Below are 72,089 nucleotides of genomic sequence, written 5' to 3' on the forward strand. Positions count from 1 at the left end.
CAAAATCATTTTCCGGAAAAATCATTTCGATTAAAACAAACTTAAGTGTTTTGAAATCTAAATGAGAATAATTTGTTGAAAGGGGGAGTTTTGATTGTTTATGCCGAGAGAATTGAGATTTGATGCGATTCGATATCAGTTGTCAAAATTTTTGTACAGTTTGATTTACTTTCTAGTTTTCAAGTGGGTCAAGAGTCTAGTTATTTTCAAATTTTCCTTTGAAATGTGTTTGCAATTTAGGGGGGGTAGGGAAATTTCTAAAAATCCAAAAACATTAGAAAATTTGAAAAAGCCAAAAACATGATAAAATTCAAAAATGAGTTTTATTGTGAAAAGAGGAAATGATAGTACATCAGTAGGCTGTCACAACATGCTAAAGAAATGTAAAGATAAAATGTGATAAACAGTCTCACTGCGGATATGTCAGTAGGTTTTTACACATTTAGTAAATTGTGACGAGATATAAACTAAATTTCAAACTTGCTTGTTCTGTGGGTTAACGCAAACTTGGATATATAGGTAACCCCTGAAATCTTGTTTGAAAGGTCCCTTATTCTGAGATACTAGGTCTTTATGCTCAGTGATATCTGGGGTATTATCCCGGGACTTCTGTTGTATGGAAGTACTGACCTAGTCCCCGGATAATGCTTTTCGCAAAAGCTTGAAACACAGCTTCGCCCTCAGCATGCTGATGAAACAATAAAATTGATAGTCGCTGCTGTTGAAATTAAAAGATCCTCTAAAGGGGACACACCGAAAAGTCGAAGCCGTCATCTCTCTGCGTATACGGAAGTATCGACCTGAGCTCTCACGGCCCTCGCATCTAACCCTTATACAGATATCAGCTGTGGTATACTCACCTGTAAGACTGAATATTGGGATCTGGATACGGGAGTATATTCAAGTAGTGAGACACACGAATAAGTTAGTATCTAAGACATTAATATCGTATCTCAGATCAATTGAACTTTGTGTGAAAATTTCAGTGGACATATATACTGACAATCTAGGTGAATTGTTTAGAACTGAAAATGAAATCAAGCTTAACGGTGTTAGTGACATGTCTTAAAACTGATATGATCTTCTTACACGAACCCATAAAAATATGTTTGTAAATATTTCATTTCTACATTCTCGTATTTTTTTTAAATGATGTCAGTTACTTTCTTTTAGAAAAATCCAAAAAGATTTGTGTGTGTTTTAGCATAGAGTTTCAGAAAATTCAAAAAGATTTTCTACAACTGATGTTGGAAAGCTGATTTTCAAAGTTCCATGTGCTAAACATGATGACATTGTTGTGAGGGGGAGAGTGTCTAATTGTCAAAATATATTTTTCAAATTATCAAGTGGTTCATCATAAGTGAATGATCTGAGAGAGAGTGATTGTTGTTGCATATGAGATGGAGTTAGTGTTGGTGCACTCAAGTTGTTAAATTTCAAAATCTTATTGCTGGGTTAAGAATGTGCAGGTATAGTCAGGTTTTTGATCTTGGATCTAAAGATAGAGTGTCAGGTTTCGATTCCTGAAGACATCTGTTTGAGCCAGGCTGATTAATCCTGAGAACCTGTGAAGGCCAGACAACGATCCTGAAGATGTTGCTGAAGAACAAACGAATGCCAGCAAATCGAGAAGGGGAGTCTGAAGATTTTCAAGCAGATATACTGAAAGAAGAGTTTGTTGGTGAAGAGAGAAAAGTCCAGAGACTGATCAAGACTGAAGATATGAGGTCACAGCATATTGATGAACGACTCCATCAACATCTGAGGGGGAGTCTGTTGGTGCACTACATCTGTTGATTTCGTCTTGGATCAAGTCAAACATTGCATTGTATAGATTAGGGCTCAATATACGAGTAAATAGATGAGTGTATGTGTGTTAGGAAGAGGTTTCGCTTATAGGGTCATTAGAGATAGGTTTCACTTGGTTGAACATGAGGTTCCGCTTATGTGTTCACATGAGGTTTCGCTTATGTGAACATGTCACTTGAAGTGAAACCTGAACACTATATAAACCCCTGAAGCGAAATCATTTTTAACTTTGACGAATTCCATACCGAGGTGCTGCCGGTGTGAAGATTGAGCTGTAAACGTTGATAAATCAATACAAACAATAGATTAAGTGAAGAACAAGCTATTTCTATCTCTGTTTCTTGTTATTCCGCACCTGAAACCGAGAAGAACGCCTCTGAACGACTAAATTCGGGTCAGAACACGATCCTACACCACTTATAACCACTCAAACAACTGCTATCATAACCCCTGCTCAAAAGCAGAAGACATCTGTTGATACATCAGTAGTTGTAATGACAACAGCAGTTGAAGCACCAGTTGTTTCAACAGCTGTTAGTCAACCATCCACCACTGCTCTCACCTTTCCTACATCACAACCAAAGCTCTTCAGTAGAAAAAGAAAGCCAATCTCTGCCAATGAGGGTATACACGATCCTAATGCTGCACAATATCCACTGGAACTTGAAGCTATCAAAAATGAGATGAGGCAATTCTATACAGAAGAAGATCCTTCAAAAAGAAGATTCTCCTCACTCATAGGCTACATGGCACCAGAAGATATGGATGATTACCTCAAGATCAAGGCAAGGCAAGCTAAAGTAAAAGCTAAGGTTGATAGTGAAAGTGAAGGTCTAAGTGAGAAGGCATTGCTAAAAGACTGGAGTTCTACTTAACAAAAGTAAAGCAGATAGAAGAATTTGCACAAGAGCTAAACAAAGAAAAGGCTGATCAAAAGAAAAGGTTAAGAAAACAATATCTAGCCTACATCATGAAAGAGAAATTCTATCCTGCTGAAGAACAACAGTTCAAAGAATGGCCATTAGTTGCTCTAAAGCATGAGGCAGAAAGGATTGAGAAAATCAAGAATGGTCCTACAAAGAAGAAGAATGCTCCGAACTGGAGTAAATACAAAAAGCTCATTGCTGACCTAACTGCAGAGTATAAAGGAAAGAAAAAGGAGCTGGTGGATGCAAAAATGGATACTGCTGAAGCCATATCAAAATGGTCCAGGCAACAGACTGATGAAGCCTATGAAAGGCTAAAGAAAAGAAAGATAACTGTTTCAAGTGCTTCAAAGAAACATGAATAAATGATGAAGCTTGAACAGCAGATTGAAAACCTCAGAACATTGTTCAAATCAGCAGACAAACCTATTTTTGTGTCAAACCAAGAAGAAGGTAAACAGCTGACTGAAGAAGAGGTCAAAGAAAAGGAAGCAGAGTACTTCAAGGACACCATCATGAAAATGGGTCTAAAAGAAGACAGCTCAACAAAGCTTCAAAACCTTGTTAAGAAGGTATTAAACAAACCTGCATCACCAAACACTGCAACAGACATGTCAGAAATTGAAAGGCAAGAGCAAATTGAGAAAGAAACTGCAGAAGACATAGTTGCAGCAAACAAAGTCATTGAAGAAGCCTTCAAAAGAATGTCTGCAAGTCTGCAGGTGTTCACAAGGCCATTATCGCCTAACTCATCAAAGAATAAATCTCTCCCAAGAAACCCATTTGGTTTAAAAATACTAAAGTGGATATCTGATCAAAAGACCCACGTATTGACTCTGGTCAGAACCAATGGTGAAGTGAAGTACATATCAAGGAAAGAAGCACTAGGCCTTAGTGTTGAAGATTTGCAGGATCTCCTTGAACTTACACTGTGTAGGGATGAAGATGATCTAAGTTCCAAAGAATTTGAAGCTGAATTTAAAAGACAAGCTAAGGAACTTTTGGTGAGAAATAAAGGTCCTGAATAATGAAGGGTTTTGGCATTATCTGTTCCAGGGGGAGATTGTTGGGATTGAACCCTACCAGAGGAACAGATAATGTAAAGCCAAAACCAGATCACATCAGTGGACTAACAATAAGCAGCAGCCTACACTTTGCTTTCCCTTTGACAGTGGTATTCTAACAGCTGATGGATCTTAAGTACTGCTCACTACAACAACTGATGAACCAAACACTGATGAAACTCTAAAGAACTGCTGAAGACAAACACTGTTGCTCTATCTACTGCTGTTTCCTAAGTACTGCTGAAAGACACAAGCACTGCCCACTCAAAGACTGATCACCTTTGAAGAAAGCACTGAAGTTCAACATCAGTGCTCAGGCTACAACAGTGGAACGTGAAGCAGTTGTTATCTCTTGGTTTGTATTGTACTAATAATCAGATGTTGCATATCAGTAGTTTGTTTAGAACAGTGTATATAGGTTGTTTGTTTGTTAGATGTCACTATCATGGTGACGTCAGCTGAGATGCTTCAATGGTTTGGTTTACCTATAAATGGAGCAGTACCCTGTACTGTTACATTTGATTGACTGAGTAGATTCTTCTTCTTCAGTCCAATCCTTTCATCTTGTGCAACCAACCTTGAGGTATCAGGCTGAGGGGGAGCTTAGTTCTGTAAACATGATGTGATCATTTGCTTTGTATTTCAATCATTCAACTTAATGAAAAGCATTTGTTTATCAAACTATTTTCCTCTTTGATTGTGTTTACAAAGTTTGTATCCATTTCCGCTGCACTTTATATCATTTCATATATTCTAACTGTTCAATTTACACAAACAAACACAATCATGAGAGCCTCCGATCCTAACAGAACTCTACCTCCCGTTCTGGCGGTATTCCCGGTAAATCTTCCGGAAATACATCGGCATATTCGCGTACCACCGGTATGTCTTCAATCTTCAGCGATCCCTTGTCTAGTTCGTTTGCGTGTATCTTGAACGCTCTACATCCATGCCTCATGAGTTTGTGAGCTTTTAGCATCGAGAACATAACGGGATTACCCCCTTTTTCGCCATAAATGGTAACAGATTTTCCACTTGGAGATGTTAATTTTATCTCCTTGCGGAAACACACGACCTTTGCGTGATGTTGGGATAACCAATCCATCCCGACCACTACTTGGAATTCTCCCATCGACATTGGAATCAAATCTATTGAATATTCTTCACCGTCGATACTCATCTTACAATCTTGACATACATCACATACAATGAAACTTTTGTTGTCACCTATTTCTACTTCTAATGGCATAGGTAATTTTGTCAGTACGAAGGAAGGATGTCGAATAAATCCATGTGAAATGAAGGATTTATTCGCACCCGTATCAAATAACACATGCGCGGGAATTGAATTTATAGTAAATATACCTGAAACCACGTCGGGTTCCTTTTTCTCCTCAGCTGCTGTTAACTGGAAGGATCTGGCTTTTGCTTTTGGAGTCTCAGTATGTGTATCCTTGCCATCCTTCTTTCCGATTAACTCCGGGCACTCAGACTTTTTATGACCCGGCTGATAACATTTGTAGCACACCGACACTTTCCCCGGGCACAACGCAGCCGTGTGCCCTGTCTTCCCACATATAGGACACGACTTGTCCTTAAACCGGCACTCACCCTTATTCCATTTCCCGCATACTTTACAACTTGGCGAACTACTTTTTCCTTCTTGCTTCTTCGACGACTCAGTCATACGTGCCTTTTTGTAGGGCTTGGATTAACCACTTGCGCCCTTCTTTCACCCCTTTCAATCTGTTTCTTTAGCTCTATCTCCTTTTCTCGAGCAGTGTTAATGATTTCGGTGAGGGTCTCGTATTTTGAGGGAGTCATGAACTCCCGATACTCTGCGCTTAGCATATTATAATAATAATACACCTTCTGTTCTTCAGATGTCACCAACTCATCACAAAACCTTAGTTTGTCAAGAAAGATCCACGTGCTCTTATCAATAGATTCGCCTTTCTGCCTAAGCTGAATGAATTCTTCTTTGATTTGATTGATAACCGCTTTGGGACTGTGATATTTAAGGAATGGCCCCTTAAACTCGTCCCATGTCATTGCCTTCGCCGCTTCACTTCCAATCTCCTTTTTCTTATTATCCCACCAGTCTTTTGCTTGACCTCTCAGCTGACCCGTGCCATAAGCTACGAAGTCATTCGTGTCATAGTGGGTTCTCTCGAACACCCCTTTAATATCACTTAACCATCTTTGGCACACTATCTGATCCACCTCTCCGTTGTAGAGAGGCGGTTTACATGCCATAAATTCTTTGTACGAGCAGCCCTTGCGCTCTCCAGATTTCTCCTTAGCTATGTTGGCACCATCTTCCAATTTCTTGATTATCTCATCAACAACCGATAGTACCGTATTTTGGATCTTATCAATAAAACCGGATAAGCTATTTTCGATTGCCTTTCCTACTTCCTCGGCAATCACCTCTCTCATTTGCTCGGTGACTCTCGGCACCGCATCATCATTACCGTTATCTGTCATCTTTAAAACTGAAATGTTTACATCATGCGTTAAACATTTCATCTATAGCATATGGTTTATTTACTTCGGTTTAGTCAAGTTCATAACTTGTTTTAACCATTCTTACTTAATGCACTTTCCGAGTTTGAGTGTGTTAACACACTCTTCCCGTGCATATCAATTCATATTTCTTTTACATTAATGAACCTACTAAAATGATTAACTCTTACCGGATGTTGATCAAGCTTGAACCGAACACACCTTGTTAATAACCTTGAGCTCTAATTACCAACATGTAACACTCATCTTAAATCTCTATTATTTTAATCTTAAAATACGGGCCTTTTTTAAAACAAAATGCATACTTAGCAAAACTTAGTTAATAAGTTGAGATAAACATTGTTTAAACAGGTTAACATAACCAACCATCTAGTTTAAAACATTCACAACTAATAAAGTTTGCAAAACAACATAGTCTAGCTAGATTAGATTAGTGCGGAAGCCTTCAAAACATGTGTTCGGTTCTTGAATTCCCTTGCTTGATCGACATCCATAACAAACGAGCAATACCTATGGTCAAAACCACAACGAATATTAGTTTTGACGTTATAATATAGGATAAATACGAGCATATTATAATAATAATACACCTTCTGTTCTTTGGATGTCACCAACTCATCACAAAACCTTAGTTTGTCGAGAAAGATCCCCGTGATCTTATCAATAGATTCGCCTTTCTGCCTAAGCTGAATGAATTCTTCTTTGATTCGATTGATAACCGCTTTGGGACTGTGACGTTTAAGGAATGGTACCTTAAACTCGTCCCATGTCATTGCCTTCACTGCTTCACTTCCAATCTCCTTTTTCTTATTATCCCACCAGTCTTTTGCTTGACCTCTCAGCGGACCCGTGCCAAAAGCTACGAAGTCATTCGTGTCATAGTGGGTTCTCTCGAACACCCCTTTAATATCACTCAACCATCTTTGGCACACTATCGGATCCACCTCTCCGTGGTAGAGAGGCGGTTTACAGACCATAAATTCTTTGTACGAGCAGCCCTTGCGCTCTCCAGATTTCTCCTTAGCTATGTTGGCACCATCTTCCAATTTCTTGATTATCTCATCAACAACCGATAGTACCGTATTTTGTATCTTATCAATAAAACCGGATAAGCTATTTTCGATTGCCTTTCCTACTTCCTCAGCAATCACCTCTCTCATTTGCTCGGTGACTCTCAGCACCGCATCATCATTACCGTTATCTGTCATCTTTAAAACTGAAATGTTTACATCATGCGTTAAACATTTCATCTATAGCATATGGTTTATTTACTTCGGTTTAGTCAAGTTCATAACTTGTTTTAACCGTTCGTACTTAATGCACTTTCCAGGTTTGAGTGTGTTAACACACTCTTCCCATGCATATCAATTCATATTTCTTTTACATTAATGAACCTACTTAAATGATTAACTCTTACCGGATGTTGATCAAGCTTGAACCGAACACACCTTGTTAATAACCTGATTACCAACATGTAACACTCATCTTAAATCTCTATTCTTTTAATCTTAAAATACGGGCCTTTTTAAAACAAAATGCATACTTAGCAAAACTTAGTTAATAAGTTAAGATAAACATTGTTTAAGCGGGTTAACATAACCAACCATCTAGTTTAAAACATTCACAACTAATAAAGTTTGCAAAACAACATAGTCTAGCTAGATTAGATTAGTGCGGAAGCCTTCAAAACATGTGTTCGGTTCTTGAATTCCCTTGCTTGATCGACATCCATAACAAACGAGCAATACCTATGGTCAAAACCAAAACGAATATTAGTTTTGACGTTATAATATAGGAAAAGTACGAGTTCTATGGCCTAAATAATGAAAATCAACAAAAATCTGCGTTTAAGAGGCTGTCGCGCCCCGCGACGTATTACAAGCAAGCCTTCGCGGCCCGCGACGGCGGTCGCGTCACGCGACCGTTTGACTGGTTTGCCGTCGCATAGCGCGACGGCGTTATTTTGGCAGAAGGTTCGTTGCTGGTGCTGCAGAATTGCCCAGCTCTCAAAATTCTCATTATCAACTTCAAACCTTCATAACTTACAATCTATACGTCCGCTTTAGCCGATTCTTTTTCCTATATATCCGTATTAAAATTACGAATCTAACCATGTGAATTTTACTTAATGGAAAACAGTTTACGAACAAAAGATTTACAGATTTTATAATACGATTATTCGACCTGTTAACTACGTGCATATTGTACAATTTTACACTTCTTGAGCATTCTAGTTTCGTTCACCCATATCCCGGGCTGGTAACTTTTGAAGTATTCGAACCGTTTCACGGCTTTATGCTCGTAATCTACTTTCATGCTTATTTTCTATAATTACAAGCATACCATTTTATGCGAGTCTACATTTAATTCATACCAATTGACCCGATATCACGGATTCATACTTGGCTTAATGTACCCATCCATCGCTAATTTGCTACCTAGCATTAGCACAATATGATATTCTAAATTTACTATGCACAAGATCATCTTATGAACATGGTTTTGACACGTTTGGTTAACAAGTGAAATCCTCACCTTAATGTTGAACCAAACTATTTGTGACTAATATTTTGACCCGTTTGACTGTCGAGTGAACTACGCCACTTCATTGACACGTCAAACGCACATTCTACCTTTCGACACTATTTACACACTAAAATTTAATCGCATATTCATATTATGACGGAACCAAAGTCACGTACCTTTAGAGCACACCCTTCAACCGCGTATCCCCTCCGGCTTGTCTGCGTTTTCATAATTCTCTACAATAATCAAATCTGCGTTTTCATCCGATTTTTAACATTTTAATCTCTACTTAGGCATTTTAACAAACGCCTAGCGGGTCAGATTTTTATATAAACAAAACCAAGTTCATGACTTGTAATTATCATCTAAATCAACTTCAGTTAGGCACATTTATACATGTTTTAACTTCCATATTTTAGAATTTATCTCATAAAACTCAGATTATTCCAGAACAAGAATCATAATCTTAGTGTTTATTAAGTTTCTACAACTTATTAATCACCTACAATGGTGATTATAAACCCTACAAGCATCATGCAAGATTTTTAACAAGAAATCATCTAGGGTTTATCCCTAGACATCAAATCACATCTAATTTCATCTCTACTACACATAATCAAGCTAAATTTCGATTTTCACAATTAACCTAAAACTTAAGATGAATCAAAAGATCAAGATTTTGCATACCTTATGATCCCTTCAACTAGGTGATCACTAATTTGTGCTTGAAAATCGATTTGGACTTGATTAAGACCTTCAATTGATCAATTTTGTGAAAGCTAGGGTTTGGTGAGAAGCTTCTGTCGCCCCCCTGCGTTTTTTTTTTTTTTTTTGATCGACCAGACACACCTCTTGTGTGTGTTTGGTGTGTTTTAATTTGTTTTTATTAAATTAAATTTCGAATTTAACGCTTTTAGTCCCTTAGCTATTGTTTAGTTCACACTTTAGGGGATTTAACCCCTTTTACTTATTTCTACAAGGCTCATGACTAACCGGGTTATTTATTCCTAGTTAGTTTATTCCCGTTTATTTTATACTTTATAATTTTAATATAAAGTTTTATATTTTCGGGACGTTACATTTGAGCATAAAGTATGTGTGATTGCGTGTTTGATAGCATGAAAAGTATTGCCCCCAAAAGTGTAAAAAAGTAAAACGGGTGGAGTATACTCACGGTTTTGAAAAGCTTTCCTCTTTAAAATCCGCGAGTTGATGAAGGCGAGAGTTGGAACACCAAGGTTACCTTACATTGGGGTAAACGAAAGTGTGTGAGTTATTTGGATTTTGGACGAAGGATTCGGATTGGATTTAAAGTACAAAAGTATATGCATATATAAACACGGAAGTATATCTCGTCTAAGCACTTGTTGTGACACTAAGTTTTCATGGGTCCTGATTTGCCAATTAGAATCAACAGACAAGGAACTCAGAACTGAGATAGAAAGGTAATCGAAGCTCGCAACACTGCTCGCAACAGGTTTCTGTTAGTGCGAACATGTGGCAGTTCGTTCGAATGGTGCTAGTTCGTGCGAAAGGGCCTGTTCGTGCGAACGGGGCCTGTTCGAGACACTTAACCATAAACCGGTTAACATTCTGATTTCGATTAGGATTTATATATTATATCATATCATGTCATGTCATGTCATGTCATGTCATGTCATGTCATGTCATGTCATGTCATGTCATACCATACCATACCATACCATACCATACCATACCATACCATACCATACCATACCATACCATACCATACCATACCATATTATCAGTCCAGTATAGTCACAGAGTTCATGAATGTCCAGTAGAACACCTCGTTGTATGTTTCACCAAAGCTCAAAGTTTATCAACATAGTCAATAAACCCTGTTGGTCATGGATAATAAGTACAACAGAAATAAATAAATAAAATTATCCAAGCAGTCAAGTATGAACAACCCGGGCGTGTCATTCCCAACATGGCAAGTGTTGGAGGCGAGGCGGGGTTAACGTACTTTGATTCTAGGAAACTGCTTGGGTGTTCGATTACAAGGTAGAAGTGAGGTAGTGGAACTAGGTTGGAAAGACAAGGCTCCCACGGTTCACACTTCTACCAAAACATAGGTTCGTCCATATTGAAAATGGCGAATCCCGGATGGTTTCAACACTTGAAATTATGTAAGAATGAAAGGAAAATAACAGCTTGTCAATTCGTACGAGTGAACTCAGTCGCACGAATGAAGTCAATCCGCGCGAAGGGACTGCTTCATGCTACAGGGCCTGGTTCCTTACGAAAATCTCTGTTTCTAGCTCGTTTCATGGTTAATATCAACCTCAACACAAACCCACAACTATAGACTTAGGTGTGAGCTTGGTGGGTTCCAGATTTCACCAAGTTTCAAAGTCAGAATGTATTGTACAAGGATTTTATATAAAAACAGAACTTAACATCTTTGTTTGGGCTTTAAAGTGGTGAGATTTCACCTTAGACTGCCAAGACAAGTCTGTGAAAACCATCCTAGAGGTTTTCCAAACATGAAGATTTAAAGAAGTGTAGAATAAGTAGAAGAAAGAACGAAGAAAATGACTAAGAAGTGAGCTAGAACTCACTTGGAAGTTGCTGATATAGTTTGTCCGAAGTGTGTGCGCTGAGAGAGTTTGAAAGAGTTTAGAGTGGCTAGAAAGTGTCAAGTGAGGAAGTGGTCACATATTTATAGATGCGGACCAGATTTGGTGCGGATGGGGTTGGTGCGACTGAGGTCAGTTCGCAAAAGTGGGGCGGTCTCTTCGCAAAAGGGGACTTACTTCGCACGAAGAGGAGTTCGGTCGTATGAGAGGGTTAAGTTTGGCTGGTTTCGCGTATTTTAGCTGGTTTTAGGTGTTTCAAGTGTACAAGTGTAAAGTATAAATTTAATGCATGTATAAATGATGTTGCAAGTATTCAAAGTATGAGTTTCGCGTATGAGCATGTATTTCAAATTTGCACGTATAACACAAGTATGTATAAGGTAATGTACAAAATAATCGAGTTTTATTATGAACAAAGTCTCGGATTACAATGCTTGGAAAATGAATACAATTACAAGTTTCCATAAATATAAATACGGTTACACTTTTCTAAATAAGAAAAATACAGAAATGCGAAGCGTTACAATAAATAATTTGCATGAATATTTAAATTATATATGTGTTCATTTTTTTGTTTAATTAAATTAATTAAAAATTCATGTTTATAGTTGTTTATTTATTAAATGAACGAAGATAAACGGAGTTTTGTCAAACACTTAACAGATGGTTTCTAGAGCATTCGATTCGTATTTATACTAGTTTATTTATTTTTAAAGTGGATCTAAGACTTTTTTTTGGATAAGTTATTAACTTATTTTTAGGTTAAAATAAATAAAAAATAATATATAATTCTTACAATATTTACGGGGCAGTCCTACAGCCAAGGTTGGGGGGCAGTCTTCCCTCGTAGAAAAATTATTTAAGTAAAAATATCGATCTCTCTCCTTAAAAGTATGGTTAGGCCTTTTGATTGGTCTCAGATTTCGCTAGTGTTTGTTCGTATTTATCCTTACTGGCCCTTAAAATATGCAAAAAGATATGACCTCTTTGAGTATTTTATCATGCATTTATGTGTGTATAACATTTTAATATCTTAAATAAGTATAATTATAGAAAGTAAATTAACTATCACTTCATGTAAACATAAAATTATTTTTCGCTCTCGAAGGAAGAAGAAATACAAAACTATATTCACAATAAGAAGCATGAAACATGTATACATTACTATGCGTTTCGAAACGTGAAAAATATTGATTTAATTACTTTTAAATGCAAATAAATATAAAATTAGTCCCCACTCTAAATCATAAAGATATATAAATTTTGGAAGGTGAAGAAGGAAATTATTACCAAACCTAACGGTATTAATGTATTATTTAGGTGGAGTATTTTTACAGATATAAACTAATTCGTCCCATAGGGTGAACTAAAACAAAATTATTAACTTTATTCAGTAATTCTGATTAAAAAAAATTAATTTATTGTATAGAAACATGTCGTCGCCAAAGGGTAAAGCAACACGGCATCACCCTTTCCAATTATTATTTAGAGTAAAAGAAAAGGAAAAACGAATTAGTTTGTTCTATGATGACGACATGTCGTCACCACAGGGTTTCTTCCCTGAAGAGACGTTTTTCACCATTAACATCCTATTCAAGCGTGTTATGTTGTCACCACATGTCACAAAAACCCTAAAAGCTTTGAAAGCTTATAGCGATGACTTGTCGTCGCCACAGGTAGACCAGTGTCAACGACTTGTGTCATCGCTATAGACCTCGTTGCTATAAGTCTTATCTCTTGTAGTGACGCTACTAAATACTCTAGTTTTGAATGTTACCTAAAACTTGTCTTTTTTTTATAAAAGTGCTTATCTCAAAACATTAGGCTCCATGGTATGGGATGGCACCCCCTCCCGTTTCCATGATGCTATTAGGGAGCGTTATTGATCCTTCGTGAGCACAATAACGAGCAGGAACGAGGTAGATTGGTGGGGCCATGTAGAATATGACCATTTTCAACGGTCATATTTAAAAAGAAAAATTAAAATTCTTTTTATTTTTCGTATATATATATATATATAACACACTTATTTTTTTAACCCCATATAACTCTCAATTCTTTACTCTCTCAAAATCTTCTCTATTGAATTTTAGAATGGTACGACGTTGGACCGAGCAAGAGGATATCGCTTTGGCCACGATTTGGGTAGATGCCCTCAAACTAGGAATGCCTTTAGATTTGCGACAGTTTTGGAACACGGTTATATGTCTACAGTCCATCAACATGTGGGTGAAAACCATCGTAATATTAATGCAAATGTTAGGAAGTTTTTGCTTCTAACAAAGTGTACAAGATTTGAGATGTGCTTTATCAATGCGTTGAACCGTAAGGAGGGTTTACTTGAGGATGAAGCAATTGTCGCGGCTTACACAAAAACCAATGAAAAGTTTTAGGTTCTAAGATTAGTAGATATAATTTTTGGTCGTATGAATATAAAATCAAATACGTTAGGCCTTACAAATCCGTGAGGCAACGGCTACGGACAAAATACTAGTTACACTTTAAAATGATACTAGGTTATAACCTCGTGTATTACAGGGGTCGAATAAATGAATTTTATATACCAAATAATAAAACAATATATCTTTAAAAACCTCCTTTATTGCACGGGTGGAATAAATATAATTTTACATATTAAATAATAAAAGTTATATATATAAGAACCATATTGTACAGGTTGAATAAATATAATTTTATATACCAAATAAAAAAGTTATATCTTTAAAACCACGTGTATTACACGGATTGAATAAATGTAATAATGTTTAACAAATAACAAAATAATACATCTTTAAAAACCTCAATTATTACACGGGTTGAATAAATGTAATTTTATATACCAAATAATAAAAATGTTACATCTTTAAAAATATGTGTATTACCGGGTTGAATAAATGTATTTTTCTATACTAAATAATAAAAAATTACATCTTTAAAAATATGTGTATTACACAGGTTGAATAAATGTAATTTTCTATACTAAATAATAAAAAATATATATCCTTAAAAAACCCCGTGTATTGTACGAATTGAATAAATCTAATTTTATATATCAAATAATAAAAAGTTATATCTTAAAAAACCTTATGTATACACGGGTCGAATAAATGTAATTATGTAGAGTAAATAATAAAAAAATTAGTTAATTTTTTTTAAAGTTTCATAAATCTATTTTATACCAAACTAAACAAAACGTTCAAATATATAGTTAATATCAAGAGTAAATCACGATTTTGCCTCCTGTGGTTATATCACTTTTACCCTTTTGGCCAAAAACTGAATCTTTTAACATTTGAGCCCCAACGTCTTTTTTTTCTAACCCTTTTGGCCCCTAACACTAACCCCATCTTTTGGGGGCCAAAAGGATTATATAAACAAAACGTTCAAATATATAGTTAATATCAAGAGTAAATTACGATTTTGGCCCCTGTAGTTGTATCACTTTTACCCTTTTGGCCAAAAAATGAATATTTTAACATTTGAGCCTCCAACGTCTTTTTTTTCTAACTCTTTTGGCCCCTTAACACTAACCCCATCAATTTACTTTTGGGGGCCAAAAGGGTTAGATAAAAAGACTTTGGGGTCCAAAAGGGTTTAAAAAAGACGTTGAGAGCTCAGATACTAAAAAAAATAGGCTAAAAGGGTAAAAGTGATATAACCACATGGGCCAAAGTCGTAATTTACTCTAATATCAAATTAGATAACTAAGTTTGAATTTGAAGTAAATAGATAAATATAAAAGTAGTAATTAAACTAAATAATATTTAGTAAGAGAATTATCTATAATTAATTAGAAAAAATTAAATTAAAATAATAATTATTCATAAGACATGGTCTAATATGAATATATGATGACAAGTGTACTCAAAATGATAGATAAATAAATATCATATGCATAGAAATAAGTGTTTTGTATTTGTTATAAACCAGACATTTAGGCCCAACCCGTTACTTATGGGCTTTAGGGTTTATAGCTATGTTCATCTATATATTGTAATGTTAAATAATGAGAATTTAGTTTATCTATTTTCTCTTTGGTTTTTATCACATTAACAGCACGAAGATTCTCCACTGGGATTAACCGGCAATCCGAATCAACATCGTTCTTGGATTCGAACATCTTCGATTCTCATAACCCGGGTACACATCCATTCTCAACAATATGATATATAAATTTCCCGATCTACTAGATAATATCTATATACCTGTATTTCAAAAGTAAGATGCACAATTTTAGATTTCACAAAGTAATAACTGAAAAGGGTATATTTTGTATGCTTCTAGTGATATTTCTTTCACATACAGAAAAGGATGCAAACAATTTTGTTTCCTCTATTTTTTTTAATCGAATTACTTTGTAGATATCACTCTTTGGATCAATAGAAATAGGATTTTTTTATGTGAACTTTATAACTCTCCGGCGACTGTCCTCAATCGCCAATCAGCACAACGGCGGTCACTGCCGCCGAATACATGTACTTCCCGTACAACAAACCGAAAAATAAACAACGAAAAAAAAAACTGACCTGAAAACTTTTCTTCGGCGCCGGTTAACGGCGGTTTCTACCGGATTATTTGTCGGAATCTTAAACTTTGAAGTTCTCTTTTTTTTCGTACAATTTCTGTAGTAGCGGTCACTACCGTCACACACAAACAACTAAAAAGAACATATTAACAGCCCACAATACATAGTATTCTGACCCGAAAACTTCTCTGGCGACTGTACTCAACCGCAATCCGGCGTAGAGACGCTTCTATATCACCGACGTATGTAGATACCGCTTCCTTTGCGAGATCTGATGACAGAAACTGGATTTATTACAGGATTAACCAACCATCCCAAAATATTTGGTCTAAAAGATCAGTGTTTCGCAAATAAAAAAAATAAAATAAAATAAATCCTATCTGTTTATCGAAGATTCAAATGCATAAATCAAATCGTTTTAAAAAGTGTTTCCCTTGTTCATCCTTTGCTTGTGCTATGATTTGCGGCAGATTCACAAAATGGGGTTGGTTGTTTAATGAATAAAACAAGAACTGGTACAAAAAAGTTGTATCCCATTCCCATCGAAAGAAAAAAAGAAAAAAACATGGATTTAAGATAAAATGCTAAGATTCACAAATGGTTTTAAAAATATGTGATTTTATTCTTTAATAATAAACTATTTACAATAAATGCACCTGCTAACAATTGTATCCCATCATTCAAAGTTTCATATATTTTATAATATTTTAATATTTACTTAAATTATCAAAAAAAAATTATATTTACAATACGAAATCATACAAGAGTTTCTAAATTCCTACTCTATTATTAAAAAGACGTAAAGTATAGAACCTGCAGTTCTACCTATAGAGAACCTGAAGTTCTCCTATAATATATATTTTATATTACGGCTCAATTTTAAATCCATGATTCTTTCATTTATAGATAAAATGTCGAATTTATCAAAGCTTGAATTCATTGCACTTGAAATCTCGGGCAACAACTACCCCTCGTGGGATTTTGATGCTAAAACCCATCTGGAAGCAATGAATCTGGGGGAGACAATCATTGATGGGAATAAAACGTCCCTTCAAGAAAAAAACTAAAGCTATGGCATTCCTTCGCCTTCATCTTCTTGAAGAACTAAAGAGGGAAAACCATACTGTCGATGACCCTCTTGAGTTATGGAAAAACATTCAAGAAAGATTTGACCACCTGAAGTTGGTCTTACTCTCTAAAACTCGCTACAGGTGGGTTCATTTAAGGCTACGAGATCATAAGACTATTAGTGAGTACAATTCTGCCTTTCTTCGCATCACCTCTGAGCTTAAATTATGTGGTGAACAAATCACCGACAAAGACATGATTGAGCAAACTATCTCAACGTTCCATTTATCCAACATGCTCCTGGCGTAGCAGTACAGGGAACCTAATTTTACAAAATATTCTGAGCTAATATCATGTTTGTTGGTCGCGGAACAAAACAACAAGCTCATACTACAAAATCATTAAATGTGTGTTATGTGATGATTTTTTTAGACTATATTTTATTTCAACTCTAGTGGTATTTTATGTTTTGAACTATTATTATGGTTTCATTTAAAACCTAGTGATGTTTGATTTATAGTTGCATGATGTTTTTATGATACTCAAACATGCAATTTCTTATACTTAACGTGTTTTATTATTTCCAGAAGAAATATGTATACTAGCTCCAGTAGAGCTATTATTGGTGATGAATGTCTGGTAGATAGCGGTAGTACTAACACTATTCTCAAAGATATGAAATTTTTCTTTGAGTTGTCTCTGGAAGAGACACCGATTAGTACTATATCTGGTGTCAGTAACCTTATCGAAGGCTCTGGCAGAGCACACATAACATTATCTTCGGGTACCAAATTAACTATTGATAATACATTATATTCTAGTAAATCCAGAAGAAATTTACTTAGTTTTAAAGATATTCGAAAAAATGGTTACCACCTAAAAACAATATCTGAAAATAATATTGAATATCTTCAAATTACTTCAAACAAAAATGGCCATGAAATAATAGTTGAACAATTAGAAGCCTTATCATCTGGATTATATTGTACTAATATCAATCCTATCGAATCATACATGGTGAGTAACCAAAAGCTGTTAAATAAAGACACATTCAATGTATGGCATGACCGTCTAGGTCACCCTGGTAGCATAATGATGAGATGAATAATCAAAAGTGCAATCGGGCACCCTCTCAAAAACTTAAAAGTTTTGCTACCACAAGACTTATCATGTGCAGCATGCTCTCTGGGCAAACTTATAACTCGGCCCTCACAAACTAAATTGGTACATAAAACCCCATCATTTTTAGAAAGAATCCAAGGGGATATTTGTAGGCTTATTCATCCTCCATGTGGACCGTTCCGCTATTTCTTGATCTTAATAGACGCATCCGCAAGGTGGTCACATGTGAGCCTTTTAGCTACTCGAAATGTAGCATTTGCCCGACTTTTAGCTCAAATCATACAATTGAGAGCAAATTTCCCCGATAATCAAATTAAAAATATCCGGATGGATAATGCGGGAGAGTTCACATCTCAAGCTTTTAGTGACTATTGTATGTCAATTGGGATCAATGTTGAACATTCAGTACCTCATGTTCACACATAAAATGGTTTAGCTAAATCTCTGATTAAACGATTACAAATAATCGCTAGACCACTCTTAATGAGATGTAAATTACCATCTTCTGCATGGGGTCATGCTATTTTGCATGCCGCTGCACTGATTAGATTGAGACCAACTGCTGATCACGAATACTCCCCATTGCAACTGGTCTCTGGACGAGAACCAAGTTTGTCCCACCTTAGAATTTTTGGTTGTGCGGTATACGTACTAATATCGCCACCACAACGTACTACAATGTGACCCCAAAGAAGACTGGGTATCTATATTGGTTTTAACTCCCCGTCCATTATTAGATACTTAAAACCAAAGACAGGAGACATGTTTACAGCACGGTATGCTGACTGTCATTTTAATGAAACGATGTTCCCAGTCTTAGGGGGAGATAAGGACAAAGAAAGACTGGTAACACAAGAAATAACATGGAATGCATCATCGCTATCAAATCTCGACCCCCGAAGTGGTCAATGTGAATATGAAGTCCAAAAGATTATACATTTGCAAAGAATAGCGAAAGAATTACCAGATGCATTCACAGACACGATTAGAGTGACAAAGTCACATGTACCAGCATCAAATACACCTGCTCGAATTGAAGTAATCCTAGAAGCGATTACTATACAACGAAAGCGTGGGAGACCAATCGGTTCCAAAGACAAAAACCCACGGAAACGAAAAGAACAAAGTAACGCAGTTGGTGAAAACTCACAAAAGAATATAAGTGAAACCCTGGTAGAGGTAAATGTCCCAGAAGAGACAACTATGAATCCAGAGGAAAATGAAGTTTCAGAAGAAACACCGGTACCGAACGAAAATGAGATCTCTATTAATTATGTACAAGATAGTACAATGTGGAACTGGAATAAAACACGTGTTGATGATATATTCGCATATGCTATAGCAACGGATGTAATCAATGAAAATGATTACGTACCTAAAAATTTAGAAGAGTGCATGCACAGAAATGATTGGCCAAGATGGCAAGAAGCCATAAATGCCGAATTAAATTCGCTCGAAAAGCGACATGTTTTCGGACCTGTAGTCCGAACGCCCATAGACATCAAACCAGTAGGTTATAAATGGGTGTTTGCAATAAAGAGAAATGAAAAGAATGAGATTGTATGATATAAGGCTCGACTTGTAGCACAAGGGTTTTCCCAAATCCCAGGAGTTGATTATGAGGAAATGTATTCCCCTGTAGTGGATGCGATAACCCTTAGGTTTCTAATCGGCCTCACAATCTCTGAAGGACTTCATATGAGACTAATGGATGTCGACACCGCATACTTATACGGGACACTTGAAAATGACATCTACATGAAAATCCCTGAAGGATTAAAATTGCATGAAGCATTAAATTCAACACCTCGAGATATGTGTTCTATAAAGCTCCAGAGATCTTTATATGGTCTCAAACAATCTGGTCGTATGTGGTACAATCGACTTAGTGAATATCTCGAAAAAGAAGGATACAAGTCTGATGTAATTAGTCCATGTGTCTTTATAAAAAGATCACTCTCAAATTTCACTATAATAGCAGTTTATGTTGATGATATCAACATCATCGGATCTCCTAAAGAGATAGAGAAAGCTGCTCAGTTGTTAAAGAAGGAATTTGAAATGAAAGATCTTGGTATGACAAAGTCATGCAACGGACTACAATTTGAGTATCTGTGCAATGGCACATTTGTCCATCAATCAAACTACATCCAGAAGATGTTAGTACGTTTCAATATGGATAAAGCACATCCGTTTAGCGTACCTATGGTTATCTGACCGCTAGATCCATACAAGGATCCTTATCGCCCTCAAGAAGAAGGCGAAGAAGTACTTGGTCCAGAAGTACCGTACTTAAGCGCGATCGGTGCCCTTATGTATCTCGCAAATAACACAAGACCTGACATTGCATTTACAGTACATGTGCTAGTGAGATACACTTCGAATCCAACACGTAGACACTGGAATGGAGTAAAACATATATCCCGGTATATTTGCGGGACACAAGACTTAGGTCTTTTCAATCAGAGAGATCAAAAGTCCCAGCTTGTTGGGTATGCTGATGCCGGATATCTATCCAATCCTCACAAAGCAAAATCTCAGACATGTTACGTATTCATATATGGTGGTACATCAATTTCTTGGAAGTCAACTAAGCAAACACTTACAGCAACATCATCAAACCATGCCGAATTGATAACACTATATGATGCTGGCCGAGAATGCGTGTGGTTGAGATCAATGATTAATCACATACAAGAAGCATGCGGATTAGAACAGATCAAGAAGGAGCCGACAATTATTTATGAAGACAATGATGCTTGCATAGCTCAGATCAGAGAAGGTTATATCAAGGGTGATCGAACAAAGCACATCTCACCAAAATTTTTGTCAACATGTGACTTGCAAAAAGAAGGGGAAATTGATGTTCGCCAGATTAAGTCAAGTGAAAATCTAGCTGACCTGTTCACGAAATCTTTACCTAGAAGCAGTTTCGAGCAGCTATCACACAAGATCGGTCTTCGTAGATTGAAAGATGTTTGTTGAATTCAGAGGGAGAATTATACACACTGTACTCTTTTTCCCTTAACTAAGTTTTGTCCCACTGGGTTTTCTTAGTAAGGTTTTTAATGAGGCAGCATAGCTGATCCAGTAGTATCAGTTTATTTGTTCAGGTCCTGAAGTACCTATTTAACATCATCCTGAAGTACGTTGTTAAACTGTGTATAATTCTAAATGTCTGGGGGAGGGTGTTATAAACCAGACATTTAGGACCGACCTATTACTTATAGGCTTTAGGGTTTATATCTATGTTCATCTATATATTGTAATGTTAAATAATAAAAATTTAGTTTATCTATTTTCTCTTTGGTTTCTTATCAATATTATGATTTTTCCACATTATCAAATCTTAAAGAAATATAAAAAAACATCCCGCGTTTGAATGAAGATTGGCTTTATTCATTGAACCTAAAGTACGTGTGAAACCATCCCTGCTCGAAGAACCTTCATGGAATATGCAAATATGCCGCTGTCATTTTCAATCCCACGACAATAATCCGGCGCAAATATGCCGCTGTCATTTTCAATCCCACGACAATAATCCGGCGCAAATTGTTTCTTTCATTTTTAAATTTCATTTTCACAAAAGTTTACTTGGAATCAACAAACATATTTATTCATATATATTCATATATACTTGGGGGGGTATCATTTGTTCATCAATCTTTAAAACAACGCGTTTAAATTTAACATTCCTTGACGGTGTGCGATCGTTCCGGTAATACGCTCCTTCTTCTGTTAATTTTCTGTTTCATATTTCATTTGTTATTTATGTTTTGCCAGATTGAATGAAATCCTAGCTATATATTGATGATGAATAAGTTGTTAATATTGAAATATCCATAACTTGCAATTATGATTTATGAAATGTTGCTATAGGTAAAGGAATTTTGCTTGAGAAAATTAAATTAAATATATATAGGTTAGAAACCAAAGTATTACATGAATTGAATAATGAAAATATATTTATCTATCAGTCATCCTTTTATTAAGGCTGATTCTAAACACACCCTCCCCCCCCCCCTCCTGATTATACCCCCCTTGTGAGAGGAAAACTGTCAGTCCCACGCGGGCCCCACCTGTAAGTATGTGAGAGGAGGGGTGTAAAAAGTAATTAGGGGAGTGTAGAAAGTAGCACCCTTTATTAAACTTATGAATTTACATCGAGATAGTTGGTAAACGGGCAATAAGCTGCGCCGCTACCCCTTTTTGAATAGCAAAACTAAGTCTTTTAAAAACTACATCCATCGATCTCGGGGTCATAACATTACTATGCATGACCCTTTGAACTCGACTGAGTAGGTCCACGGCCTTTGGCACCAGAAAACCAATAGTACTAAATATGAAGAGGTGAAATAAGAGAAGGGGTAGAAAAAACCTTGGGTTCATAGAACTGTGACACATAGCGCAGAAAGTTCCTAATAAATATTTCATATAAATTATATATATAAAAAGTATTGTTCATCTATATAGCTTTTCAGTTCTTTTGAGTTATTTTAATTGAAATATCCATAAATTGTAATGTAACTGAATCCCATTTGAGAAAACTGAAGTGTGGTTGTTAACATGATTTTTGCAGAAACTAGAGAACTGAGGGATTGTTACAAGGTTTAAAGATTTCTAGATTTATCAAAACTGTAATAAGATGGCGAAAGATAGAGAAGCCATCGTTGACATCGAGAGCAACCAAAGCGAATGCCAAGAGGACCTGGGAAACGAGCAGGTGACAGATGACAAAAGTGTCAAGAACATGCTTAGATCACTAGGTTTAACCTTGAGTTTCAACGGGTTGGATGATGCTGAAAACAGCAGCGACATAGAATCGTTAGTTAACAATAAACTCGAAGGCGAAAAGAGGGAAAATATGCCACTTATAGGGAAGACACACTCAAAAGAAAAACAAAAGGTTAAAAACTCAAAAAGGGCTTCTAAACCGCCCCGGCCCCGTAAAGGTCCATCTTTGAGTACAAGCGATTTGCGATTGGTTAAAGAGATTTCCGAGATGGTTATGAAGAAACGTGCAAGGATTGAACGGCTAAAATCTTTGAAGAAAGCGAGATCAGCTCGACTACAAACAGCACCTCCACCGTCATCATCAGCATCATCATACATGAGTATTTTTGCTATGATGATCACTGTTCTCTTTCTCATTGTGATAATCCTCCAAGGTAAAATCAAAGAGTTGCTACTTCATACGCATATATAATATCGTTCATGTGACCATGGTTAACGATTGTGACAACGGTTGCAGGTTTTGGTTTTGGTTCGGGTACAAGAACTGGTCTAGGCTCAGGCCAGTTTGACTCCAAGATCCCCAAGTAGAACAAATATTTGGCTATGAGCCTAGGAACATTGTTTTATTTTATTTATTTTTTTGAACGGTTAACACACATTCTTTAATCATACTCCTAAATGTACACAGTTGTCCATCATGGGACTAGATCCCTCAACCTCACAGGCAGGGACACCTTCCAACACCTTGATACCGTTAGGCTACAAGCCCTTTGGTACCATGGTTAATGACCCGTCAAACATCTGACTCGACAGAAGATAGTCTTTATTTGCTATCTGTTAGTAGGATTAGTGTTGGAGGAATTGAGCTTTGTACTTTGTAGGATTATATTCATTGTTCACTAATCGAGACAGTTATGATATCATTTTTATTAAATTTCCATTCATATATACATATATATTGTACCTTTGTTTATACCGATGTATAGTTGGTTCGTTTTTCAGCTACTCAAATGATCATGATATATTCAGCCAGTGAGTTATAAACAGTAAATAGACTGTGCGCGTGTGATCATGAAGTAAAAACCTTTATCTCTTTCAAAGATGTCGTCGAACGCTAGCTTTGAGTCTCTAAGTAGGCAGAAAAAAAGAAGTATTTGTTATCTGTCAGACAACCATGTAACCATCTCAGGACTTATGAATACAGAGCCATGGTCAAGACTATGAGCTCTGAATATAGAGGTACGAGCCTATATAACAGATCCTGTTCAAGTAAGGTAGTGCACGTTTCTCTCTCTATCGAGGTTATAAACTGGTTTCCATTTGCATGGCTAGACAATCGGACAAAACCGTTTGTAGACTTGCTTAACAACAAAAACGACAAGTAAACACATTATATTGAGGTCTTCTCTTGCCTCATGAATCTGTCTTGAACCCACATATTTGTAGGCTCCAAAAGAAAATCTTGCTCAAATCATTAGAACTAGTTGTATACCCGTCCGGTGGATGGGTTTTTTAGTGCCATAAGCATTTGACACGCTTTCATTGTCAGCAATAATGTGAATTTATGATACAACACGGGCCAATCTAACATAAAACTTTTAGGTTTGGGTTTCGTCTAATTGGGTTAGGTTGAAACGCCAACACGTTTACCTATATGGGTCATGTTTTCGTGGTTTTAATCGTTCAGCACATTTATATTTAAAAAATGTGTTCCATCTCACACCTTATTATTGGTGTTTTAAACTAAATATAGGTATAGGGGTCGTTCTGTAATTAGTAGATAGTTAGTTTATGTCATAATTAGATTAGTTAGTAAGTGCGAGGACCGGATGCGACAAAGTGAAAGATTAAAACCTACATATTGGATGGAACGACATCTCCTGGGGACACACCCCTTCAGATCGGCGCCAACAAAACAGGAAGCAACAGACACGACGTTTCAAGCAAGAGGCACATCGATTCAAGAGGAGACGCAACTGTTCAATCGCACCTATTCGTATAGTATATATAGGGTTCATGTATGTCAATTGTAATCATCACTTTTCATTCAATACAAGCAAGTTTATTATTCTCGATTCTCAATTCTTTATATTAAAACCTGTGATTCACATGTTCGATTACCAACAGTGGTATCAGAGCCAGGTTAATCGATCCAGGTAGCAAGAAAGTAAAATCTCAGTGCAAGATTACGAGCAAGAAACGATAATCGGGGTTGCCGTTTGAATCAGAGAACCGTGTTTCGATTTCGTAAGTACGGTTTTTTCTTTTTTTTTTCTCGATTTAGTTGATCCACAAGAAAAGAATGTGTTTTAGTTTTGCCTTGGGAAGAGTAAAGAACATGGTATAATGAAACAATACTGCGTGTTTGAAATCAATTAAAAAAAAAGGCATGCACATGTTTTCTTAAAGAAAATTATAAGGCAAAATAATTGTGGGTGAAACTAGTGTTCAAAAAAAAAAGGAAATCAAGTTTTTTGTATGTTGAAAAAGGGGATCATTAGCATGTTTTTAAAGTAAGCAAGTCAATTTTTGAATCATAAACGATACGTATAGCAAGAAATCGAACCCGTAGCGGTTCTAGCAAGTCAAACCGATTCTTGGTTCAAATAGCAAGTTCCGGATCGTTTGGTTCAAAATAGCAAGTTAGCAAGAATCTGATCAGCAAGTCGGTCAGAACCTGATTAGCAAGTGGGTCAGGGTACAAAATCTGATTAGCAAGTCGGTCAGAAACGCAAGAACCTGGTTAGCAAGTTGGCCAGACGCAAGTACTAAGTAAGAAATTTGATCTACACGGTCAAGAAAAGGATCATCCGATCACAAGCAAGATAGGCAAGAAAAGCAAGGGGAGAAAGAAAGGAGGCATGACAGAAAAAGAAGGAAGTGCGTCAACGTCACTCCACGAGCAAGGGAATGTATCTCTTCAATGCCCAAAATTGAAAGAGGCAAATTACACCCAATGGGCAGTTATGACGGAAACAATCTTGAAGGCATATAGTCTTTGGGAAACAGTTTTTTCAACGGAAGGGATAAACGAAAAAAAGGCGCACACAACGAAAGCACTTATCTTCCAAACGTTACCAGAAGATGTTTTGATGCAAGTTGCGCAATACGAAAAAGCAAAGGAAGTATGGGATGCAATCAAAGTTCGTTATCTCGGAGCAGATATGGTTCAGAAAGCACGTCTACAAACTTTGAGGAGCGAACTAGAAGTCTTAAAGATGGATGAGAACGAAACAGTAAGTAGTTTCGCAAGCAAGTTGAGTGGTATAAAAGCCAAATTTAAAACTCTCGGTACCACTATCAAAGACAAGAAACTAGTAAGGAAATTACTCATTTCCGTTCCAAAGAAGTTCCTACCCATCGTGGCAAATATCGAACAATATTCGGAAATAGACAAAATGCCATTTGAAGAAGCAGTGAGAAGAATAATAGCTTTTGAAGAACGTCTCAAAAGTCAAGACAAGCAAGAAGATAATAATCAAGGAGGACTCATGATGGCACGTGCAGATAACCAATTTGAAAGTTTGCATCATGGAAAAGGTCGTGGTGTTCAAAATTATGGCAAAAGTAAAGGACAAGGATCTTTCAAATGAGGAAGAGAACAAGGAAAAGATATGGGTCCAAGAAACCAAGACAAGAGCAAGTTCATATGTTATGATTGTGGAGAACTTGGTCATTTTGCAAGAGATTGCACCAAGTGGAAAGAAAAGGAGAAAGACACGCAACAAGAAGCCAATCTCGCATTGGAAGAGGAACCAATGCTACTGCAAGTCGAGCAAGTTCAAGACCTATGTTAAACTATATTTAGTTTACAGGGGAGTATTGGTGTTTTAAACTAAATATAGGTATAGGGGTCGTTCTGTAATTAGTAGATAGTTAGTTTATGTCATAATTAGATTAGTTAGTAAGTGCGAGGACCGGATGCGACAAAGTGAAAGATTAAAACCTACATATTGGATGGAACGACATCTCCTGGGGACACACCCCTTCAGATCGGCGCCAACAAAACAGGAAGCAACAGACACGACGTTTCAAGCAAGAGGCACATCGATTCAAGAGGAGACGCAACTGTTCAATCGCACCTATTCGTATAGTATATATAGGGTTCATGTATATCAATTGTAATCATCACTTTTCATTCAATACAAGCAAGTTTATTATTCTCGATTCTCAATTCTTTATATTAAAACCTGTGATTCGCATGTTCGATTACCAACACTTATTTTATAATTTATAACTTAAACTGACTGATATTTCTTTTGTCAAAGCTTAAAACCTAACTATTTATAAAGTATTATATTTATGTAAAAAAAATTGGAACTTAAGGTGAAACGGATAGGGGTTTTTGTGTCTAATAGATTTTTGAGTTGTGTTGAATTGAATTTTCATTTTCGCGTTTGGCAAAACTCGAAGACATGATGGATTTAGCAGGTGGCATCATTTCAGTTTCAATGGGGACTTTAGACAAGGTTAAATGATTATGTAGTTCTTGATATTTATTTACTAAATTGGTGAATAGAAGCTAGCCAGACTACATGCGCAAAGAATACAAAAAGATCTGGTTCAGGCATAACGTCAAATGACCATCTCGTCTCGTTACACAATAAAAAAAAGAAATTGTTGTCTGTCAGACAACCATGTAACCATATCAGAACTCATGATATGAGCTGACAACGATCCTTGTAACACCCTGCTCTTTTGTACTTTCCATTCATAGAAAGTCTTGTTCGTATTTCTATTTTTGGAAACTTTGTGTTCTTGTAATCGTTCCTTTCCTTGTAATCATTGTCAAACCGAGACTTGGATCATTAATGAAGCTTATATTTTGTTACATCTATGTTATACGCATTCTATGTATGCTCGTATGTTCGATTTGGTGAATCAATCTATGTTTAATCGTGATTCTTGGAAACTATGTGCGAAACTTGTAATTAATCTAAACTTATGCATGGATCGTGTTTTGAACGAGAACGACACTTGAATTAATACTTATACGCTTGATTATACTTGGTTTATACTCCTCATACTTAATCGTATCTTAAACTATGCCTTTATGGCAAATATGGCCCTTAAATACCTTAAAAATATCAATTACACAACTATAGGGGCTAAATTGTAATAAATGAAACTTTAACCCGGAACCACAAAGGGCTCGCGGCCCGCGTTAACTTGCCTGGATATCCCAGGCGGGCCGCGTGGACCCCCAGGTCTGCAGAAAGGTGGACAGTCGCGACCAGCTTCGTGTTTGAGCGGGATTTCCTTGTTTAAACCGAGTTTTGGCTCTTGTTAACCCCTCTAATCAACCCTAATCACTCTTCTATAAGTACCCAAGGTCCTCCAAGCATTTGGACACTTTCATCACACTCAAATCTCTCAAAAACACTCTCAAGTTCCAGCAAGAATCTGCATTTTCGGACAGATTCACACTCTTGCACTAAACTTGGTATAACTTGCTCATTTCTTAACGAATTACTTGATTCTTCTTCCTACTTGCTTGGTTAATCATGGAGTTTGATTCCTTGACTTCTCCTTGGAGAAATCAGACCTGGAATTGCTCTGAAATTGACCAAAAACTTTCTGTTTTGTTACATACTTGTTTAAACTTCATCTAACTTGTGTCTAACACATCTCACACCAATGTCCTAATGCTTACAACCCCTCTTATGGTTGGTTAAGCTTAAAAACATGGCTGAGACACTTAAATCAGAGGATTAAACCTCATAAACTTTCTGTTTTGTTAGGGTATTTAACCCACAAGTCATGTCAAGCTTAGACTTTGATGAATGAGTGATTGTGGAACAACTTGGGTTGTTCCAACATAAAATCCTCACATGATTTGATGATTTCTTTTAGCTTAGATTATTTACATACTTGTATTAACCCTAGTTCGTGACCCTCCTTGGTTGTCTTTACATCAAGAGAAGTGGTGAACATTCAAGGGGTCCCTAAATGGAAGCATGTTCTTCCTACCCCATACATGACATTCATGAATGACTCGAGGTGCCTAAACGAAGATCTTAATCTTCTACCTCCTACTTGAAATATTGAACTTAATAATATGTAATACTTAAATATATATATACACACATTCGAACCTTTAATATTAAACTTGTGTTTATATGTTAAAGTAGTAGAATGACATCTAAGACTTAACACTCCAAATATGATTCTAATGGGCTTACTACCCATGAAATAAATATAACCCTAGTGGTTATGTAGTGTCATATAAGAGTATAAGTTAAAGATGATTATTTTGATATCATACTTTATGTTATGTTAAACTCCAAATTTATAATCTTCCGTTATACGCCAAACTCACACACCTACGTTTCCTTGTGTAGAAGGACTAGGTGCTCCAACTTAATCCATCCACCAAACTCGCTCGCGGGATTTCAAGTGGGAAAGCTTGCAACCACCGTGAGTATACTCGAACCCATTTTTACTTTTAAACACTTTGGGTGCAACATGTATTCTATATTAAATGCACGTGACACTTGAAACTTATTTGAAACATGCTCTATCCATTTAAACATGAAACATGAAAATTGTGATACTTGAGACTATTTTGTGCTATGTGAACGTTTAATCCCTGTGTGTAGTTCCGCCTTAACAATAGTAGCGCTATAGGGGTAATGCACCTCCCCCATTTGTAGTCGAGGGGTATTGTTAGGATGAGACATGTTAACCTCCCGTGAAACTTTGGGTTAGGTACTTTAACGCATTGGAAACTTGGGCTATCACTTGGACTGCGTAAACTAGCATGGCTGAAACTATTTTATTACGTTCATGTTGGATATGAGTTTTTATTCTATTATGCTATGTAAATAAACTTGTATACTCGCTCTTTGCCTTTGCATTGAAACTCTATTTTAATACATGTTGCAGGTTGATTATTGAAGTATGGATGATTGATGAAACAAGTTTAGGGTGGACTAGATACACACCTAAATTTATCTATCTTTTGTTGTTATGTCATTCGTTGAAACCATGTTGTTATTTCCTTTTGAATTTGTATGAGATTTAGTTTTGAAATGAAATTTGAATTTAATTAAATATTGTCACATAGTGTTATGACGTCTCTAGCAATCTTTACACACTTCGTCTCATCCCGATGTTTCCGCCATCGGTTGGGGTGTGACAGATTGGTATCAGAGCCATAACTATAGGGAATTAGGAAAAATTGCCATGCTTTTGCCCTAATCTATAGTTCTAGGAATTTTTCCTCTTATTTGTTGTTTAAAACTTTTGTACTCTACCATGCATGCTTCCTAGCTATACTTCTTGTTGATTAAATTTATGTGCCTTTCCTAAGGCTAACACAAATACACTTATGCTATTTTTATGCTCTTGTAACACCAACGAGAAGAATTTACCAAAATAGGCGTGAAACCCGCAACTTGGTAAACGACTCTCATTCTACCTTTAATCTATTTTGCACGAAATTCCACCATTAAGCTAGGAGTGACATCCACAACTTAATGGTACTTTCCATTTCAAATCTAGTGGACCCTCGTCAAAGTGTCAAAATTTTATTTTGATCGACGAGTACCAACCACATTTAGGGTACGAAATCGTCAAGTTAGGGGTGAAACCCGCATCTCGTCAATTAAGTCCCATTCCTCGATTTTTATTCTCGCCAAAGTCCCGAATGTTTCAATCATTTAGAGATGTGTAGTAACCGGAAGGGTAAGATACCGTTAATCGCTTCTCGACGAGAGTATCTTACTTATAGGCCAAAGCACAATATCTCTAATTCGAAAGAACTTTCGACCCACTTTGAAATAGTCGACGTTTCTCTACCCGAAACAATCCAATGTTTTATTGAGCCTCTCTTTTATGTATCTCAATTTATATGTGATTTCATACTTGAACGTTCATTCATTTCCAAATGTCGTTTTAATCATTTCGCACGTTATCGCAATCACAAACAATAATAATCCCTCGTGAACAAACTAAATTTACAATGCCTTCGTTTATTCATGATATGCTATGTGGAATTCATGACTATGCTATATGAAACGTTTAAACTTTTATGCTATGTAAATCAAATTGAACCTTTTATGCTATTTGAATCAAATTGAACCTTTTATGCTATGTAAATCAAGTTGAACCTTTATGCTATGTGATCAATTTCGTTTCCTTAAACAAACATTATGACCAAGTCTCACCTATTCGTTCTTTTGAATCTTAGATGTCTTCTCGTCACTCCAACGCGTCTAAGAAGTCAAAGTATCCTCATCTTTTCCCTACATCTTCCTAAATTTCGGGACGAAATTTCCTAAAGGAGGGGAGACTGTAATGCCCTGCTCTTTTGTACTTTCCATTCATAGAAAGTCTTGTTCGTATTTCTATTTTTGGAAACTTTGTGTTCTTGTAATCGTTCCTTTCCTTGTAATCATTGTCAAACCGAGACTTGGATCATTAATGAAGCTTATATTTTGTTACATCTATGTTATACGCATTCTATGTATGCTCATATGTTCGATTTGGTGAATCAATCTATGTTTAATCGTGATTCTTGGAAACTATGTGCGAAACTTGTAATTAATCTAAACTTATGCATGGATCGTGTTTTAAACGAGAACGACACTTGAATTGATACTTATACGCTTGATTATACTTGGTTTATACTCCTCATACTTAATCATATCTTAAACTATGCCTTTATGGCAAATATGGCCCTTAAATACCTTAAAAATATCAATTACACAACTATAGGGGCTAAATTGTAATAAATGAAACTTTAACCCGGAACCAAAAAGGGCTCGCGGCCCGCGTTAACTTGCCTGGATATCCCAGGCGGGCCGCGTGGACCCCCAGGTCTGCAGAAAGGTGGACAGTCGCGACCAGCTTCGTGTTTGAGCGGGATTTCCTTGTTTAAACCGAGTTTTGGCTCTTGTTAACCCCTCTAATCAACCCTAATCACTCTTATATAAGTACCCAAGGTCCTCCAAGCACTTGGACACTTTCATCACACTCAAATCTCTCAAAAACACTCTCAAGTTCCAGCAAGAATCTGCATTTTCGGACAAATTCACACTCTTGCACTAAACTTGGTATAACTTGCTCATTTCTTAACGAAATTACTTGATTCTTCTTCCTACTTGCTTGGTTAATCATGGAGTTTGATTCCTTGACTTCTCCTTGGAGAAATCAGACCTGGAATTGCTCTGAAATTGACCAAAAACTTTCTGTTTTGTTACATACTTGTTTAAACTTCATCTAACTTGTGTCTAGCACATCTCACACCAATGTCCTAATGCTTACAACCCCTCTTATGGTTGGTTAAGCTTAAAAACATGGTTGAGACACTTAAATCAGAGGATTAAACCTCATAAACTTTCTGTTTTGTTAGGGTATTTAACCCACAAGTCATGTCAAGCTTAGACTTTGATGAATGAGTGATTGTGGAACAACTTGGGTTGTTCCAACATAAAATCCTCACATGATTTGATGATTTCTTTTAGCTTAGATTATTTACATACTTGTATTAACCCTAGTTCGTGACCCTCCTTGGTTGTCTTTACATCAAGAGAAGTGGTGAACATTCAAGGGGTCCCTAAATAGAAGCATGTTCTTCCTACCCCATACATGACATTCATGAATGACTCGAGGTGCCTAAACGAAGATCTTAATCTTCTACCTCCTACTTGAAATATTGAACTTAATAATATGTAATACTTAAATATATATATACACACATTCGAACCTTTAATATTAAACTTGTGTTTATATGTTAAAGTAGTAGAATGACATCTAAGACTTAACACTCCAAATATGATTCTAATGGGCTTACTACCCATGAAATACAATATAACCCTAGTGGTTACGTAGTGTCATATAAGAGTATAAGTTAAAGATGATTATTTTGATATCATACTTTATGTTATGTTAAACTCCAAATTTATAATCTTCCGTTATACGCCAAACTCACACACCTACGTTTCCTTGTGTAGAAGGACTAGGTGCTCCAACTTAATCCATCCACCAAACTCGCTCGCGGGATTTCAAGTGGGAAAACTTGCAACCACTGTGAGTATACTCGAACCCATTTTTACTTTTAAACACTTTGGGTGCAACATGTATTCTATATTAAACGCACGTGACACTTGAAACTTATTTAAAACATGCTCTATCCATTTAAACGTGAAACATGAAACTTGTGATACTTGAGACTATTTTGTGCTATGTGAACGTTTAATCCCTGTGTGTGGTTCCGCCTTAACAATAGTAGCGCTATAGGGGTAATGCACCTCCCCCCCCCCCCCCATTTGTAGTCGAGGGGTATTGTTAGGAGGAGACATGTTAACCTCCCGTGAAACTTTGGGTTAGGTACTTTAACGCATTGAAAACTTGGGCTATCACTTGGACTGCGTAAACTAGCATGGCTGAAACTATTTTTATTATGTTCATGTTGGATATGAGTTTTTATTCTATTATGCTATGTAAACAAACTTGTATACTCGCTCTTTGCCTTTGCATTGAAACTTTATTTTAATCTATTTTATTATGTTCATGTTGGATATGAGTTTTTATTCTATTATGCTATGTAAACAAACTTGTATACTCGCTCTTTGCCTTTGCATTGAAACTCTATTTTAATACATGTTGTAGGTTGATTATTGAAGTATGGATGATTGATGAAACAAGTTTAGGGTGGACTAGATACACACCTAAATTTATCTATCTTTTGTTGTTATGTCATTCATTGAAACCATGTTGTTATTTCCTTTTGAATTTGTGTTGAAACCATGTTGTTATTTCCTTTTGAATTTGTATAAAAAATAGTTTTGAAATGAAATTTGAATTTAATTAAATATTGTCACATAGTGTTATGACGTCTCTAGCAATCTTTACACACTTCGTCTCATCCCGATGTTTCCGCCATCGGTTGGGGTGTGACAATCCTCTACCGAACCATGGTCAAGACCATGAGCTCTGTTAATCACGCTCTGGTTACATGGTCACGGCTCATCAACCAGATATGGGTTTCTGTCTTCTTAGGAATCAAGAATATAGAGGTACGAGCCTATAGAACAGATCCTGTTCAAGTAAGGTCGTGCTTGTCTGACTCTCTATCCAGCTTATATAACAACTTCCATTTTCCTTTACAGTCGATGTGGGACATAACTGTTTGAAGACTTGGTCAGCAACAAAAACAGCCAGAGAAAATCTTGTTCAAATAACAAGAAATGTAGTATCTTAAAAACATGAGTACAAAGTCATATGCATTATTTTCTTTCCAAACACCAAAACTTGTTGTACACTCAATTTTACTACTGGGCCATTGTCTACAAGAACGAAAAAGCTGATGAAAACTTGCCCGAAATAGTTATTGTTATGCACCTTGTACCGATTTTTGCTTTTTGGTTTAATCTTATTAGCTAAAAGAATTTCAACAAGATGAGCGAACTCCAGGTTCACTCGCGTTTGGAACTCAATTAGTAGGCATAAGGGGAGTGGGGTGATCACAAGTGATGGAATTCTATCACTCACAAGCATCCAATCGAGTCTCGCCATGTCATCAGCCACTATTCTATCACTCACAAGCATTTTTTAGTGGCGGTGGTCATCACTAGTGATGGAATTCCATCACTCACAAATTTTTTTAATTTTTTTTAAATTAGAAATTAACAATAAAACACTAAAATTATAAATTTCATTAAAATTAAAACATACTAGTTCAATTTAACACACTAGAAATATTTTAGGCAACAATTAAAAAAAATACTAAACAAACTCTACTCCTCGTCCGACTCATGAAACTCCAAACCTACTAGTTCGATTAAATCGTATCTCAACCGAAAGTGCGTTTCTTCATCACGCAAGCTTGTTGGATATTTTGTGGAACTTAAACTTGTGTAGGAGGATCCGACACCCAATCCGGAGATATTGCACGTCCGTCTTTTTTGATTATCATATTGTGCAATATGATACATGCATATACTATGCTATGTATGGATTTCTTGTTCATCGCACGAACCGGTTGGTGTAGTATACCCCATCTACCCTTTAAAACACCAAAAGCTCTCTCAATATCTTTTCTTGCCGATTCTTGCAATTTTTTAACACGATTTCTTTAGCCTCGACAGGAAATGAAAGAGCTTTCACAAAAACAGACCATGAAGGGTAAATACGTGAGATGTCGTGGCTCGTCGGTTTACGTAAAAACTCTTTACCATACAACTTAATGACCGCGTTGCAAAAAAATTACAGACATTCACGGGAAGTTCTAGACGCCATAGCTAGATATTCATCATATTGATCGGGAGGGTTACCTGTCGCTAGTTGGCGAATGGCGGACGGGTATTTTTGTATCTGCGTGAAACTTGGTTTGCCCCTCGCATCGTAACGTTCTTGAAACCATTCCTCGCTTGCTTCGATGTCTCCAACAATCTTTAAAAATAATTGTTTTGGTAAACGAAAACGATCTCTAAACGTTTCGGCATTGTAGAGCGGATTCTCCACAAAATAATCGTTCATTAACACTTCGTTGGCACATATACGATCACGGTCTACCATCTCCTTCTTTGGGCGGAATGAACTAGTATCAAGTTCATTATACACCGACACAAAATATTTTAGCGTCTCATTATTGTCGGAAGACGACTTGGTATCGGTATCGCTATCCATCGGAAACGTTGAATCCGTAGGAAACTCCATTTGAAAAAGATGTAGATTGTGTGAAATGTGTTTGTGTTTTGGTGTGGGTGAAATGTTTAAAAATGGAGAAGAGTATATATAAAAGGCTTAAAAGGTTTTTTTTTATTAAGTTTACCGTTACAAAACGGTCAAAAATGGAAGCCCAACGTTCAAATTCATCTATGTTCAACGCGTGATCAGTTCAACGCGTTATTTAATCCACGCGTGGTGGAATAGGTCGCGGCGGTGTGCAAAAAAAATAACGAGTGATGCGAAGCCATCACGCTCCCACCCCCACTCCCCTAATGATGTCAATTTTAATGCATCCTCTTGATCTAAGCTCACTACAAGAATACGTATACCAATACATGCACCTTGAAGGATTTGAACTCTCAACCTTTTGGTTGTGGAGCACACTCCTTAACCACCAAGATGTTCCCTGTCGTCTATTAATGGATCGGAAAGGATCATCAGGTCCAGGGGCAAAGCTTTAATGGGGCTGGAGATCTCTTGGCCCCCACTGATTTTTCGCTTGTAGTGTTAATTTTACTAAAAGTTTCCGATTTTTTTAGTGTAAAAAAATTGATTTTTTAAGGGTCCGACCCCCACCAATTTAGATTTTAGAGTCCAGCCCCCACCGAATTTTCATTCGAAGCTCTGATCAAGTATATCCCTATCAAAAGAGATTCATCGGGCTTGTGGAATACATATTGTCGATCTGTTGGTAAGATTAGTGTTGGAGGAATTGAGCTTTGTACTTTGTAGGATTATATTCATTGTACGCTAATCGAGACAGTTATGATATCATTTTTTTTATTAAATTTCCATTCATATATATATCGTACCTTTGTTTATACCGATGTATTCGTTTTTCAGCTTCACAAATGATCATGATACATTCAACCAGTGAGTTATAAACAGTAAATAGACTGTGCGCGTGTGATCATGAAGTAAAAACCTTTATCTCTTTCAAAGATGTCGTCGAACGCTAGCTTTGCGTCTCTAAGTAGGCAGAAAAAAAGAAGTATTTGTTATCTGTCAGACAACCATGTAACCATCTCAGGACTTATGAATACAGAGCCATGGTCAAGACTATGAGCTCTGAATATAGAGGTACGAGCCTATATAACAGATCCTGTTCAAGTAAGGTAGTGCACGTTTCTCTCTCTATCGAGGTTATAAACTGGTTTCCATTTGCATGGCTAGACAATCGGACAAAACCGTTTGTAGACTTGCTTAACAACAAAAACGACAAGTAAACACATTATATTGAGGTCTTCTCTTGCCTCATGAATCTGTCTTGAACCCACATATTTTAGGCTCCAAAAGAAAATCTTGCTCAAATCATTAGAACTAGTTGTATACCCGTCCGGTGGATGGGTTTTTTAGTGCCATAAACATTTGACTCGCCTTCATTGTCAGCAATAATGTGAATTTATGATACAACAAGGGCCAATCTAACATAAAACTTTTAGGTTTGGGTTTCGTCTAATTGGGTTAGGTTGAAACGCCAACACGTTTAACTATATTTAAAAAATGTGTTCCATCTCACACCTTATTTTATAACTTATAACTTAAACTGACTGATATTTGTTTTGTCAAACCTTAAAACCTAACTATTTATAAAGTATTATATTTATGTAAAAAAAATTGAAACTTAAGGTGAAATGGACAGGGGTTTTTTGTGACGTCGAATGACCATCTCGTTGAACACATTAAAAAAAAAGTATTATATTTATGTAAAAAAAAATTGAAACTTAAGGTGAAACGGACAGGGGTTTTTTGTGACGTCGAATGACCATCTCGTTGAACACATTAAAAAAAAGAAATTGTTGTCTGTCAGACAACCATGTAACCATGCCAGGTCCCAAGAAATGGGCTGACAACGATCCTCTACTGAACCATGTTCAAGACCATGAGCTCTGTTAATCACGCTCTGGTTACATGGTCACGGCTCATCAACTAGACATGGGTTTCTGTCTTCTTAGGAATCAAGAATACAGAGGTACAAGCCTATAGAACAGATCCTGTTCAAGTAAGGTCGTGTTTGTTTAACTCTCTATCCAGCTTATATAACGACTTTCATTTTCCTTTACAGCCGATGTGGGACACCTGTTTGAAGACTTGGTCAGCAACAAAAACAGCCAGAGAAAATCTTGTTCAAATAACAAGAAATGTAGTATCTTAAAAACATGAGTACAAGTCATATGCATTATTGTCTTTCTAAGCACCAAAACTTGTTGTAGACACTCAATTTTACTACTGGGCCATTGTCTACAAGAACGAAAAACTGATGAAAACTTGCCTGAAATAGTTATTGTTATGCACCTTGTACCGATTTTTGCTTATTGGTTTAATCGTATTAGCTAAAAGAATTTCAACAAGATGAGCGAAATCCAGGTTAACTGGCGTTTGGAACTCAATTAGTAGGCATAATGATGTCAATTTTAATGCATCTTCTTGATCTAAGCTCACTACAAGAATATGTATACCAATACATGTACCTTGCAGGATTTGAACTCAAAACCTTTTGGTTGTGGAACACACTCCTTAACCACCAAGAGGTTCCCTATCGTCTATTAATGGATCGGAAAGGATCATCAAGTCCAGGGGCACAGCTTTAATGGGGCCAGAGATGCCTTGGCCCCCACTGATTTTTCGCTTGTAGTGTTAATTTTACCGAAAATTTCCGATTTTTTTAGTGTAAAAAATTTTATCGTTTAAGAGTCCGACCCCCACCAATTTGGATTTTAGAGTCCGGCCCCCACCGAGTTTTCGTTCAAGCTCCGCCACTAATCAGGTATATGCCTATCAAAAAAGATAGATTCATGTTGTTGATCGATGTGTTTGAGATAGATTCATGGAACTAGAAAGTTACAAATTTTCTATCTGGATATTTAAGAGGGGATCAAGTCACTTGGGTCAAATATGGATCAGTCTCATAGCCTTTCGTATTTTCTTTTAACGGTAAGTTTCTTTTATTCCCTGTTGTTTGTGGGACTTAAACCCAAGATCTTCCCCTCCCAAAGTGTTTAAAGACTTTTGCCTTTGCCAATAGACCACCAACCCATAGGTCATAGCCTTTCGTCTTAACAGAAGATATCCGTTTATCATCTTAACCGGAGATATCAGTTTCATAGCCTTATCAATATTCAATATTCAAGATGTAATTCTGTAACCCTTAGAATTTGAGTTTCATAGCCTTAACTGGAAGAGGTAATATGATTTCAGTATTTTTGAAGATGTAATTTTATTATAGTTTCTTGCTGACCCTGTTTTTTTTGTCTAAATATATATAGTTTGTTCAAAAAATATGACATTCAAACCAACACAATTTGCAAGAAAAACAAACATTTACCTCTATATGGTTTAACAGAACCAATACAATTAGATTAACAGTTTCAATTCTAAGTGACAGAGAAAAAGAACACCATTGTCAAGTCAACACACAGCATAACTTAATAAGAGCACTTGACCACAAAAAATCCCATAACACTCTTATGCCCCCCTACAATCACACATTTCTTTCATATTCATGCTAAGCCTTGCTGTCTATGCTCATTGGTTCTGCCTCCTTTGCTTTCTGCACAAATTAAACAAAATATCAATAACCACACCTAAAAATTACATATATTTAAAAACATAAAAAATTGCAGAAAGATGGCTCACATTGGATGATGATTTAGTCATCTTGGCAAACATATTTCCATAAAATTTAGCATCCTTTTTGTTGTATTCTTTTATCTTCTCCTTCAGTACTTTGTATTCAAGTTTCACATCCCTAATTGTCCAACAAGAACAAAAAAAAACACATTAATAATTTGCATATTCAATCAATTTAATAGATATTAAAGCCCATTAAAAAAGGTTCCCACTTGTTATTTGGGTCGATCTCGAGTGCTTTTTTAATGTCAAGCTCTGCAAGATCCAGATCCGCGACGTTTATGTATGCTTGAGCCCTCCGGTACAAAGCCTTCACATTCGTACTCTCAAGTTCCAATACCTGTGTAAACAACACATAAATATTAGTAACGGTAAGAAAACATTAGACCGTTAATCGCCAATAGATGGCGATTTATACTTTGTATCTAACCTTGGTGCAAAGCTTTTCAGCCTGTTTGTACTCTTTGAGTTTCAGTTGACATGCTGCATTATTAAGGTTGCAAGTAATCTTCAACGCTTTTGCTTGTTTCTTCTCCTCTTCTTCAAAATTAGTATCGTACTCGATGTACTTAGCAGCCTGCGATTCAAAAGTAGATTTAGCCGACGACATAGAAAAGATTCGCATGATTAAAACGATGGTTGAAGAGTAAAATGTTGTTTTCGTCCCTGAGGTTTGGCCAGTTTTGCGACTTTCGTCCAAAGGTTTGTTTTTTCACATCCGGATCCAAAAGGTTTGAAATCTTGCCATTCTCACCCAGCTCGTTAACTCCATCTATTTCTCCGTTAAGTCAGTTCTATTTTCGTCTTCGTTGTTAACTTAAAGGCAATTCAGTCTTTTGAATACTTGTACATACTAAATGCTTGTACCTAAGTTAAAAAGACCGAATTGCCCTTTAAGTTAACTAAAAAGACGGAAATAGCCTTGACTTAATGGAGAAAAATGGATGGAGTTAACGAGCCGGATGAAAATGGCAAGATAAACCTTTTGGATCTAGATACGGAAAACTAAACCTTTGGACGAAAATCACAAAACTGACCAAACCTCAGGGACATAAATGACATTTTACTCTTTTAGAAAGTTGAACATTGGATCTCACCTTCTCATACCGCTTCACTGCTTTCTTATATTTACCGGCTTTGAAGAACGCGTTTCCTTCTTCTTTCTTTTTGCCGGCAGCCTCGATCTTCTCTTGGGTCGTGGTCATGTCCCATGATTCTTTGTCCTGAACGAAAAGAAAGTTAACATCATATAAACAATGAAACCAAATTATAGAAGGTTCGGAATAGAGCTGCAAACGAACCGACCGAACTCGAAAAGGACCGTGTTCGTGTTCGTGTTCGTTTGTTAAGGATATATATGTGTTCACGAACTGTTTATGAATAATACTAACCGAACGAGATCTTCTATTCGTGTTCGTTCATTAAGAAAATGAACGTGTAGAATGTGTTCATGTTCATTTGTTAAATTTAGGCGACGAACACGAATGAACATTCATGAACACAAACCAATGTTCATGAACACAAATGAGAACAAACGAACACAAACAAGCGTTCATGAACAAAATATATGTTACGCTCGTACTTGTTAAATATTTTATTTGTCGGAATTTTGAAGTATTTAAATAAAATAAAGAAATTAAGAACACAAATGAACACGTTAACGAACATAAATGAACGAAAACGACTTTTGTTCAGATTCTTTCATTTAACTAACGAACGAACAAAACGAACTTCCCGCTGAACGGTTCACGAACTGTTCGCTGAACATTCAATTTGTTTGCAGCCCTAGTTCTAAAAAAACACAGTTAAATTTGGATTCAACCAAAACACACATACCTTAACGAAAGAGACAAGCTCAATTTCATAAGTAACGGTAGCATTAGGGGGAACCACCGCTAATTCTTGCTCAGAACCGGTAGAACCAAAGGCATATTCTGGTGCAACTGTCAGAAGAGCTACTTCCCCTTTCTTCATTGTCAAAACAGCTCGATCCAATCCATCAATCACTTGCTCTGTTTCAGTTAATACCAAAACGGTCATTACCGAAAAACAAATTACATAACTAAAGAAACAGACTTTAAACAATGCATATACCTTCATCTGCCTTGAACTCGAAAGGCTCGGAATCATCATGACCTTTTTTGATGAACACGGTACCATCTTGTAGCTTACCAATCAATTTCACTGTTCATCATAACAACAAGCAATTTTAGACATCATACGACAAATACGATAAACAGATTGTAAACAGAACTGACATAAAGAATCATGTAAATATAAACTGTTGCTGACCTTGAACAACGGCTCCTTCATTCGGTCGTTCATATCCTTCTCCTCCTTTCAAGATTTTCTTGACGACTTTCTTGTCATCCGTAACATTCGACACCACCTTCCATGATACAAGTTCGAGCGTAATTTGCAGCGTAGCGTTCGCGGGGATTGCAGCTTCGTCTCCAGAAGCCGGTTTTCCCTTCTCCCCGAATCCATCTACAAATCACAGAATTATATTCGAATCGCCATTTTCATGTCATATAACCCAAAAATTCTTCGAAAATCTCGTAACGAAACACTTACATTCTGGTTTGACCGTAAGGATGACTTTTTCCCCTTTCTTCATTGTTTTTACAGCCTTAGACAATGCAGAACAGAAATGGCCTGATTAAACACAAAAACATCAGCAACACTCTATGCAGTTGATATCAGTGATATATCGGTTATTGGTCCCAATATCGGTCAAAATACTGGTATCGATATTATTTAACCGATTTTCCCGATACCAGTACCTTTCTTCTTAGTTCTACCATTTAACTGCTTAGGCAACAATTTAAAATTTTTCTAAACCCACAAGAAAATATTCAGCGTAAATTACCATCTGGTACCGCGAACTCTACGCCGTCGGATTTTGCAACTAGAGTGCCATCCTCAAGTCGAACCTCGTAATTCACTGCATTCATTTAAAAAAAAAAAATATATCACATAAATGCATGTTTATAACATGAGCATAGAATCAAGAAGCAAAATCATGAAAAGGGATTAAAAAGTACCTAAAACCTCATCAAGGTCCTTAGGGTTCTCCCACTTCTCGCCTTCCTTTACGATCTTTTTGAAAATACCACCATCCATGCAAATGTCTCTGACGCTAACCCATGAGAGCAATTCAACGTCAAACTGGAGAGTGGCATTGGGAGGGATTGTCGGGGGCGAACCAGCTTCACCGTAAGCTAGATCAGCGGGAATGGTGAAAAGTGCGTTTTCGCCCTTCTTCATGGTCTTGATACCCAAATCCCATCCCTTGATTACTTGCCCTGTTGTCAGCAAACATGAGTTATAATGTTGGTTATTATAAGATCATAACCGTGATCTCGGATGATCAAGATCATTACTTTAGCTAAGCATCTGATTACTCATCAATATAAAAAAGCTTTTTCTAAAAATACAATCAACATAAATCAGTAAGCGTGAAATGCAGCTGCTTATAAGCAAGCAGAGTTGCAAAATCGGTAGTTTAGCGATTAAATTTCACCTAGCTGGACATATATATGGTAAGCGGTCAAAGGCATTCAACGTTGATCAAATTTTGGTCAAAATCTTTGAAATATTTGAAAATTATACTTATTAATCCAACCCTATTAATAAGTTTAAATATATATATATATATAATTCTAAAAAAACTGTGGTAAGTTTGAAAAATTACGTATAAAATTTCAATCTAATTAATCCCAATTAATCGCCAGCAACCTTTACAAGATGCTTATAATTTGATAATTGTTCTTGGAACTCATAGAAAGCAACAACACTAAAGGTATTGTGTTCTTAACAATAACCAAGTTTCTCAAACATCTAATACTAATAAAAGGGTAACTTTAATACCAAATGGCATTCTCTTATAAAAAGTATTTCACCAAAATGTCATGTGGCAATTTATTATGCTACCTCAACTATATAATAAATAATAAGTAAATTATTATAAAAACTATTAAATTATTGAATTTAATATATATTAGAAATAATCTTATATTCATAATTATATCTATTGAATATTCTTAATTCTTAATAATTAATATTAGTTATCTACTTACCCATACTTTAATATAATATCTCTACTTTAATAAATAGACATATTTATCAAAAGAAGATGTAATAACCAAAAATTAATACACCCATCACTATTTGACATAACCAAAAATTTAAAACCTTATTATGTTTATAATATGTTATTATCGTTTTCGCAGATGTTAAAGATAAGTATAAACAATATATATATGTTTAATATCTATAATCTTAGATCATGAACTAATTACATTCCATCTTCTACTTTGATAACACTTAATAAAATAAGAAAATATTAGTTTGAAATAAAATATACTATGTATTTTGTATTCAAAAACAAAATTCTTACTTCGTAAATGCATCATTTAAAATATTTAAAATGAATAATGTTATATTTTCTTTAAGTCCGTATGTATAGTTCATATTAGGGTTAGAGTTAATAGCCAAAATGGTCCCTGAGGTTTGCTCACTTTTGCCACTTTAGTCCAAAATCCAAAATTTTTAAATCTGGGTCCCTGAGGTTTGCATTTTATTGCCATTTTAGTCCAAATTTCAAAAAGTCCCTTTTTGACTGTTGCAACCAGCCTATTTTATCCTTTTGTGCAGAGGTATTTTGGTCATTTTTATGAGTTATTATAACAAACTGAGATCAAGAACCCAGAATACCCCTGCGCAAAAGGACAAAATAGGCTGGTTGCAACAGTAAAAAAAAAGAGGTTTTTGAAATTTGGACTAAAATGGCAACAAAATGCAAACCTCAAGGACCCAGATTTAAAAATTTTGGGTTTTGGACTAAAGTGGCAAAAGTGAGCAAACCTCAGGGACCATTTTGGCTATTAACTCTTAGGGTTATATGTATTTATATTAAAATTTATATTTATGATGTGATGCGAGAAATAATATGAAATATAAAAAATAATTTAAAACCTGTAATGGTTATGTCCTTCAAACGCAACCAACCTCAATAATAATATATTTATTTAAAAAAAAAAACTCATTCAAGTTTATATAAACGGAAAACACATTTATTTCCCCAAATAACTCGATCAACTCCATGTGTGTATCCTAAAACCTATGTAATACATGGGTCTATAAACTAGTTCCACTAATACTTAACACTTTATGTTCCAATCTTTCAATTATCTTTTTTATAAATGTTTATTTTTTTTTAACTAAAGGTCCTAAATAAAAACATATCATCATCATCATAATTAGCAAATCCCACCAATAGCAAAGCCAAAGCATGTTCTGAGGACGGTAACATGTAGAGAGGCCGCTTCGAGTGTGACCTCTGGCTCGACTAAATAAAAACATATATATACACATAAATCCTACTCTTACCATTTAGTGATTATATATCTCCCTATTTAACTTGAAGTATTAGGTAATAACTGAAAAAAATCATTTTTTAATTTAATATTTGTATTTAGCACTTTGTATTTGTACTTAAGTTGCTTAAGAAGGATAAATACGCTAGAAACTTCACCACACAGGATTTAAACCCCAAACAAATTCAAAACAAACACAACAAACAGCACAAAAAAAAAAGCCCCTCACCTTGACCAAGAGTAAACTTAAACGGCTCTCCTCTATCCCTGCTAGAATCAAACTTCGTGCCATCAACCAAAGTTCCCGTATAATGAACTGTCAAAAAAAAACCCCAAATCAAACTCACAGTCATCATAATTAACTATCGTTTCAAGCTCAAAACCCTAAAAATGTTTACCTTCAACTTCATCACCACTGTCAGGAGTATCCCAACCTTCACCTTCCTTCAACAGCTTCTTCTTCAGCCCTTGATTTCCGATCTCCTCCTCTTCTCCGACTTTTAAAGTCACCGGAGCTTCAATATCGTCCATGAAACCGTCGTTCATCTCGTCGGCTGCTGGAATATCGAAATCTTCATCCATTGTTGGTTGAAATTGGTTGAAAATACGCGAATTGTTAGGAGATTTGTTGGTGGATTGATGCGGAATATGATGAATGTGGTGGAGTTATTGAGAAGGTTTTATATGTGAAGAAAGTTTGGGGGTTCTAGAGTGTTCGGAGGGTTTGCAGGTTAAAGGAGAAGCGATGAAGGGTCAGGATTGTTCGAGAGAGATCGCGTTGACGTTAGTCTCGAGATTTTGTGATCCGGTGAGATGCGGGTTACTGGATTGGGGCGATCCTACGGGTATCCGCATCGCTTAAAATTTCAACAACAAAAACAACAATTTTGGTAATATAACTAAAAAATTAAATAAAATAAATTTGAATTTACCATTCGCCGCAATACGGTGGGAGCGTAAAACTATGCTGAATAGCGTCAATGTTATATCACCACCAGCGACAACCAATACTGAAGTTATATTGTGTTAATGCGAATAAATTAGACTGTAATGTAAAACATAAAAAATAATAATTAAGTTGAGTTAGGACCTCGAGCGTTGTAACGAACCTGTCAAACGGGAAAAAAGTAGAGACGTAAAAACGTTGAACCACACAGGCACGTTGAGCTGTGCTAACTCGCAAAATCTAGTACGAAGCGTAAAACGAAACGTTAAAACACTGAACCACACACACATTACGTCGTGTTAACTTGCAAAATTTGAAACGAAAAATCTGCGGAATATGAAAAGTGTAGGGGACCAAAGTTGAAAGTAAAAAAGTTGTAAGGTTAAATTGCAATAGATGAAAACTTTTGAATTAAAAGTAAGATCAAATAGATTTGGGATAAATGTGTAATATCAACTTTTATTTTTAAAAAAACTCCCAAAGCTTTGTTAAATATTTTTCATAAATAACGTTGTTACATTTATATATATATATATATATATATATATAGGATTTTGTAAAAAGGTCAATTTTCGTGAGAAATGTGAGAAGTCATAGGAATTGACATGAAGCCATTATGTTTTGGACTTAGCCATCATGTTTTGGCAAGAAAAACATCAAAGATAACAATTTAAGACACGATGCAATAAATTCTAGGCTTAAAACATAAAACATCATGCCAAGAACATCAAGTATTGTATTTTAAGTGTTAGTTAGTGTGTTTTAGTTGTGTCTTAAATTTCATACATATAATTCATTGCATTGTGTTTTAAATTGTTATGTTTGGTGTTTTTCTTACCAAAACATCATGGCTAAGTTAAAAACATGATGCCTACATGTCAATTTCTATACCTTCTCATACTTCTCATGAAAAATGCCCTTTTTACAGGAACCTCACCATATATATATATAGGGTAGGGTTCATGCGGGAACCACCCTTATTACGAGAACCACGAGAACCAATGTGAACATAGGGCAATTTTGTAAATACCAAACAACTTTAAAAAACCCGCTTACCTGCTTCCATTTACTATCGGACTTCAAACAAAAATTAAATTACATTTAATAAAACTTTCACGTCCTCTCCAAACTCTTATTACATCCAAGTATCTCAACATTTCTCAACCTGAATCTATCAAGAATTCATCAATTACAATCGATTTCATCATCTTCTCGAATACATCATCACTTCACCATCATCAGTTCACCATATTGAAGCATCTGGATTGAGATTTTATCTCAGATTGAGATTTTATCTCAGATTTGAGATTTTACCAGTAGATATTTCATATTTCGTCATATAATCGAGGTTAGTTCCCAAAATTCGTCCAGTGCTTATAAGAATATATAATTCAATGAGTGTGTCACTACGACGATATCGCCGGAATCAATCATCGTCGGAATCGCCGCCGCCAACGGAATCGTTGACGGTTTTGTAATATAGATATTGTCATATTAATCGAGACACCGTTTGCAAGTTTATACAATTCGTTTATATTGTTATATGATAGATAATTTGTCGTTTGTACTTTTATATGATAGATAATTTGTCGATTCAAACTTCGTTTTGTATTGTGTGATATATAGCTATGCACATGTGCATATTTTGACATCATAGGTCTAACAGAATTGGCTATTAAGGTAATTCTTGTGTAATATGTGGTTATGTACATGTGCATATATTGTAATAATAAGTCAATATGCACATGTGCATAGTGTGTAATAACATGTGAATAAGGTAGTTAATGCTGATGCAGATGACATTGAATAAGGTATTTAGTTGTATTTTGGTGTGATGTATAGTTATGCACATGTGTATTTAATGTTAGATTATGTTAATAAGGTAGTGTTATGTGATATATAGATATGCACATGTGCATAGCTTGACAAAATATGTTAATATGCACATGTGCATAATTTGTCTAATAGGTTGGTAAGGTATTTAACGTTTATCCACATGTTCATTGTAGATCATCAATGGAAAAAAAATCGAAAAAAGTAACATTTGTATTAAAGTCAAGGGATGAAGGGTCATTAACAATGTCGGACGCAACGGACGCAAAGGAAGACGAATATGTGAATGTTAAACAAAAAGGTTAGAAGTTGTTGATTATTTAGTATTATTATTATTTTTTAGTAATTAAATCTGAGTTTATGCACATGTGCAACATTTTATTACTTTTTTTTGTTAATATTATAAGTTGTGTAAACACATTAAGTTTATAAGTGTAGGTGTGCATTAGTATGTATGCACATTTTATAACATATTTTATTTTCTTTGCACATGTGCATCATTGTGTGGGAATGCAAAAATGCGGTAGGTTTGTAGGTTTGGTAAATTGTATGATTTTGTTTATTATTGTAGATCGACGATGGAAAAAACGAAAAAAAGGTTCCATTTATTATAAAATAAAGGGAGTAAGGATCGAAAAGAATGTGAGATGATACGGAGGACGAGGACGGAAGTAATATTGAAACAAAAGGTTAGAATAGGTTGCTTAATATTTAATGTTTCAATTGGGTAGAGATGCACTTGTGCATTATTTTTTAGTTTTTATGTTAAATGATGATGTCATTCATTTAAACACATATATTATACCATATGCAGATGTAGATATAGGAAAAGACATGCAAAGGAGGACAAGTAAATATGCAGATGTAGATATAGGAAAATACACACATTGTTACATTAATAACGGCACTACTTATGATTTCTGTAAATGCTTAAGTTGTACATAAGTTCTAGTTTTAAAACGCTCACATGAGATTATTCTTTTTCCAATTTGATGTTAACTGATTAAATGTTGCAGGTGACACCTAACCTGTATGGAAACCTAGTTGCAAACACTGCTGCTGGTATTGCTGGCGGTACGGGGGGTCATGCCAGGAGGTACACAGTCATAAACCATATATTTAAATCCCTAAACCCGTTTTGCAACAGTGATTTTGTAGTAATAAAGTTTTTGCAATCATATTTACAGGTAACGTTGGGACGGAGTACACGATCTTTGAGCAAGGTGCATCAGCCGGGAATGTTGGGAAACCATCAATGGTTGAGAAAAAGAGAGCAAACCCAGTGGCTCTGCTTCTTTCATCAGCCATGATGCTAAGACATCTTCAGCTTCCTGATTATGCAGATCGTTTATAAACTGCAGTGAAACGCATTATCTACGAGGGTAAATACCGAACAAAAGATCTTGGTGGAAGTAGCACAACACAAGAGGTTACTGATGCAGTCATATCTGCACTTACATGACTTGAATCATAATCTGATCTTGTAATTATTCTTTGTTACAACTGACAGTTTTGCCAAACATTTTAACTAGGTTTTGGTTACATACGTGGTCCAACGGAAACCCACAAATTATTGTTGAACCCATATATTGAATAAAGTAGAAATCAATGACATGATATTTCATAGATGAAATGTGACGCCAATACTATCACACTGAAAAGTAGGTGGAACAAAAAGAGTCAAAGTGTGTAATTTGAAAATGTATACATATTGATAATATTTTTATACATTTGGTATGGTAAGGAGGTTTTTGTATGCACATGTGCATGATTTGAAATTGGTAAACATGTTAGTAATATATCCACGGATGGTAATATAAATGGAAATGAACTGGTATAGGTTATGTTAAAGTGATATGTCATATGCACATATGCATTATTTAGAATAATAATACATGTTAGGTATTCAGGAATTAAAGTAATTTTGTTTAATAATTTAGTGATAAAAAAGTATCATTCATGCAATCATATACATCGGAAATTTATAATCATAATATCGGAATACATAGTTTAAATGATGTTTAATCGAGTAGTTCAACGTAAACGTGTAGGTCAAATCAAATGTAAACAGGTTAAATTAAATGTAAACAATAATTCAACATAATCAAATTGAACGCAGGCATTTCAAATAAAATGTAAACAAGTTCAACATAGATGAGTGTTTCAACTTGAATGTAAACAGTTCAGATTAAATGTAAAACGAATAATAAAACAAAATGATCAATATTTGACGACGAACTTAATCAAATTTAGGATGGTTGGGTGCATTATGACGTATGGATGAACGTCTAAGGGGTTGTTCATGTACATTTGTGTATGTAGGGTCTTCAGAGTCATCATAAGTATCTTCATCAGTATCATTATCATCATCGGAACAAGAATCAGTTTCATCGTTAGGGGGGGTCCGGAATTCCAGCAGCAATGGTAGCAGCTTCATTGTGTATGAATGTTCCTGAATATAAAAAGAATGTTAAAAAGTGAATAATGAAATGGTAAAAAAGTGACATTTAGCGATTATATATCTCCCTATTTAACTTGAAGTATTAGGTAATAACAAAAATTATCATTGTTTAGTTTAATATTTGTATCTGTACTTAAGTCAAACAAATTCAAAACAAACACAACAAACAGAAAAGAAAAGAAGAAAAAAAACTCACCTTGACCAAGAGTAAACTTAAACGGCTCTCCTCTATCCCTACTAGAATCAAACTTCGTGCCATCAACCAAAGTTCCCGTATAATGAACTGCAAAAAAAACACAAATCAAACTCACAGTCATCATAATTAACTATCGTTTCAAGCTCAAAACCTAAAAAAGTTCACCTTCAACTTCATCACCACTCTCAGGAGTATCCCATCCTTCACCTTCCTTCAACAGCTTCTTCTTCAGCCCTTGATTTCCGATCTCCTTCTCTTCTCTGACTTTTAAAGTCACCGGAGCTTCAATATCGTCCATGAAACCGTCGTTCATCTCGTCGTGTCACACCCCGATTTCCACACGATTCACCGGTGGGCCCGGTGGGGGATTACCGTGACGTAGTTGGCAACAATATAGTTCAAACCACACAATATTTAAATGCACAGCGGAAGCATAAAGATAAATATATTTCAACCATCGAATGTAATATCCAAGTATCACAAGTAGTCGAAATAAATCCACAGGGGATCAAAATAAAATAGTAATATTGTTCAACAGATAAAGGCATCCCAAGCTTGCGAGACTCTAACGACGCTAAGGAGTGGCCAGCCTATTTCGCGTAGAACCTGCATTTAATCTTTTGGGGAAAATACGTCAGTTTACACTGGTAAATACATTCAACCGACACTTTTGTAAAAAGGTTTAATAAAATTGATTTGAATGCACAAGGCACAAACTCTTTGTAACTTGGGATAATTAATCAATTAATCTTGTAAAAGAATTACATGTTCACTATGCGTTCAGTCGCCCGGGTCGTGCCGGGTTTAAGGTTAATAGACACGCCACATAGCATAAAGCCGTGGTGGGAAAACCAACGGTTATACTTTTATAAATATAGACACATTGTCGGGTATACGCCTACACCCGCGTGTCAAGGTCGTGGCCATTTCGTAAAATGCTGCCAAGGATATCCGGGAAATGGTCATTAAGCTCCCAAAGGCGTAAAGCCAACAAAACCAATTTTTAAACGGGTCACATTGATAATACCCAACTACTAATGAGTTAGGGTCAATTGCCCGACCAAGCGGTATTTTATATACCGTAACCCAAGCCCGTATAACGGAAAATAAGTTAAAAGTATTTACCTGAGCAAGTAATAACCTCAATAAACAAATGCAAGTATCTTTTACTGGTCTCCTATTCTGGAACGAAGGTTTATAACAACCTATTAGAATCCTAACGGGTCTTTAATTTAGCCTTAGCTTAGACCGGTCAGTTTCAAAGGATAAATACGGTTTAATCGCGTGGAAGGCGAAAACCGGGAATGGAATATGGTTTGGACCCAACAAGTTTGAAAACCTGTTTTATGTGGGTGATATAACCACATTCTGGATTTTGAGGTAAAAACGATAAGGTTTGACCCGTTTCGGCTAGTTTATGTAAACTAGTTACATAAACCGAACCGTACGCGTAAAAGGCGTAACGGGTAACCCTAAGAGTCCTACATAGGTTTCCTAAGTTAATATGCCCTAAAGAGGTTGTGGTATCAGTAGGATACCTTCCATTATGCCCATAACGAGTTTAATCCCAATATACGCCCCGTAGGGGTATTTCGGTCTTTTTAAAGATTATAAAAGAGGTTTCCGAGTTCTACAGGAAATCTGAGTTTTCCGAACAGTTTATAAAGTTAAAAATACCTTATTTATTATTTAAAATCAGTAGCAACTGGAATCGGGTCAAAATACCATGTAGAACTCAAGTTATGTCCGAAAAGGGTATATTCGGTATTTACCAAATCGATGCCATAACCGCAGGTTATGAGCAGGTTAAAAATAATTAAAAATCTTTAAAAATCCCAAAATATTATCTTACATCAGTGTGTAAAAGGTTTGGTGTCGAAACTTGGGTTTAGATAGGCTTTACGCTAAATGCGCCGTTTAATTACTAAAGTTTCCGTAATTGCGCTATTTAGCATAACTCCTATTCTAGACCTCGGTTTGACATGAAATTTTAGGGACATGCTTAGAAATCAGTAACTAAGGTTATTGTCCTTTCATATGTCCAAAATTCCCGTTTTAAAGTTAAAAGGGCGTTATGGTCAACTTTTAAGCATTTAACGGAAGTGTGCAAAAGACTCGGACAAACAACGAACCGGTCATAGAGGGTTATACCATCATGTAACCTGGTCCTAAGAGAGTCCTAAGGCATATCTAAATCATACCATAACGGGTCAGAACTGAAGTCAAAGCAAAAGTCAAGGTTTTGCGACTTTCGGTTCCGAACCGGGTCATAACAGTAAATGGTCGGATCAAACAAGCTTAGACCACTTATAATACTTATTATCATGTTGTATGAGTGTTAAAACAGGTTACACGCCATCTACATTACTGATTATGCATAAAATCGAAAGTTAGCATTATGTTGACTTTTTTTAAGCAACTTTGACCCGACATTTGGACTAGTTAGAGCGGGAATCAGAGGGTGCCCTTTTAGGGGTTTAATGCCCACATGATTACCAACATATAACTACCTTTATTTCGATTAATCACTGGACCATTTGTGATTAACCGTTAATTCAATCGTTAATTACGACGGATTGACTTTTAAGCTAAAACTAAGCAAAAACTAAACCAAGAAGGGTTAGGCACACTTACAGAAGTCCTATGCACGATTTGTGAAGCTTAGAGAGAATGCTTAAGCTCCAGAAATGATCAGAAAGTAGAATGAAGGTGTGAAGAACTTTGTTGCAACTCATGGCCCTTTTATAGTAAATTTGGGACCTTAGATCATTGCCACACAAGTCTACAAGTGTTCTTAGATCACCAACATGTGTCCCTGAGTGCTAGGGGACGTTTAGGGGGCGCCCATGTGTAACACCCCAAAACTCGAACGTTTAACTCACTAATATAATTTCATGGAATATGAAATAAAATGCGACAAATATGTTATTTAACTTGGTTACCAATACAAGTTAGATAATAGTAGTAAAGTTTTGTGACTAAACAGTTACCACATTAAACTTGAGGGGCTAAGGGTGATATGTAAGGAAAGTTAAATTAATAAAAATGAAATCAAAAATAAAACACACACACATCAGGTGTGTGTGTGTGTTCGATGCCAAAGCCAGAGAAGAAGGGGAACCCTTCTAATCACACAAATTCAGCCAATTGAAGCCCTAATCATGGTCATTTCTCATGCATGTTAGTGATTTCTTGATCATCTAGACTTATTAAAGCCTAAGGTAAGAAGAATTTGACATTTTGATGAACTTGCATATGTTAGGGTTCAAGAAAATACATGAGTTTATGTGGAATTAGAATGATATCGAACTAGGATCACCATCTAGAACATCATGTATGTTTAAAAATCGACTAATCAATGTTGGAAGTGAAAACCCCCATAGAGTAGAGTGGGTATGAGTTGTATGCTTGCTAATGTTATCATGTTTAAGTTAAATCATGGCTGAATTTTAGTTATCTTGGTGATTTAGAATGAAACCCATGTGTATGAGTATGAGAATGATTATGATGAACATATGAATGTTGATATTATGATTATGTTGATGCACAAGATGTTATGTGATAGGTTTTAATAGTAAACATGATGTAGAATTGATGACAATGTGATCTTGCTCGAATGAAATGGTTCATAAGATGAATTTAAGAAGAACATGCTTAAACTACTTGTACTATGTGCTTAGAATGTAGTATGCACACCAAGTGCATGATGAAATGTCTAAGTGAAGTTAGAAGGTAAAATTTGTATGTAAGAACTTATGTGTTATGTACTAGCCAATTTATGTGTCATGTATGATGGTAATGAAGTATGATGATACATGTCTTATTATACGCTAATAAATTAACGAAAGTCAAACATTGCATGATCTGAAAGCCGAATGAATGAGTGTATGTATGCTAATTGTGTTATGAATGTGACGACATGTACGGTTAGGAGTCATGTCAACATGGACACAAGCATGGAAGGGCAACGGGTCAAAGGTAAACATGGAAGCTATGCACGAACTAGGACGCACGAGGTAAGTAAATTCCCGGACTCCCTCTTTAGTAGTAAAAAGAGATTTATTTACATGATAATTGATAGAAGTTAAGTTGTAATGTGTTGTTGATGATAATGTAAAGTAAGTAGTATTAAGTAAGTGATTTCCGTAATCACTTCTTGGTTTGATAAGTAATATAATGTTTTAATTAATTAAACATGATGTTTGAGGTCAAATGTGTATTGAAGCCTTTCGTCGTAAATGATGGGATTAAAGTTGACTAAAACGCCCTTGATGGGTATATGGGGCAAACGATCTTAAAAGTAGTTTAGAAACGAGCTATTCGATTAGTATAATGTTTTGGTCAAGTGTGAAAATGTGGAGTATGGTTGTGTATGTCATAAACCACTTAATGCGTAAATACCCATAACGGGTCAAAATAAGCTTTTGAGCGAAAATGCGCTAAGAGTAGGCAAGACATCCAAGAATTCAATCCTTTATGATAAATAACGTTGATATTAAAAGGTTCAAGAGGAGTCGAGGTTAAATAATCAGATTATTTCTGATAAATGCAAGAACGGATCAAAACTTGTAAAAAGGTAATAAGTCGATAGTGCGTAAGATAAGAATTTTCTTAATCCGGATATGGGATTTCAAGTTTATATGATAGATTGTGAATCTACAAGCATGTAGGAAGAAACGGGAGGTTAAACGGGTAAACGGTTCAAAAGTTATGCGCGTTTTAGTGCGTACGGACGACGAAACGGAACTGCAGAAAACTGCAAATTCTAGAGGGCGTCGCCGACGGGTATGGGGGCGTCGCCGACGGGCTCCAGAAAGTGAATTTTTGGCTGACGGGTTATTTGACTGTCTACGGGGATTTTTGGCTTCGGGTAATTGCAAGGGCCGTCGCCGACGCCCTCCCCAAGTTCAAAAACCTAAAAATTTGTTATTTAAGTTGATTTATGTATCGTAGGCTTCAGTTTGTTATCCGTGGACTACGGTGAACTTTCCAAACATGATTTTGATGGTTCCTTAGATGTCTATGGGCTATAAATCTAAGTCTAAGTCCCATGTAATTAATGTATGATTATGTAAGAAGTATGTGAGAGCTTGTATGTGTATATATGGGTATGTACATCTGTAGATGTGTATATATATGTATGCATGTAAAGATATGGGAAGGTATGTATGCAAGTTGATGTCTACGTATGTAAGAATAAAGGTATGTATGAGTATACAAGGGTTCGGTAAGATCTTGAATGTGTAAGTGTGAGTATGCAAGTAAGTAGAGACGTAGTAACGTATGTACGTACGTAGGTATGCATTTATGTATATGTGAAGATATGTATGTGTATATGTACGTAGGTAGAGACATAGTAATGTATGTGCGTATGTAGATGTGTGTGTGGTATATATGAAGGTACGTATGAGTTTATGCATGTTTGTAGAGATATAGGAAGGCATGTACGTATGAAGATGTGTATGTATGCATGTAAGAATGTATGTGCGCGTGATTTGGGTACGTTGAGTAATACGTTATTAATAGTGTGCCTTGAGAATGAAAGGTAATGCAGGTACATTATTGAAGACTCGCCAGGACATGGATATGCAGATGAAATGCTTAAAGTTAGAAAGATAAGGAAATGGGAAGTGTACGAGATTGAATCTTGTTTATGTATTGTATACTAATGTTATGAATGCATGTGGTGAGTGCAGGTTGTACGAATCGCAGGCGTTGTCACGAGGAATAGAGATCGAAGATCGGGTCACATAGTAGATTGTACGGGGATAATTGAGTATGTACTTTAGTAAACATGACTTATACCTTATTTATGTAAAAGATTTATATTAAAACAAACTTTCAAGTAAGTCAAGACGTTTGTAATGAAAGAAATTTTATGGCACGTATTTCCGCTGCGTCTTTTGATCGGAGTGTCGCGCTCCGGTCAAAGATAATATTTATATACCCTAATTACCCTTAACAAATAGCTAGTGGTAGCAAGGGGTCGAACTACGAAGAGTATGTGGTTTGTGTGTGGATTTGATTGAATTATGAGTAGTTGTCACTTTTATGAAGCTTGCTATATTGTTTTTGTATATTTTTGTTTGAGTTGAAGATGTGAATTATAACTACTAAAAACAAACAATTGCAATGATGTAAATAAAGGTTTTGACAAGATAGAGAAAACAAGGTTCACACCCGGTTCGGTTATTGCAATCCTAGGGTTCTTACAAGTTTTAGATTTAATTCACTTGAATATGTTATTAACGGATTTCTATCATCAAAGCTTAGGTGCCAATTGTTATCAACGCATACACGGACTACAATGCACTTTGTTACTTCGGACAAGTAAAACCTTTTGAATGACAAGGCATAATTGCACAAACTTATTTCGCAAAGTCAAATTTCATAACTCACTCGACAATTCACAAATATAGTTCAAATGCAAGACAATTGTCAATCAATTCAAATACAAGTCAAGTTGTCACAAAACCAAACTAAAGCATTGTTCAAACCCTAGACTTACAATAACCTACACCGGGGTGAAACCTCCAAGAAATTAGCCGCTCATGGTGTAAATAGCACGATCAACGGATGTACGAGACTTGAATTGGGTCATCTTGGAGCTTGAAGATGGATGGTTGAATGATTAGGGTTTGGAATGGTTGGTGGTGATGAATGGATTGAAAGTGGAAGAATGATTGTGATGGTGATGAACTAGGGTTTTGATTCGGATGAGAATTCGGGTTGTTGGATGGATGGTAGATGGAATAGAGATGAAGTGTTGATGAAAGATGGCTCCAAGACTAAGTTTCAAACTCCAAAAATTGTGTAACTCCCGTCTTGGAATCAATGGGATTCAATAGAAATCGAATTCGACCTTGAATTACCAAAAATCCCGTTTTGAAAATCCCACACCCGTCGCCGACGGGCCTGACCCCGTCGCCGACGGGTCCCCAATTCTGCTCCTTTGGCCGACGGCCTAAATGACTGGATACGGCAAAACTGTGCATACGGGGTTATCTGGAGGGCGTCGCCGACGGCCTGGACCCCGTCGCCGACGGCCCCTAAAAATCCAACTTTCCATTTTTTCGCTCCTTGCACTTCCGGTTGATCCGTAACGCATCCCGGTGCTCCGGTTTTCGACCCGGTGACCCGTAAAGCTCCCGAAAAGCTCCTTAAACTCCATCAAACCTGCAAAACACATTCTTGATTAAAAGTAGGCTATTCGAAACTAAAACTTACGTAAAAACGTTAAGTTAAACAATAACAAGCACCGGTTTTCAACCACGTATCACATCCCCACACTTGTCTTTTGCTTGCCCTCAAGCAAATCTGTTTTTCACTTTCACGTGGGTCAAACAATGAATATACATCCCATTCCCGAGACAAAGGTTAAGGTCTAATGTCATGCTAAAGTTCAACTATTTACAATATTCAATGTATTTAATGGTGACGTGCTTTAGATACACAAATGGTTACCCAAGATTAACCCGCCCTTAAAACTAACAACTTATGCATATCCCTCACAATGTGCTCTCCACTCGGCTTAAAAATTTTGCTAACATGTATAATGTATTAGCATTTCAACAATTAATCGCTCAAAACCGATTAGAACACTGATGTGCGTGAAGTGTGTTATATTTTTGATGAGTATTTAAGCCCCTTTTTACACTTTTAGCCAAGTTTTAAATTTATAAAACACGATATTCACTAACACTAAACACACATATGGGCAAGTGCACCCATCGTGGACGTAGTATAGTGTTGGTAAGATACCGAGGTCGTCCAAGGACACAAGAGCTTTTAATACCGGTTTATCCTCAACGTCTAATCAAATCAAAAAGTGAGAAAAATGTTTTAAACTAAGAAAAATAAAAACTAACTAAATGCTGAAAATAAAAATAAAATAAAAACAGATAGACAAGATGAATCACTTGGATCCGACACGTGTATTAGTATAACCTTTGATTATTTTCGCACTTTTGCACTTGTTTAAGAGATTATCTTAGTTATTGTAGTAGGCCCCTCTTTTGAAGGCGACGTTACCCTCAACCCAGTAGTTTGAGTCAGTAAGGATACAATCCTAAAGGGTCGGATTATTGAAAGATAATGAATTAAGTTATTAATGCAAATTGTGGTAGGCCCCGCTTTTGGCGGTGACGTTACCCTCGGCTAAGTAGTCTGAGTCAGCAGGGATACAGTCCTAAATAGCCGGGTTATAGTATTAATAGTAGTTAACTTATGAGGGGGTCAAAGAGTTTGGATCCCCGCCATCCAATACCTATGGGCATTGAAGGAGATCCTACTAAATTTGACCCAGGTCCCAAGCAGGACCTCTAAACGCTGAACAAGGGCAAGACCTTTACCAAACCGTTCCCTTAACCCCCGACCAGGTAGCCAACATACCTCCATATAGACCGTGGAGATATGAATGGTGAAAATCTTTTATTTTATATAGACAGTAAAATAATGCCAAGACACCACGGACAAACGATAAGGAAAGATCACCTTCAACATAAGTAACTAGTTATTAAAGTCATTAATACAAAACCAAATAAAAAGTGCAAAAGATTAAAAATAAAAAGTATTATACTAAACACTTGTCTTCACCAAGTGATGTAAGAGACTTAGGCAAACATGGCCTTGATTGTCAAGAACTCTTACGATCAATCTTGGATCCCGAGACGACTCACACACTCTACGATGGACAATGGATGATGGTGGTGGATGATGGTGTTATGGTGGTGGTGGGTGGTGGATGAAGTGTGAGAGAGGTGGTGTGCCAAGGGATGAGAGAGAATGAAGCCAAGCTCCTCTATTTATAGGCTGAACAGAAGGCTGGACACGGCCCCGTGTCCGCTGGACACGGCCCCGTGCCCGTCTGACATTCTCTCACTTCATTAATTGTAATTGCGAATTACAATTAATGCGCCTGCTGTACTTTCACCACGCCCCCGTGCCCGCTGGACACGGCCCCGTGGTGGGCAATGGAAGCTTCTACTGGTTTGTCTTTTCTGCTGCTTCCTGGGCACGCCCCCGTGTTCGCTGGACACGGGGCGTGTTCAGACTCTGTTTCTTCTCCTTTGCCTTGGGAGGTGCCGTTGAGGGTCCGGGCAGTCCACTTTTGTTCCTTTTCTTGTATTTATGGTAGAATTAGTTGTCTTTTTGCTTCTTTTGTGATTTTGAGCTCATTTCATCCTGAAAATACAAAAGGAAGACAAAAACATTCTTTTTCCAACATTAGTACTTAAAAAGGGTTAGTTTTATGCCTTAATTGATGTGATTTATATGTTGCATTTTACACACATCAAATACCCCCACACTTGAACTTTTGCTTGTCCTCAAGCAAAACTCTTTAAATGTGGCTTACACTCCCAAATGGAATAGGTAGAAGAGAAAGTTTTTGGCTTGTCATAGAGTGTCGGGAATCCAAGGTCTTTGTAAGTTTTATTTTTATTTATTTACAATCCTACTCGTTATGATTTATTTTGAACGTTTCATAAGATAAATTACTTATTTGGGCATAGCATGCCTTATTAAAATTCCATTTATATACAAGTTCACATACCTCACGGGAGATCACTCAACACTCGGCCGAAGGTGTATATTTTAGTGAATCACTCGAGAGCGGCACGGAACTTACGCCTTCCATAGGCTTGCCAAGCAATCAATCCTCCTCCTTTTTAACTTTTTACCTTTGTAAATATCAAGAGGACTTTTGGGGTGAAGGGTTAGGCTTGGGTTAAAGGTGGGTGGTTGGTTAGTGGTTAGTAAAAAGGGCGAAAATCGTAACAAGCGTCGGTTTTCGTGGAGTACCTTGTTTTTAGTGACTTTTTATTTTGAAGTATTTCTCCAAACAAGCTTTTATAGCTTTTGTTTGTTTTTGACTTCATCATCATTTTTTTTTTATCGTCACATAAAAAGATGAGTTTACGAAAAAAACGAGCTTGTTACTAAAATAAAGGGTGAAAAAAAATAAAAAGGTTTTTGGTGGGTAAAAAGGATTTTGGGGTAATGAAATGAAAGGTTTAGGCTCAAAGGGGCTATCTAGGGGGATTTTGGGTAGGTAAAAAAAATTGAAAAATAATGGTTTTGAAAGAAAAATGGTTAGTCCTAATGCCTCCATCATTTACTTACTTGGGTTTAAGTTGGTAAGGACCGGGAATGTATCGTCGTGGCAAGTTCTAGATTTGTAAGAACCGAGCGGCTATTCACACAAGAAACGAAAAATGAGCATTTAATCTAAATATGTGTATTTTTATGCTCAATAAAGGCTCAAAACTCACTTTTGTGGGAATGGGTTTTTAATGTGACCAAGTATATATAATCGAATTTTTAACTAGACTTGTTATACCGTTTCATAATTTTCTTATGTTGGTTCTTTTTTTATCACGACGCTATCGGTTGTAAACTTGTAAAAATATAACCTTTTTAGAACTTGTTATTCCCAACTTAAACTAAGACAAGTAAATAAAAAAAATGAAAAAGTTTTTGAAAAAAATTTGGGGTGTTTAGCGGTTCCAATAGAGTTTTGTGTAAGGCTTGTGTTTAGGATTTTGCAAAATTTCAAGGTTTTAGCATCCCCCCACACTTAAATTATACATTGTCCTCAATGTGTCCAAAAATAAAGTTTTTGGTTGATTAGAATGTATAAAAGTGGGTTAAAAAGCAAAGATTTATGTTACTGGCATCCTGGACACCGCCCCGTGTTGACCGGGCACGGCCCCGTGGTCAAGTGCCAGTAACAAAAATTACAGAATTGAAACAGAAGCCTGGACACGGGGGCGTGTCCGCTGAACACGGCCCGTGTCCAGTTACCTGAACTGGGTGATTTTCTGCAGGGGTTCAGCACGGGGCCGTGTTGGTTGGGCACGGCCCGTGTTGAGCCTTCTGTGATGGAGATTTTTGTCGGGTTGCCCTGTTCTTCGTGCATGGTTCCATTTTTCTCGTTCCCTTTTTCATCCATTACCACCATGAGTGTGTTTGATTCTGCAAAAACTAAAAGATTAAACTAAACTAAGGATAGATCCGCGGAATGCCTCCGTGGTGCGCCACGTTTATAAGGGTCCTTGGCTAGACCCGATTCCAGGTTATATATCTTCTGAGTGGAGTGCCTTGCTTCCCAAGTTACACCGTCGGAGAGCGGCATCCAAGCTTGAATCAATAACCTTCATGTAATTGACTGGGTCGTCGTCCTCTATTCTCTTCCCAACTCCGAACTTCACCTCATCATCCCCATACCTCAAAGTCAGTGTCCCGTCATTCATGTCTACCACTGCTTGTGCTGTGGCAAGGAAGGGTCTCCCTAGTATAAGGGGGACCTCGGTGTCTTCCTCCATGTCGAGTATGACAAAGTCAACTGGATAAACGAATCTGCTTACCCTTACCAAGACATTCTCGATGACACCTTGTGGGAACTTGACTGATCGATCAGCGAGTTGTATGCTTATTTTTGTAGGGCTCGTGGTTCCCAAGCCAAGCCTTTTGAACATCGATGAGGGCATGAGGTTAATGCTAGCCCCTAAGTCGGCCAAGGCATTGCGAACGGGTGATTCCCCTATTGAGCATGGAATCGTGAAACTTCCGGGATCGATTTTCTTTTAGGGTAGTTTATTGAGTACGAGGGCAGAGCATTCTTCGCCTAAATTAACTAATTGCAAATTTTCAATTTTCTTTTTATGTGTAAGGAAGTCCCTCATAAATTTAGAGTATTTGGGCATTTGGGTTAGGACTTCGATAAAAGGAATATTGACATGCAATTGTTTTAACAGACTTTCGAATTTTGCGAACTGCTCATTGGTCTTTTGATGAATTAACCTACCGGGGTACGGAACTCGAGGAGCCTTGGTAGGCTCTGGTGATGGGGGAGAGTTCTTTTCCTGCAGATGTGTTGGCATTGTTTCTTCCGTAGGTGGAGGTACTTCTGCAGGCCCTACGGTGCGGTTTCGTAGTGTGATGAGGTGAACTTGCGCCTTTGGGTTTGTTTCGGTATTGCTAGGTAATGCGCCTTGCGGTCTCTCGGAAAAATTTTGTGCTAGTTGATTTATTTGTTTTTCTATGTTTTGAATGCTAGCTTGTTGATTTCTAAAATTAGATTCTAATTGTAGAAATCTTTCCGAGTTTTTCTTATCAGTGTCAGAGACGAGGCGAGATATAGTATCTTCGAGCCTTTCTCGTCCACCTTGTTGTTGAGTGAAATTTTGTGACTCATTTCTTGATTGCTGAAAGTTTGTTTGTTGGGTTTGTTGGTTACTACTATTGCCGGTTTCCCTCCAACCAAGGTTTGGGTGGTTTCGCCATCCTTGGTTGTAAGTTCCCGTTGGAGGACCCGACGGCCTAGGTCTATTATCAATGTAGTTTACCATTTCTTGTTGATCGTCCGTTTCTTTCATGCAACTCCAATTTTCATGTGACCCACCACACCCTTCACAAGCCATAACCGAGACTGTTTTTGTCATTTCTAATTTTTTTATTTTTGAAGAAAGGGCCTCGATTTGGGCTTGTAAAGAAGTGCTTTCGTCGACCTTATGGGCGCCCGGGGCGATAGACTTATTTCCCCGGGGAGTGTGCCATTGAAAATTGGTTTGAGCAATTTCCTCAATCTGATTATATATTTCGTGTGGGCGTCGATTACCTAAAAGTCCCCCGGAGCTAGAATCAAGTGTCTGCCTAGTGTGTGGCAACAATCCATTGTAGAAAGTGGATACTTGTTGCCATATTGCGAGGCCGTGATGGGGACACTTGCGTAATAGCTCCTTGAACCTTTCCCAAGTTTCATATAAGGATTCCCCGTCCTCTTGTGAGTATGTATTAATTTCAGCCATTAATTTAGCAGTTTTAGCAGGAGGGAAATACTTATATAGAAATTTTTGGGCTAGTTCATCCCAGGTGTTTACCGATCCAGCTGGGAGGGTGTTGAGCCAAGCTTTCGCTCGGTCTTTTAGTGAGAATGGAAACATACGGAGGCGGATGGCGTCGTTTGATGCTCCATTGATCCGAAAGGTATCACATATTTCTAAGAAATTAGTTATATATAGATGAGGATCCTCGTCCGCAAGCCCGTGGAAGGTTGCGGAGTTCTGGAGCATTTGTATCAAATGCGGTCGAAGTTCGAAGTTATTGGCTTCGACATTCGGAGCATTGATAGTGGCGCCTAGATTACCTACGGTGGGCCGTAGATAATCCATAAGGGTACGTTGGTCCGCCATTGGGGGTGGATCACCCGAAACCTTCTCTTGGTTTTTGGCTTTTAACCTTTTTCTGAGAAAGCGTTCGGGTTCTTCTAGCGGTTCCTTTATGTCTTTATTGGAACTGGAGCTTATACACTACGTGAGGATGGCGTCGGGTTCCAAGTCCTGCAATAAAAACAGAAAAGAATGTTGGTCAGAAGGTTCACCACGGCCCCGTGTTGAGCGAACACGGCCCCGTGGTCGGAATTACAGTGATTGTTTTTCAGATCCCAGTTACTGGAAGTTGGACACGGCCCCGTGTTGCACCGGCACGGCCCCGTGGTCAGCCTTCTGTAACTTGAAAAACAAAAACTGCCAGTAACAATGCTGAGCACGGCCCGTGTCCGACCAGGCACGGCCCCGTGCTGAGCTCTGCAGAAGCTGAAAATTTAAGAAAAAATCCTAAAAAATTAAAGAAAAATAAAAATATGATTAGGCCGTTGATTCCTAACTTTCTTAAAATCCTTGTGTCCCCGGCAACGGCGCCAAAAACTTGATGTGCGTGAAGTGTGTTATATTTTTGATGAGTATTTAAGCCCCTTTTTACACTTTTAGCCAAGTTTTAAATTTATAAAACACGATATTCACTAACACTAAACACACATATGGGCAAGTGCACCCATCGTGGACGTAGTATAGTGTTGGTAAGATACCGAGGTCGTCCAAGGACACAAGAGCTTTTAATACCGGTTTATCCTCAACGTCTAATCAAATCAAAAAGTGAGAAAAATGTTTTAAACTAAGAAAAATAAAAACTAACTAAATGCTGAAAATAAAAATAAAATAAAAACAGATAGACAAGATGAATCACTTGGATCCGACACGTGTATTAGTATAACCTTTGATTATTTTCGCACTTTTGCACTTGTTTAAGAGATTATCTTAGTTATTGTAGTAGGCCCCTCTTTTGAAGGCGACGTTACCCTCAACCCAGTAGTTTGAGTCAGCAAGGATACAATCCTAAAGGGTCGGATTATTGAAAGATAATGAATTAAGTTATTAATGCAAATTGTGGTAGGCCCCGCTTTTGGCGGTGACGTTACCCTCGGCTAAGTAGTCTGAGTTAGCAGGGATGCAGTCCTAAATAGCCGGGTTATAGTATTAATAGTAGTTAACTTATGAGGGGGTCAAAGAGTTTGGATCCCCGCCATCCAATACCTATGGGCATTGAAGGAGATCCTACTAAATTTGACCCAGGTCCCAAGCAGGACCTCTAAACGCTGAACAAGGGCAAGACCTTTACCAAACCGTTCCCTTAACCCCCGACCAGGTAGCCAACATACCTCCATATAGACCGTGGAGATATGAATGGTGAAAATCTTTTATTTTATATAGACAGTAAAATAATGCCAAGACACCACGGACAAACGATAAGGAAAGATCACCTTCAACATAAGTAACTAGTTATTAAAGTCATTAATACAAAACCAAATAAAAAGTGCAAAAGATTAAAAATAAAAAGTATTATACTAAACACTTGTCTTCACCAAGTGATGTAAGAGACTTAGGCAAACATGGCCTTGATTGTCAAGAACTCTTACGATCAATCTTGGATCCCGAGACGACTCACACACTCTACGATGGACAATGGATGATGGTGTTATGGTGGTGGTGGGTGGTGGATGAAGTGTGAGAGAGGTGGTGTGCCAAGGGATGAGAGAGAATGAAGCCAAGCTCCTCTATTTATAGGCTGAACAGAAGGCTGGACACGGCCCCGTGTCCGCTGGACACGGCCCCGTGCCCGTCTGACATTCTCTCACTTCATTAATTGTAATTGCGAATTACAATTAATGCGCCTGCTGTACTTTCACCACGCCCCCGTGCCCGCTGGACACGGCCCCGTGGTGGGCAATGGAAGCTTCTACTGGTTTGTCTTTTCTGCTGCTTCCTGGGCACGCCCCCGTGTTCGCTGGACACGGGGCGTGTTCAGACTCTGTTTCTTCTCCTTTGCCTTGGGAGGTGCCGTTGAGGGTCCGTGCAGTCCACTTTTGTTCCTTTTCTTGTATTTATGGTAGAATTAGTTGTCTTTTTTTGCTTCTTTTGTGATTTTGAGCTCATTTCATCCTGAAAATACAAAAGGAAGACAAAAACACTCTTTTTCCAACATTAGTACTTAAAAAGGGTTAGTTTTATGCCTTAATTGATGTGATTTATATGTTGCATTTTACACACATCAAACACGTACCCGCATAGGCTTGCAACTCAATCATTCTCCACTATCGAACACAATTACTAAGCACAAGTCAAAAGGTCTTTGAAGGGTTGTAACAGGGCTAGGCGAAGGGTAGGAATAGGATATTTTTAAAGTGACTAAGGTGATGAAAAATTCGATTTTTATTATAAACCACTAAACTAAACAAGGCTAAATATAACATCAACTATGAGGCAACAACTTTCGCCTTTTATTCAACAAACTACTAGCACATCTTTTTGTGTTTTTTTTTCAATGCTTTTTCATTCTTTTTCGCAACATTTTCTGATTTTTTTTTTTTTTTACAAATGAATCACAACTATATAACTTAAGTTCCTATAATCGAATTTTCATCACACGGGTTAAAAAAAACAAAAAGGCTTATGGTTATGGGCTAAGTGGGTGATCAAACGAAAGGTCTAGGCTCAAAATGGGCAACTAAGGAGTTTGTTAGGGTAAGGATAGAAAAAATGGTTTAAAGAGAAAAAGGTTTACCTAATGCCTTAATCATTCTCGTGCTTGTATTTGGTCTATAGTCTCAAATGTATCAAAAGTTGCAAGTTCTACAATACGCGACTAATGGCCCACTCAAACAAAGAAACATGTGAATGTGAATCTATGATGTATAAAGGGCTCAAACCTCACGTATAAGGGTATGATATGTGATATGCATACATTGCTAGTTCCTTAGGCGAATTATTCTCAAATAACCACCCGCTAAATACCCGATATGCTTATTAATTTGAACTTGACCATGACAAAAGACCAAATGGTTTGTGACATCCCTCGTTGACTTGGTTACTTGTGCTTTTGAGATTGCTTTGAAAACAAGACATTTTTGAAAAATTTTTGAAATTTTCCCCCATCCCCACACTTGAGGTAAACATTGTCCTCAATGTGTAGTATTTAAATGAACGGGTCAAAATCGAAAATTTTTACTACTCCCCCATCCCCACACTTGAGGTACATATTGTCCTCAATGTGTAAGAACTAGAGTTTTTAAAGCACAAGGGATGTGACACGGCTAACCTCCCCAAAATTGCACCCCGGAAAATAAAAAAAACAATTTACAATCCACTTATTTGCTACTAAAAATCAAAGATAAAAAGAAACGTATGCACCTGGTTTTTCGCTAGTTCCTCGTGTGCTCTTCATCTTTTCAACAAAGCGGTCGTCTCACGAACATACTGTACCTACAAATCTTAACCCTTGTGTAGAAGCATGCTTCTCACAACCATCAAAATTTGTTAGTCACCTAGTTCTACCACTTTTATGAAATTATTACCAAGCCATACATTATTTTACCTTTGACTTTATGTGGAAAATATTTTACAACAACAATAAACCTAACTCACTTTCGTAGGAATCACGACGGCATTTAGCATCTGCACGCAAGCCCTTTAAACCTCCCGATAGCTCGGGAGGACGAGTCGGTCTCGTGAGGGTTATATAGGGAACACACCCACAAAGTTCATTTACCTAGACATAAATTAAATAAAAACGAAAAGAAATAACGGAATATAATATACAACAACAACATAAAACATACCATACCTCTACCGCTGATATCGCTCGTTTGGATCCATGGGCGGGTTGGGTTGGTATGGATAACCAGTGAGGGCCTCGAACATCTCCCTATAGTTATCTAAGGGGCTTTGCTCCCCTTGGGGCGGTGGTTGGTACGGGATTGGAACGAAGCTAGACCCTACCGCTTCGGGCCAATGCGGAGTCGGGTCGGATGGGCCTTGAGGATAGGGAAGATCGGAGTAATTTGTCCACCCCGAATGCTCGGCGTAGGGGAGGCCGGCTTGGTAGTCTCTATGGTGTCGCTCCTGATCATGCAACACTTTGGCGTTATTAAGCGCCATCTGTTGAGAGACGTACATGGCACTCCAACGGCGGCGGTTCAATTCTTCTTCTTGTTGTCGACGCGCCGCTTCCGCTTCTTCCCATGCCCGCCTTCGGGCTGCTTCATCCTCCTGTTGCTTTGCTAACTGTTCCATGTGTGATCTTTGCATGGCTTGGAACAGTTCTTGCTCTTCCATGAACTTATTCATTCTTTCACGTTGGGCTCCTTGAGCGTCCCAGTATTCTTGCATTGAAGCTCCGTAAGACCCTTGCCAAGCTTCTCTCCTTTGATTGTATTCCCGACCTTCTCCTATACACGCGGAGACATTATCATATATCTCCTGTTGCCCCCTATCAAAATTTTTGTAAGAGGGCACACGTCTCCGAGTCACAAAACCTGCCACCTCTGCGTTAATCTCTCTGTGTGGCCGCATGTATCGTTGCCTCGGTCCTTGTGCCCCGGAAGGTTCAGCTTCCTGCTCCTCTTCTTCCTCCATCTCCACATCTTCTTCCCGCACGGGTGGTGCCCCAGAAGTACGGACCTCATACTTGTTCCCCAACTCATCGGTCACAACATACTTATTTCCCGAGAACTTGACCTCTATCTTCCAATTTTTCTTCATGTAAGCCACGTTAAATTCCTCCACTGGCTTAGAGACCCATAGTGCTTCCAGGGGTAAACAGTTTTGCTGCACAATCATGGCACTAATGAGGCGTGCATACGGAATAAACCGCCTCTGAACGCCTCCCTGGTGGCCCATGTGTTCATCATCACTATGTGCCTCCACGACAGCGTTGGGGTCCCATACAGTAAGGCGTGCACCACCCTACAGTCACTGACTCTCACTCCCCCACGATCACCAAACCTCGTACGAAACATTTCACCAATTCCCATTTTTCTATTTGGTGATGTGGGCATCTCCTCATGAGTTCTTTGAATCGGGTGAATGCTTCATGTAAAGGCTCACTTGAAAGTTGACGAAATGACCGAATTTCATCTCTAGCATCGTCGGTCTTGGCCATGGAATAGTACTCATCCAAAAACGCTTGTTGCATTTGTTCCCAAGTTCGAATACTATTGGCCGGAAGTGTAAAGAACCACTGTTTTGCTTTATCTTTCAATGAAAATTGAAATAGCCGAAGCTTCACTTCCTCTAGTGCGAAATTATGTCCTCCAATAGTATCACAAATAGACGAGAACTCCGTTAAATGGGTGTACGGCTCATCATTGGACCTCCCGTTGAAATGAGGAAGGATGTTGATGTAATGCGGCTTACAATCAAACATCCTCCTTTCGCATACTATTGGAGAGTTGTTCTCGGTCACTATTGGTCGGAAACGGTCATTTACTCCCCTTGGAGGTTGTTGACGACGTTGTGGCCCATTAACTTCTTGATCGACCGGTCTTCGATTATCCCGTCTTTCATCCCTTCGCTCCTCTCTTCGATTATCCCTCGGGTTACCACCTCCCACAAAACGAGGAATCCGGTTAGGGTTTACATTGTTGTTGTTATTGTTGTTGTTGTAAAACCCATCATTCCGGTTTCGTTGGTTGTTGTTTTGTGGTTGACGGTTGTTCCCATAACCATCGTTTCTTCCACCTCCGTACCCATAATCATCTTCCCCAACATAATTGGCGTTTTGAGACCCAAACTCCTCATCGTCGTATCTTCTAGCATTGTATACGTTTCCCCTATTCACGTAGCCCCAATCTTCATCATCATTAGCTCGATCATCGTAATACCCCCCATCGTCCGAATTTTCCGTATGAATGCTTACGTGTTCTGGCGATTGATAACCGGGAACACTATACGGTTCGTCATCGGGAATTGCATTCCTTAAATCGTCGATGTTGAAAAGCGGGTCTTCATTTACGGGATTGCCGCGATCACGGTTACCTCTTCGATCGGAGTTGACATTCCGATCATCAAGGTTAATAGGTAACGATGCTTGTCGGTGAAGAGGTTGTTGTTGAGGTGTTCGTTGGGTGTTGTTGGTGTTTTGGTTTCGGAAAGGTGGAGTGGGTGGTCTTGCATTGGTGTTACCACCCGGTTGCTCTTGAGCGGGATAAAAGGCTCCTCGGGATTGGAATTGATTTGGGTGGAGGTTTTGGTTTGGGTTAAATTCTTGGTTGGAATTGTGGTTTGCCATTGAATCGGTTTCAATGGTCCGTGTGAGTGGTGGTGTTTGGTTGGTTTGATTAGAAGCAAGAGTTGCTTCTAACCGGCTTGCTAAGTTTCTTCTTGCGAGTCTTTCAATTTCCGGTTCGTAGACTAGAGGTGAAGTCCTCCCGGAATTTCGTGTACGCATGCACTACCTGTAACCTGCACAAGTAACACACCCCGCGTAACAAGGAAAAAGATAATACAAAAAGAAAGCAAAACAAATTAAACAGTTAATCACACAAATTCAAACAATATCCAAACACAAAGCGCACGCACTCCCCGGCAGCGGCGCCAAAATTTGATCGGAGTGTCGCGCTCCGGTCAAAGATAATATTTATATACCCTAATTTCCCTTAACAAATAGCTAGTGGTAGCAAGGGGTCGAACCACGAAGAGTATGTGGTTTGTGTGTGGATTTGATTGAATTATGAGTAGTTGTCACTTTTTTGAAGCTTGCTATATTGTTTTTGTATATTTTTGTTTGAGTTGAAGATGTGAATTATAACTACTAAAAACAAACAATTGCAATGATGTAAATAAAGGTTTTGACAAGATAGAGAAAACAAGGTTCAAACCCGGTTCGATTATTGCAATCCTAGGGTTCTTACAAGTTTTAGATTTAATTCACTTGAATATGTTATTAACGGATTTCTATCATCAAAGCTTAGGTGCCAATTGTTATCAACGCATACACGGACTACAATGCACTTCGTTACTTCGGACAAGTAAAACCTTTTGAATGACAAGGCATAATTGCACAAACTTATTTTGCAAAGTCAAATTTCATAACTCACTTGACAATTCACAAATATAGTTCAAATGCAAGACAATTGTCAATCAATTCAAATACAAGTCAAGTTGTCACAAAACCAAACTAAAGCATTGTTCAAACCCTAGACTTACAATAACCTACACCGGGGTGAAACCTCCAAGAAATTAGCCGCTCATGGTGTAAATAGCATGATCAACGGATGTACGAGACTTGAATTGGGTCATCTTGGAGCTTGAAGATGGATGGTTGAATGATTAGGGTTTGGAATGGTTGGTGGTGATGAATGGATTGAAAGTGGAAGAATGATTGTGATGGTGATGAACTAGGGTTTTGATTCGGATGAGAATTCGGGTTGTTGGATGGATGGTAGATGGAATAGAGATGAAGTGTTGATGAAAGATGGCTCCAAGACTAAGTTTCAAACTCCAAAAATTGTGTAACTCCCGTCTTGGAATCAATGGGAATCAATAGAAATCGAATTCGACCTTGAATTACCAAAAATCCCGTTTTGAAAATCCCATACCCGTCGCCGACGGGCCTGACCCCGTCGCCGACGGGTCCCCAATTCTGCTCCTTTGGCCGACGGCCTAAATGACTGGATACGGCAAAACTGTGCATACGGGGTTATCTGGAGGGCGTCGCCGACGGCCTGGACCCCGTCGCCGACGGCCCCTAAAAATCCAACTTTCCATTTTTTCGCTCCTTGCACTTCCGGTTGATCTGTAACGCATCCCGGTGCTTCGGTTTTCGACCCGGTGACCCGTAAAGCTCCCGAAAAGCTCCTTAAACTCCATCAAACCTGCAAAACACATTCTTGATTAAAAGTAGGCTATTCGAAACTAAAACTTACGTAAAAACGTTAAGTTAAACAATAACAAGCACCGGTTTTCAACCACGTATCATCTTTTCAGTTAAAGCGTGTTAGGGTCTTACACCATGCTCTCATTATTGCTCAATAAGTCGGTTAAAACACTCAACAGTGCTTCTGTCCGAATTATCTGCATCTGGGGCATTGACGCGGCCCGCGTAAAGGATCACTCAACCTTTACGCGGCCCGCCAGAATCCTTCTGATAAGCCCATATCTTCTACTGTCAATGCGGCCCGCGTAAGGTCCTTTAACCTTTATGCGGCCTGCCTGAGACCTAAAAGTAAGATTTTTCAAATCTTTTCAATTATTACTGTTGGCCTTTGGCGATTCGAAGGGGTAACTTTGCGCTTTGAGCCTCGTTAATTTACGTATAAGGGCCTCGTGACTTTTACCCTCGCCGTTAAATCCTCGGTTAACTTATTATTACCCGAAAAGTCCTAACTTTCAATGTTGACGCTTTTAACCCCTCGCATACGAATTTGATCATAACTTTCTCGTTTTAAAACGGAACATTGCGAAATTTATACCGTATATTCTAGTGAGCGTAATTTACTGTTACAAAGTCTCGGGTTTTGTTAAAGGGTCACTCAGAGGTATAATTTAAACATGTTGGCACATTTAACCCCTGTAGTTTGTAATCTCTCACTTTCTTCCACATTTCGTTCCGTATGATCCATGATTTATTCGTTTGAAGGTACGAGCATCATTTAAGGTTACTGTACAGTATATTTATCCCTCGTTGACATTTTGAACCCTCGGATTCACATACTTTCTATGTTTGTCAACTTTAGTCCTTCTTTAGTATTTATTACCATGTGTAAACCTATGACACGTATCAATACATTATTGGACGCAAAATTTCAAGGTGTTACATCCTCACCCCCTTAAAAGAAATCTCGACCTCGAGATTTATTGAAAAAAATGAGGGTATTTTTCCTTCATCGTGGATTCTACCTCCCACGTGTACTCGGGACCTCTACGGGCATCCCATTTTACCTTCACAATTGG

At 37.2% G+C, this 72,089-nt stretch overlaps 4 protein-coding genes and 3 non-coding genes across 7 annotated transcripts; 4 read left to right on the plus strand and 3 right to left on the minus strand.

The window, feature by feature from the left end:
• The first annotated feature begins 22,753 nt into the window (after positions 1-22,753).
• On the plus strand, positions 22,754-23,840 carry LOC110873506. Its single transcript, XM_022122445.2, has 2 exons — positions 22,754-23,337; positions 23,421-23,840. Exons 1-2 carry the CDS (start codon positions 22,815-22,817, stop codon positions 23,489-23,491), a joined length of 594 nt encoding a protein of 197 aa, XP_021978137.1. The 5' UTR covers positions 22,754-22,814; the 3' UTR covers positions 23,492-23,840.
• A 1,924-nt stretch (positions 23,841-25,764) lies between these two features.
• On the plus strand, positions 25,765-26,496 carry LOC110870418. The gene has a single exon (XM_022119600.1). The coding sequence runs from the start codon at positions 25,765-25,767 to the stop codon at positions 26,494-26,496; it is 732 nt and encodes a 243-aa protein (XP_021975292.1).
• A 7,266-nt stretch (positions 26,497-33,762) lies between these two features.
• Positions 33,763-33,964, minus strand: LOC118481622. The gene has a single exon (XR_004865831.1). It is a non-coding gene; the product is annotated as a small nucleolar RNA U3 (small nucleolar RNA).
• A 3,414-nt stretch (positions 33,965-37,378) lies between these two features.
• Positions 37,379-37,590, minus strand: LOC118481621. Its single transcript, XR_004865830.1, has one exon. It is a non-coding gene; the product is annotated as a small nucleolar RNA U3 (small nucleolar RNA).
• Positions 37,591-38,879: 1,289 nt separating this feature from the next.
• Positions 38,880-45,336, minus strand: LOC110873507 (peptidyl-prolyl cis-trans isomerase FKBP62). Its single transcript, XM_022122446.2, has 13 exons — positions 44,985-45,336; positions 44,816-44,902; positions 42,253-42,513; positions 42,078-42,152; positions 41,783-41,863; positions 41,501-41,695; positions 41,303-41,392; positions 41,045-41,220; positions 40,306-40,431; positions 39,639-39,785; positions 39,421-39,548; positions 39,215-39,326; positions 38,880-39,128 (listed from the first exon to the last, which is right to left on the minus strand). Exons 1-13 carry the CDS (start codon positions 45,166-45,168, stop codon positions 39,084-39,086), a joined length of 1,707 nt encoding a protein of 568 aa, XP_021978138.1. The 5' UTR covers positions 45,169-45,336; the 3' UTR covers positions 38,880-39,083.
• Positions 45,337-46,926: 1,590 nt separating this feature from the next.
• On the plus strand, positions 46,927-48,719 carry LOC118481014 (probable isocitrate dehydrogenase [NAD] subunit alpha, mitochondrial). The gene is made up of 7 exons (XM_035976091.1): positions 46,927-47,001; positions 47,159-47,212; positions 47,329-47,343; positions 47,501-47,666; positions 48,180-48,229; positions 48,382-48,439; positions 48,553-48,719. The coding sequence occupies exons 1-7, from the start codon at positions 46,927-46,929 to the stop codon at positions 48,717-48,719; spliced, it is 585 nt and encodes a 194-aa protein (XP_035831984.1).
• Positions 48,720-62,730: 14,011 nt separating this feature from the next.
• Positions 62,731-62,837, plus strand: LOC118481570. The gene has a single exon (XR_004865780.1). It is a non-coding gene; the product is annotated as a small nucleolar RNA R71 (small nucleolar RNA).
• The last annotated feature ends 9,252 nt before the right edge of the window (positions 62,838-72,089 follow it).

This window comes from Helianthus annuus, chromosome 8, assembly GCF_002127325.2.
Source record: "Helianthus annuus cultivar XRQ/B chromosome 8, HanXRQr2.0-SUNRISE, whole genome shotgun sequence".
Lineage (NCBI taxonomy): Eukaryota > Viridiplantae > Streptophyta > Magnoliopsida > Asterales > Asteraceae > Helianthus > Helianthus annuus.

Excerpts from the sequence above, each read along its gene's own strand:
- LOC110873506 (XM_022122445.2), top strand. The coding sequence starts at position 22,815 with ATGGCGAAAGATAGAGAAGCCATCGTTGACATCGAGAGCAACCAAAGC. Across the intron at positions 23,338-23,420 it reads CATTGTGATAATCCTCCAAG|GTTTTGGTTTTGGTTCGGGT; the intron begins GTAAAATCAAAG and ends CAACGGTTGCAG.
- LOC110870418 (XM_022119600.1), top strand. The coding sequence starts at position 25,765 with ATGACAGAAAAAGAAGGAAGTGCGTCAACGTCACTCCACGAGCAAGGG.
- LOC110873507 (XM_022122446.2), bottom strand. The coding sequence starts at position 45,168 with ATGGATGAAGATTTCGATATTCCAGCAGCCGACGAGATGAACGACGGT. Across the intron at positions 41,864-42,077 it reads AGAGTTCGCGGTACCAGATG|GCCATTTCTGTTCTGCATTG; the intron begins GTAATTTACGCT and ends GTGTTTAATCAG. Across the intron at positions 39,786-40,305 it reads CAGTGAAGCGGTATGAGAAG|GCTGCTAAGTACATCGAGTA; the intron begins GTGAGATCCAAT and ends TTTGAATCGCAG.
- LOC118481014 (XM_035976091.1), top strand. The coding sequence starts at position 46,927 with ATGAGTGTGTCACTACGACGATATCGCCGGAATCAATCATCGTCGGAA. Across the intron at positions 47,667-48,179 it reads TGTGAATGTTAAACAAAAAG|ATGTAGATATAGGAAAAGAC; the intron begins GTTAGAAGTTGT and ends TACCATATGCAG. Across the intron at positions 48,230-48,381 it reads GGACAAGTAAATATGCAGAT|GTGACACCTAACCTGTATGG; the intron begins GTAGATATAGGA and ends TAAATGTTGCAG.